Source organism: Emydura macquarii, unplaced genomic scaffold, assembly GCF_026122565.2.
Source record: "Emydura macquarii macquarii isolate MOO-44397 ecotype Brisbane River unplaced genomic scaffold, CSIRO-AGI_Emac_v2 contig_3042, whole genome shotgun sequence".
Taxonomy (NCBI): domain Eukaryota; kingdom Metazoa; phylum Chordata; order Testudines; family Chelidae; genus Emydura; species Emydura macquarii.
In genome coordinates this window covers 599,689-665,391 of record NW_027133179.1, presented here as the reverse complement: position 1 = coordinate 665,391, position 65,703 = coordinate 599,689, and the positions used below count along the sequence as shown (strand labels likewise).

The following is a 65,703-nucleotide window of genomic DNA, read 5'->3' as shown; positions in this document are numbered from 1 at the left end:
TTGTGGGGTTATGTTCGCTCTCATTTTAGCTGTGGTCTCAGTTTGGGCACTTTGGCGTAGCTTCACGGAGGCAGTGGATCCAGTGTGCTGCATATCTCAGTGGATTTGCACAGATCTGGAATGGTTAGGAGGGGGAAGGAGCAATGTTTGTTAAACAAAGCTTTCACCAAATGTTAAACAACTGGAAAGAAGGGGCAGTGCAAAAAGCTGCCCTACATGGCGCTGGGTTTACAGTGGCACCCAGCCCACAGTTGGGAAGGGGCCCATAATCCTTCCCTTTACTTCTGATGACTCTCCCTGGTGTTGGGAGCGCTGGTAGTTCACATGAGATATGTGAAGGGTGAGATAGAATAGTGTGAAGATTCCCTTTTAGTGGAATCGGCAAATGGCTGGTGTTTTGGCCAGCATTGGCTTTTGTTAGCTGTTTTTACCCACTGTGTTTTAGTTTGTATTTTTTTCTTTTATAATTTATTTTATGTGCACTTGTGTGTATTCTTTTTGCCCTAGGGCTACCATTGTTGGTACCCTACTAGCAGCCACCTCCATCTGCAACTTAAACTGGTAAATAAAACCTGTGCCGCTGTGTGCTGGGTCAAAGACAACTTCTGTGTCGATCTCCTGTCTTTTACAATCATTCCCTGTGGGGGCCCACAAAGATATTTGGTGCCAGGCCCACCAAAGGTTAATCCAGCCATGACCCTAGGATAGCATTAGCTGGAGAAAGGGTTAATTCACAACAGCCAGATCCATTCTGAATGCCCCAGAGTACAGGTCCTGGCTCTGGTTTGGGCCCATTGATAATCGTGATTGAAATGCTCAAAAGTCATGAGGCTCAAAAAGACGGGGTCTGATTCTGCTCTTGCTTAGGCTTATGTAACTGAGGAGCAGCTCCGTGCTTTGGAGAAGTAGTACTAGTTTAAATCTGGCTTGAAGTCAGAATCCTTCCCAGGGGTTCCACAAGCTGCTAGAAAGCTGCCGTTTTTGCTCTGCTTTGTGAAGATTAGAGGGATTGTGCTGGTGAGCCATTGCACATGCCTGATTTGTGCACAAAATTTGTTATGAGCTTTCCTGCTCAGTGTTAAGCCCCAGTATGTTCCTTGTGGGTTTCACAGAGAATGTAAGAATGGCCATTCTGGGTCAGACCAATGGTCTAGCTAGCCCAGTATCCTATCTTCTGATAGTGGCCAATGCCAGGTGCTTCAGAGGGAGTGAACAGACCTGGGCAATTAACAATTGACCTATCCCTTGTCATCGAGTCCCAGCTTCTTGCAGTCAGAGGTTTAGGGACACCCATAGCCTGGGGTTGCATCCCTGACCATCTTGGCTAATAGCCATTGCTGGACCTAGCCTCCAGGAACTTATTCTGTTTTGAACCCACAGGTTGACTGTGCATTGTGTGACGAAATATGTCCTTATGTTTGTTTTAAACCTGTTCGCTATTAATTTATTTGGCTGACCCTGGGTTCTTGTGGTACATGAAGGAGTAAATAACACGCCTCTAGTCATATCTCCACACTATTTGTGATTTTATATACCTCTAGCATATCATAGTTGTCTCTTTTCTAAGATGAAAAGTCCCAGTCTTTTTAATTGCTCCTCGTATGGAAGCCCTTATAATTTTTGTTGTCCTTTTCTGTACCTTTTCCAATTCTAATATATCTCTTTGTGAGATGGGGAGACCAGATCTGCATGCAGTATGCAGGGCGTGGGCATACCAGGGAGTTGTATAGTGGCATTATGAGCTCAGAAGAAAGTTGGCTTTGTTAGAACATTTGTTTGTTTTTTCTCCAATCTTTAGTCCTGTATGTCAGCTCCTCTGCCAAGAATCTTCCACCCACCGCTGGGTTTGTTTGGTACGTTTCTGTAGATTTCTGGCATGGGTTTAGCAGTGGGATTAATCCCAACCCACAATGTGCACGGAAAGCTCTAACTGATCCTAGTGACCTTTGGATGAAGTCCAGAAGCTCTCCAATTGCGTCTAGTATATGAACTGCCAACAATACTTGGAGTCAAAAGGAACTGAAAGAGGAACGCCCTAAAAAGTCGTCCTCCATCCCAGCCTATCAACTCCTCTCCCAGCCACCCGCTGCTCGTAGGAGAAAAGTTGAAGAAGCCCTGACAATTGCCTTCTCCACTCCTTGCACATCTGTCCCATTCACATTCACTCTCACAAATCCGGACACTGGTGGCCCAGCTGGGGATGCTCTTTCCAAAGCTGGGGATCGCCCACTGAAGATTTCCTGGCCCCAACCCCAGCCCTTTAAAAAGAGGGGCTCTCCAGCTGCGGTGTCTCTGATGACCACAGCTACAACAGTAGGGCATGTGGAGACATGGGCTTTTCTAGGAGGTGGGACCCAAACCACTTAGGACATCTTGGCAAAGGGTCCCCTGTTCTTTGCAAACAACTCTCCTCAGACCTGACAATCTCACTACACCAAACACATCTTGTCTTATTTCTCCATAAAGGGTGTCATGTAAGCAGTCTACAGCAAGCTCATAACTTGTCAAGATTCATGACCATTGTGAGATGTACTTAGGGATAATATTTCAGGAATAATGTATGTATGTTGAGAGTCTGCGTTGTGGGCTTGGAGTCAGAGTTAGTCATCCTAGGTAATGTGTCTCGGTGGCGGCCCATTCTGGCATGAGGAAGTTGATGTTGTGGACACAGCAGCAAAATGAGGACACATGCATTGAATTAAGCAGCAGGCTGCAACTTGTACTGAGAGAGTTGCATGTCTGTTACGTTTAATGCATGTTGGTTACATTTATGTTGCCTGTCTGTTACATTTAATGCATGTCTCTTACTTTTAATGCATGTCTGTTACGTTTACATTGCATGTCTGTTACGTTTAATGTCATAAGCACTCGCTCATTCATTCTAAAAGAGCCAAAGAAGGCAACAACAAATACCATCTTAAATAAAATGGCCTCCCTCCCATAGGTGGAGACCATAGCAGAGCCTTTGATAAGTCTCTCAGTGTTACGGGTAACCCATCATTCCTCCAGCACCCACCCCGCTGGACCACCCTTCTAAGAGCTTCCGTAATTATGAAATTCCCACATGGGTCTGGGAAACTCTCCAACCTACTCCAGTAGGACAGGCCCACTCAATGGCCAGGGATAGTGGAGGGAGCCAACCTGCCGGTCAAAGACACCACATACAACACCACCTGGTCTGTGGGTATAGACCACCCATGGTGAAGTCCTTCCTATGCCCTAAATCACAAGACCTCTGACAGGCTGGCCTTATAGCCCCTCGGAGTCCTGGGTGCCCCCAAGTCCTTGACTAGTCCTGCAGCTGTCATGAGCCAAGGTGCCAGAGTTGCTGGGGCATCACCCGTGGATCACTGTGGGCAGTGTTCCCAGAATCTGTAGTCCTAAATCAAGAGCACCTGGTAACCTCATTATCCACTCCCCAGACATCCACTGCATGAAAAGGGGTGTTACTCCGCAGGCACTGTAAAACAAAGGTCTCAGCTACCTCTTTACCCGAGCAGCCTTAGAGCCCCCGGGCTGGTTGTCGCACTAGACATGGATTTTTTTTGTCCTGTTGTTTTCTCCCCAAGAGTGACTGCGACCAGTATAGGAAAAAGCTTGAGGAAGGTGATGTGCCCTGTAAAACCCGGAACCATTCAGCTTTCTGGCCAGCTTTGTGTACACCACTCACCTGGAAAGTAAGTCCCAAACCTAGACCTTCTGAGGCGTCGGATTGTACCTGTAGCTCAATCTTGAGAAACTGGTGTGAACGTCATATGGAAGATCCCCACCACGCCCTCTCAAGAATCTTTCCCACCCTTTGAAGCCTCCTTCCATTCCCTGTGTCACGCTGATAAAGTGGGGTGGGGTTCTCGCACTCCAGAGGAGGCAGATGCCAGAGGAGCACAAAAGCCTGACCAGGAGCCACCAGCCGCCATGCAGAGTTTAGATGTCCCATGACCACCTGGAGTTCCTTCAGGTAATTTTCTTTGCCCCTTTGAGAGCCCATCTCAATGCCTTCACAAATTCCAACTCCTCTGAAGGTAACCTAGACACACCCCAAACCACGTCCAGTTCAATGCCAAGGGATGTTAAGCTTTAGGCAGGGCCTTCTGTTTTGTCCATGGCACGTGGGACCCTGAATTGCTTGGCTAGGGTCTGACATGGCTGAAGCATGTATTTGCAGTTACCTATCCCTACTGTTCCTGAACATGAGAAAGCATTGAGATTGTGCGTGAGACAGGCCTGACTGGAGTTCCTGTTGGTGTTCGAAGAGAGCCAAACACGCAGCTGCCAGTACAAAACTCCTGTGGATCTCTGTGATGTCTCCCACCCGGGACAGGCCTTCAGAGTGCCCTAACCCACAACCCCCAGCAAGCTCTGTGCATTCAGTCACCTCCCCATTCCTACCCCTCTTCAAATGTCATGTATCCTGTTCCCCAACAGCCTGTCAGCCATAGTGCTGAGAACGCAGGGATACTGGGCTCTGTAGAGGGGTCAGAGGTCATCGGACGCCAACAAAGGTTCCATTTTGGGGAGAAGTGAAGTTTTGGGCTGGTTCGTAGGGTTTTTTCAGACCGCTGGCTCATCTCTACTCTGGAGTTTGATTGTAGCATCAGCTGGGACTGGGAGCCTGGTTTGTGTCTGACTAAAGCAATAAGAGGAAGGGGATTCATTGCTGGTTATCCTCCTTGTGGAAGCCTGAATCTAGGTCTGGGCCAGCTTTTGGGGGTGGCTCACAACAAGTTTGTGAATGGAGCATGGCAGGTTGGGTTTAAACCAAACCCAGTGGACTCACCTGTATATTTGAGTTCACTGAACTCTAAGGGATGCTTCCTGGGGTGGGAGACCCTGGACTTTGCATTACTTCAGTCACAAGTTCTTGGGCTCAATGTGGGAATCACCACATGAAATTCTACAGCCTGGGTTCTGCAGGAGGTCGGACTAGAGGATCATAATGATCCCTTCTTACCTTACCCTCTGAATCTAGGACTCACGGGGGCATAGCAGGCTGCCACGGGAGGGGAATAGATGGAGTCTGTCTAGAGTTGGCTGGATACAGCCATTTAAACAACCTTAGCCCACATCTACAAATCGTTGACAAACTTGGTCAGAGCTTTAACGTCAAGCCATTGTCTCTTGTTCTGCTTGATTAAAGAGCCCTTTAGGTCTCAGAATTTTTCTTTCCATGAAAGTACTTGTACACCGTAATCAACTTACCCCTTCATCTTTCTGATAAGCTAAAGAGATCCAGCTCCTTAAGTCTCTCACTGTAAGGCATTTTCTCTAACCCTCAATTCATTTTTGCGGCTCTTTTCTGCAACCTCTGTTTATTCAACATCCTTTTAATAGGTGGACACCGGAACTAGATTCCCTAGTCCTGCAGTGTTACCATTGCCATAGAGAGAGGCAAAAATCACCTCCCAAGTCCCATGTTTATACATCCAAGGCTCACTTTATTCCACTGAGGTGCACTGGCTCTGCTCAATGTGCTGCTCCCATTTAAAGCAACTTTTCCATGGAGCTTAATGGGAGTTAGATTCAATCCTTCCAAATAGGCAGCCGTAAATATGCCTCTGTAATGGGACCAGTTAACCCTTTTCTTACACGGCTGTTTTCCTGACTGGAATGGCTCTTTTTTGTTTTCCTCATCTAGCTTTTCTGACATGTGATATGGTGTGGAGCATATTAAACATGCACAGTTATATGTGGGTTGCATTTTATAGACGTCACAGTCAAAGCAAAAGCCCGGTGCCAGTTAGCAAAAGAGAAAATGGAGCTCATGGCTGGGCCATTGCCAAATGGCTCTCTTTCGCTTGTGGAGACCATTAAGGCACAGCATTCAAGCAGTCAAGACTGCAGCAAACAAGTGAAACGACAGGAGCTGCTGAGTGTCTGAATTCTACCATGGATGGCAGGATCCCACTGCCCAGGGAGCCGGGCCATAGCCAGCTTGATATCACTCAGCCCCTGCCTGACTGTGTTGCTGCCTGCCCCAGCAGAGGCCTGGCTACAGACTGTTACTGGTGTTAATCCCCTGTTGATCAGCCGTTAGGTGGAGTGGCCTCCCTTTGACACAGACAGGGAGGAACTACTGCAACCCACTACAATTACCCTTGTATCCATCTCTAGAGAAAGCTTGAACAGAAAATATCCTGACAGGAAAGAGCTGCGAATCTGCAGGTCTCACAGGAGGGCAATTCAGGGGATAGATGAAGCTGGAGAGTGCAGGCCCTCACCTATACACCTGGTTTTGTTGAATGAGCAGTCCCCAAATCCAGAGGGGATGGAGAAGAACCTTTGTTGTCTTACGGCTGACTCTTCCTGTAGGGACATGAAGAAAGCCTGGGCGGGATGGGGGGAGCAGGTGCCAAAAAGTTCTCCTAAAACATCCCTCAACTCACAGGTAGCGCACGCCTGCTTTCCATTGCCACTCATTAGCACTTTGTGCTTTTGACCATTAATAATTGGATTTGGATAATAGGATAATTGGTTTGGATTTAAATGAAACAAGCTCTTAACTAAGAGCTAGAATCAACATGAGGATAAAATGGCTTAGAGCAACTGAAAGCCTGAGAACCTGTGCAATTTTCTACCTGTTTAATTCCCATAAGTACACTGTATCTGTTTAGCTGGACGAGTTTGAATGTGCACCTTCAGTATGGCTTGGGTGTTGAATGATTGTTCATAGTATTTATCTGAATTTGCCCAGGGCAATCCGTTTTCCAGGGAGTGGTCTTATTATGTAAAGGTGAGCAGTCAGGCACTAGTCTTATCAAATACTGAGTTCCATGGGCATGGTTGTTCATATCGAGATGCTGATAGCAGAGCACTTGTATAGTTTCCTCAGATGTTTCCTCAGTATGGCTGTTCTCAGATCTTATTCTCCACACTCTGTTGAAACAGGGGAGATGCCATTCTATCCCTCCTCTCCCACATAATAAACCCAACCCAAAAGGAGCAGCTGTAAGCAAATCAATTACTAAAAACAATATCTCGCTCTCTGGCTCTTTCCCAACATAAACTCTGCTTACTCAGTTGGTTCCTTAATGTCTTTTTAAACCAACTTAAGCCAGGAGAAGAATCTCGGCATTAATCTTCATCTGGGGTAGATGGGCATTGCTTCATTGAAATGAATAGAGAGGTTGTGGAAGCTCCGTCACTGGAGGTTTTTAAGAACAGGTTAGACACGCATCTGTCAGGCATGGTGTAGTTATTATGCAGTCCTGCCTTGAGTGCAAGGGATGGGACTAGATGACCTCTCGAGGTCCCTTCCAGTCCTACACTTCTATGAGTCCATAATAGGGCTATGCTAACTTACACCAACTGAGAAGTTGGCCGTCAGCCTGCACATAAAAACATTGGGGGGTGGAGATGGAGGGAAGGGAGAAAGCGAGAAACTCCTTAACTGAAGAGCTAATGGACCTAAATCTGTGAGCGGTGGAGCCCCTGACTGCTTGTCCCCTTGCTGAATGTGACTCACTGCTTTCCCTAGTTTACTTCTGATTAATTTTTAAAAGAATCCCAAGAGCTGGTGAAGACAGTATATTAATAGCTCATGCCTAGAAGAAAGTAGCTTTTTGTTAGCAACCTCTGATGAAATGTCTGTGAAGCTGTTGCATGGGGCTATTGCAATAACACAGGATTGTTTTGCTGCAGTGCAATTCCCACTGCATAATGGTGCAAAATGACCCAAAAACGTGTAGTAAAACATGAAAGCATAGGTGCTGTCTGTTGAAGGTGAACTTCACCCTAGTCCAGAGGGCCTAATCCAAGGTTTAGGTGGAACAAAGAGCCTGGCAAGAGGCCTTCTGCACTGGAGTCATTTCACGTCTGGAGCAGAGATTCATGGTCCTGCTGTCGGTGTGCGTGCACGTACTGTATGCTGGTTTCATGCAAATCAGCCTCACTTGGTATCTCTAACTGCTACAGCCAATATGAACAAAGCTTTGTATAATACAAAACAATGTAAAGGTAAATTTTATTTTTCTACTGACGCTTCTATTGCCGGTGTTGCTGTTTACCAATAAATGCTTTATTGATCTCTGTGAAGCAGACTTGTGTCCATCCTCTCTGGGGAGGGGTAGAAGGGTATATAATGGTGCTTCACATTCATCTGTTTCATGTTCCTTTTTTGTTTCTTAGTGAGCTGTTACAGCTAGAGAATTAGACTAACTTCCTGGTAAAAGCCCAATTTCTTTATCTAGGGAAATCCACACTAGCTACTTCATACCTGTTATTCAAGTAAGCTCACCTGGATCTTGCAGGATTAATTTGGTGTCTGTAACTACTATTGTACTACTTTGCTTTTAATATTTCTCGCCAGAGGTTCTTCAAATGCTACACAATAGTCAGGCAGCGTTAAGGGAAAACTAAGATTAAGTGATGTGCCCAAGGGCCCACCCGGTCAGTGGCAGAGCTGTCCCCCTCTAACTACTAGGTAATGCTTTCCTTTAAAAGCCGTGTCCTGAATCCATAACCCGAAAGGCTCTATGGCAGGATTGAGGAGAGAGACTCAGTAACAGCTCTAGGTCAGGCAGAGATGTTTATTTGTGAGACACGGACAGGTGCTGGTGTGTCCTGTGTACACTGCTGATGAAATAATTCCTTGTTCCTGTAGGCCAGGCTCTCACCACGGCACAGTCCTTCCTTCCCAATTCACTACGATCCCATGGTGTTTCTCGGACAGGCTGGACAGCACCTTCAGAATCCCCCGCACGCTCTCGTCCACCGTCAGCTCTGCCTGCAGCAGACACCCCAGAGGGGGAAATAAAACTCCACTCGTGTTTGAAGCACCTGGAAGTGGACTCCTGGCCTCTGTGGCAGCTGGCAAACACCTTATGTGCCTGCTGCTTCCTTCCTGGAACTCAGCTAGCAAATCCAGGCTCTTGCGGGGGGGCCAATAGTTGCCTTTTTGGAAGGAAGGGGAAGCACAGATCTTGTGACCCTGGCGGGGGGGGGAGGGGAGGGGCATAGGGCCTGGAGGAGAAGTTGTTGGACCTCTCAAGGTTGGAAACAGATCAAATGCTCATGTCCAGGTAGAGGCACAAATAAGAATAGCAGCTAGGTGGTGCAGGAATATTGGGGAGGGAAAGGGGGAAACGCTAGGACATGGGGACACAGATGAGGCAGGAGTGGGGATGCCAGCTGCAGGTGTGTCATTGTGGTTAGACATACCCAGAAAGACACTGGAAGATGGGGAGAAAAGCAACAGGAGTGGAAGGAAGATTTAACCCCATCCTAACTCCAGAAGACACAAACTAACCAACCAACCACATCCTCAGGCTATGTCTAGACTGATGGCGGCAAACCCACGGCCTTCAGATTGATTTATCTGGATGGATTGAGTGGAAATGGAGACCTGCTCAATCGGCCTGGAAATCGATGCTATTAATCCACCTCCGCCAGCTGGAGTAATGCTGCTTGGATTGGGAGCATATTTCCTGCCGGCGCAGCGAACTGAAGACACCGCGGTAAGTGGGAGTTAGGAAGTCGATGGGAGATACGCAAGCTACTTTATGTAGCTTGCGTATCTCCTGTCAACTGCCGTCGAATTTGGCGGCAAGTGTAGATGTAGGCTCCGTTATCCCTCATCCCTCTGCAGGAGTGTGAGTTGCACCAGAGGCAGACTAGGGGCAGGTCAGAAGAGAGAGGGGGATCACAATGGTCTTGTGCCCTGGTTATCCTGTGGCCTGCCAGTGAAATTGACTATACATGCTGGTTTTACTGGGACACTCCAACTTTCAGAGTTTCCTGCGGCCCTGCGAACTTCTCAGGCCTCCAGAAATGCCCTGGCTTCTCACTTCATTAATCAAAACCTGTTTACTTTACACCGACTAAATGTTTGTTCAAAGGAGGGGAGTTTACTCAGCAGGCGCAAACAGGGCAGCAGGTGCAGGGCGTGTTTGGCGCAGCAGAGAAAAGCCAAATGAGCGGAGATATTATCAGCGCTGTTCCTTTGTTCCCAATGAATGTGGGCAACACTTGGCCAGGGGATTTGATCAGGATATTAAATGTCTGAGCCTGGCCAGCTTTTCCCTCTAGCAAACTTGACACAGAATCAGCAGCAAAGCAATGTGTCACTGGCCCGAGTGAATGGAAATAGATGCAATGAGCGATTTCTCCTACCCCCAAACCCTACCTCACCCTCTCGCTGCTGGGGAATGGTGCTAAGGGCACATCTCTTTGGAAAGCCATTAGCTGCTGTACCTTGGCAGTTCCCAGCTCAGTTTTCACCCAGCCTGGGTGCAGCGCAGTGCACAGGATCCCGTCTTCCTTGTATCCCAGCGACTGGCACCTCGTGAGCATGTTCAGCGCAATCTGGAGGCGAAGCACGTCCGGAGCAGAGGCAGAGCCACGGGAGAAGAGAATTAACATGAATTTACAAATTCCAGATGTGGCACTTCTACGCTCTTTGAACTGCACATCACTGACTTATGCAGCTTCCAGCCCACCCTGGAGAAACCTGTGTAACTTACAGGCTGCACAGCCCAACTAGCTCTGCCTTCAGAAAGCAGGGAAATTAAATGCAAACTAAGGAGAATTAAAGCCCCAGATCAGGCATTGAATAGTGAGGATGGTCCAAAAGCTACAGGTTCCACTGCTACTTTAAATCAGCTGGGTCACCTCTGGGTTATAGTTTCTATCCCTCTCCTCCTTGCTAGCTGTGAACATGTGCAGATTCTCTTTCCTTAGAGGAAGCCACTTGTGTGATGCCTACATTTTGAGGTCAGAGGCCTGAGGTCCCTGAAAGCCACATCCTTCTCCAGGCCCCTTGGGACAACGCTGGGCTTGTCTTCACTGCAGACTTAACTCCTGTGCTGCTGCTAATTGGGGGTCCCATCGTCACACGCCCAGATCCTTCACTCAAGTGTGGGGTGCTGTTAAAGCAAGATGCCTGACGTCTCATGGGACCCAGCCAGCATGACTTGTCAGCTGTTAACGTGACTGCGCTGCAGTGTGGACTGAGGCTAGCACCACTTGAGTGCTAATAGTCCTCCGAGGCCTTCCCACGGTCCCCCCAGCTTGCCCAGCAAAGACAGACCAGATCACCCACAATTCCCTGGGAAACTTCAGAGAGCAGTTAGGCTTCCAGCAGGCAAGGCAGCCTGGGCTTTGCCCCCTCAAAGTCTCAGAGCCCCGCATGAGTGAGGGCAGCACCCCTGTGGACACAGCAGCTTGCGTGTCACTGCTGTTTTGCAGTTCTCACGATAACTGGGCCGTGCGGACAGACCCTCTCTGGTGCAGATCTGCTCAGTCTCAAAGTTTGTAATGGGCTGAGGGTAATGACCCCTGATATGTCATCAAGGGAAGAGAGGGGGAGTTTAATAGCAACCCAGTCTTTTAAATCTCCTGCCAGAGAGACAGAGAAACACCTGCCCTTGTAGGGCTCCTTTCTGTCCCCTGCTCTTGTCTGCTGCTCCCAGTGAAGATAAAGAGAGTCCCCTGTCAGAGTGGCTGCCAATTGGACTCAAATCTCTTTATTGGGGGAGGGTGGAAATGGAAATTAGGGTATTTGGGGGCAAAATGGGCCACTATATTTCAGAATGATCCTTCTCTTTCATTGTACTGATGGCGTTAATCTGCACAGGACACTTCTTCGTGGCGTATTTTTGTTGTGGGGTAACGGAAGACTTGACAGATATTCCCCCACCCCCGCCCCGTGTCCCATGACAGGTTAGCAGAGGAGCCAGACCTTGCTGCAGCGGTAGGAAATCACTTGGAAGGTGGACATGCTGGGGGCGTTCCCGATGGAGCCACCTATAGTGGACATGTTGATAATGGCTGCCTTGCCACAGCTCAGCCCTGTCTGGCTGCTTCCCTGGGCAGCCTTCTTCAGCAAGGGCAGGAATGCCTGGAGGGAGACAGATTGTGTCTGTTTGTCCTGGCTGATAAACCTGTAACAACTGGGCCTGATCCCCCACCCGTGCCTGCTCGTCCCGCCTGGAGCCCAGCGTAGTTGCTATGCGTAGCTGGGCTACCTCTGCAGGGTGCTGGACCACAAATCTGCATATCTGGTCTCTCCTCATCCCGTGTCACCTGGGGGTATACCCAGAGACCCCCTCCATGGCATGTGCTGTCTTGGGGCCCCCATGGCAGTTCTGTGGGTGCAAGCATCAGAATCTCTTCTTCCTCACCCAGTCCTAGCTTCTCTTCCTCACCGAAGTGCCCCCCTGGCTCCACCCCTGCTGCCAGCTCAGCCCTAACATTGCTGCAACCCAGTCCCACTTCCTGCGTGCTCTCCCTGCTCTCCCCTTTGTTTCCTCCACCCACTCCCCATTTCTGACCTGCCTTCACTGCACTCCATCTGCTAGGAGCAGCTTCCCAGTGACCTGTTCCCCTCCTCCGTCAATCCACTCCTCAACCACCATCTGCTCCGCTCCATCAACCAGCGCTAATGTCCCAGTGACACCTGCCACGCTCTGCCTCGACCTGTTTGTGCCTTCAGACTACAGTGCCGAGATCCACAAAGGTACTTACGTATCCAAGTCCAGTCTTAGCTCCATGGCTATCCACCAAACTCCCGCTGAACTCTGCAGGCACCCCAGGTTCTGCCTCTGGGTATGTGCACGACTGCCATACTCTAGGTGTCTGGATACCTATCGCCACCTAAGCCCTAGAGCACTTCACCGACTGGGGGAAGAGAAGTGTTCATCTGCCTCGATCATAGGCTGGGCCCAGTCTGGTAGTTATGTTCAGAGGCCGCTGATCAGATTGGGTCCTATTCATAGAGGTTAGAGCACACAGCTAGGCAATCCCCCTTCTGCTAGAGAGCGAGAAAGGCTTTAAGCAGGATCTAACCCCTGAGCTATGGAAATATTCTGATGAGAGACTCTTTCCTGTTGAAGCTGTTCCACAGCAAAGAATCTCTCATCAGAATACTCCCATAGCTCAGTGGTTAGAGCAGGCTCCTGGGAGATGAGAGATAATAAAAGAGTGATTTGAGCAGGAGGACTGGACCCTGGGGCTCCCAGATGGGTGCCCTAACCACTAGACAACACAGTCATTTTCTCTCTGGCCCAAAGACTATTCCACTGGGGAAAAATACTTAAATAGTCATTGGGCCATACAGGGAGTGGACTTTTTTCTTTGTATGTTCCCACCTGTAAAAGTGGTGGGTCCATCTCTAATACTGTATAAGCAACAATAAACGCTAACAAACATCTGCATGAGGTGTATAGTATCCAGACAGCCAATGTCATAAAAAAGTCTTGGGCTAAAGTCTCTTCTCCGCTACACAAGTGTTACTCCATTAAAGTCACTGGTTCGGCACAGGTGTAACTAAGGCAAGATTGGGTCCCTTTGACTTAGAACTGAGGTGAGTGAAATTCTAGATCTCTTCACTTCATTTTCTTCCCTGCAAACCAAAGTAGAAGCTACAAATTCTCAGCTGAAGCGCTGTGTCAGGTGGACTCTTACCTGGGTTATCAACATTGGTCCAACCAGGTTGATTTTATACACATCTAACATATCTGCAGGCGTTGCTGACTCAAGGGTGCTCTCTGGCATAACGCCGGCATTATTTATCAGCAAATTTAGGCCAGATCCTCCCAGATGGGCCTCAACTTTCTTTGCAGCAGTCTGGATGCTCCCTGGATCTGTAGCTTCTAAAAAAAGTAATCATGGCATTTATTATGAGCATGGTTTGGTTTCATTCCTGAAACTGTTTGAAATAAATATGGCTAAGGTAATGGAGGTTTTGTTTTGAAGACAGAGGCACGTCAGCCAAGCTCATATATTGAGCTGTGTTTGGTTCCTTTAAGCTATTGATATATTACATAAAGGAAAGTTATTTAGGTTGCAAAGTCAAGCACTCAAAAGTAAGCTTTGCAGATTTACAACTGCATGCACAACTTTAATTCTGTGCCTTTGCACAGCCATCTATGTGCTGAAGGAGGCATGCAGTCTGCGGGAAAGCCAGTGTGTGATCATGTAATTAAAGACTGCACCAGAAGGCGTAACCACCAGGGGGCCAAATGGAGGTTGCACAGGCATTCTGGCATCTCCTAATTTTTCACGACCTGATTTTGCAACCGAATGAACATTCTTTTAATGAAGTTTTTTAGCTAATTTCCTAAGAAGCGGGGTTTTGTTTTTTGTTTTTTTTTGGGGGGGGGGGGTTAAAGAAAAAAGCTAAAACCAAATTCTGTTAATTGCACTTGTAACCACCCCCACTTCATGCATCACAGGCAGGCTTTGAATTCTGAGCATTCAGCGCAAACTTCTACCGCTTGGGCTACAAGATGAACTATGTTTGCTGGCAGTGGGAGTAGGTTGTTCACTGGGAGGGGATGGGCTGGTGGGGCCCAAGGGTGACCAAGGGAAGCCTGGCTTGCTATCACTCCCCCAATTTACCCCCTGAAATGTCAGGGGCTGTTGCCACATGTGGCATCCCCAGAGAGTGAGATGTGCTGGTGCTATGTATCATATCAGAGGGATGGTCAGACGGGCAGCCCAGCTGGCTCTCTCCTAGCTCCTCCCCAGCTCGCAGTGCTACAGCTGCTCAGACATCCCCTGGACATTTGGCTGTGAACCCTGGGGGAGGCAGGTGGGGGGAAGACCAGCAGCTGGCTCGGAGAAGTGAGTCCCACTCCCATTGTCCAGGCCGATAGCCACAAGGCATGAGTGGAAGCTTTGATTCAAGGGAAAGATTCAAGGAGTCAGACTGGGGCTGGGACCTGCTGCTAATGGGCAGGTTCTTTGGAGACTCCAGGAGTTGTAGACAGCTGTGTCCCCTTGATCAGCACAGGGGGATGCAGGGAACGTGCCCTGGACTGGTTCTAAGGGGAGGGGTGCAACAGGCTGGTCTTTGCCCCCAATGCCCCATTCTTTCAGCAGGTGGCACTTTTCTGCTGGCAAAGGGCAACATGGGAGTTGCTGACTCATGGTGCAACTGGCGGTTTGCCCTGCCCATTGCCCACAGCCCGGCTTAGACATGCTACAAAGGCACCTTTCAGTGATAACAGACAAACCAGGACCTGCCAACATCTCTGGGCTACTCAACTGTGGGATTCAGTACAATCAGGAGGAGCTTATCTTTGATGCCTACATGGAAAGTCAGATTCAGGTGGGATCACTTAACCTGAAAGTCTTGTATTCACTGCTGCAGAAATCAGAGGTGCTGACAGCAGGGATCAGCACTGGGTGGGTGTAGCTGAACTGGGGTGAGATGTGAGTCAGCTGTGAGCGTAGGAAAGAAAAACTGTTCTGTTCCAGGTCAGATATTTTTGTAGGGTGGAGGAGAGGTAACAGTGCAGGTTTGGATGCAAGATAAAAAAGGATCCTCTGGGAAGAGAACAGAAGAGGGAAGGATTGGAGCAAATACGTGCAGTGGACACACAGAAGAGTTACAGCACAGCACTTGGATGTGATCTGTTATGCACAGCTCTGTAGTCTGAATTGCTGGGCTATGTAGACACAGATTCACAAAGGGCCAAATTCCCTGCTGGTGGAAATTGGTTGGTGTAAAAGCTCAACAAAGCTGAGTCAATTTACACCAGCAGAACATTTGGCAAGACGACTCTAAAGGCAAGCTAGAATGTAGGGCATTTCCAGGGTGTTTGGAGCGGGAGATGTCGAGAGAACATACCTAGCTGCAGTATCACAATGTTTGGATGCTTGGAAGCCAAATTCTTTAATTCCTAGAAGCAAAAAGATATTGCATCATGGAACCAAAATGAAAGCAAGGTCAATACTTAGAAGAAAACATTTACAAAAAATTAGTTCTTTCCCCCCATTTTACAGGTTTTGAAATGAAGTCATTTTAAATTGTTTTTAAATTTAATTTTCATTTCCCCCTTGTCACAGAATCCAATAAAATGAGTAACATCCGGGGGGTTAGTTGGTTTGTTTTGTCCCACTCTGTAACTTTTCAAAACTTCTCTAACTTTGGAAAAGTTTGCAGCGCAGCAAAAGGAAAAAGCTCACTGTGGGATGCTGGAACTTTTCACAACTAACCTCAACTTTGAAAAAATTCCAGAGTGATAAAGTGACAGAGTTTCCTTTTCCCACTCTGTAACTCGTCCAAAGTTGAAAAAGTTTTAAAAATTTTCAGAGTGGAAAAGGGAAAAAAGACAAAGAGCAAAACATTGGAAACCTCTCACCATCCCCCAGCTATTCATACAAAGCAGGATTAAAAAGTGGAGAAACAGTGAAAAACAAAAATATGAAATTTCCAACTTTTTTTTTTTTTTTTAAACAAAGGACATTTTTCATTTTGTTTCAAAATTTTCTGTCAAAAAATGACATTTGTACACACACACACACACACACAAAAAGAGATTCATTTCCTATGAAAATGCCCCTTTTTTTGTTGGGAAGATATTTTGCCTGAAAAATTTTGTCCAGATCTAATGGTGAGAAATTCTAATGTCTCAGCAAGGATAAAACCCCACTGCTCTATGATGCTGATTCTGCTGTTACGCACACGAGTCTCTTAATTTGAATGGGGGTCACATGAAGATGAGTGAGACCCCATATTGACCCTGAATCTGGAAGTTAGTGATGTCTGCGATCGCCAACCTAAACATCACCCCAAATTTGCACAGGCTCCTTTGAGCATCTCCCTGTGCGTTTGTGTAGCAGTTGGTATCTGATCCTATTGATCTGCTGCTCACAAACAGGGAAGATTTGGTAGGGGAAGTAGAAGTGGGTGGCAACCTAGGCAGCAGTGACCATGAGATGGTCGAGTTCAGGATCCTGATGAAAGGAAGAAAGGGGAACAGCAGGATACGGACCATGGACTTCAGAAAAGCGGACTTTGATTCCCTCAGGGAACTGATGGGCAGGATTCCCTGGGAGGCTAATATGAGGGGGAAAGGAACCCAAGAGAGCTGGCTGTATTTTAAGGAGACCTTATTGAGGGCACAAGAGCAAACCATCCCGATGTGCAGAAAGAATAGCAAATATGGTAGGCGTCCAGCTTGGCTTAACAAAGAAGTCTTTGGCGAACTTAAACGCAAAAAAGAAGCTTACAAGAAGTGGAAGCTTGGTCAGATGACTAGGGAGGATTATATAAACACTGCTCGAACGTGCAGGAATGAAATGAGGAAGGCCAAAGCACAATTGGAGTTGCAGCTAGCAAGGGACGTGAAGGGGAACAAAAAGGGTTTCTACAGGCATGTTGCCAACAAGAGGAAGATTCGGGAAAGTGTAGGCCCCTTAAAGAAAGAGGGAGGCGACCTAGTGACGGAGGATGTGGAGAAAGCTGAGGTACTCAATGCCTTTTTTGCCTCTGTCTTCACAGACAAGATCAGCTCCCAGACTGCTGTACTGGGTGGCACAGAATGGGAAGGAGGCGAACATCCCGCAGTGCTGAAGGAACAGGTTCAAGACTATTTAGAAGGATTGGACATTCACAAGTCCATGGGGCCGGATGCAATGCACCCGAGGGTGCTGAGGGAGTTGGCTGAGGTGATTTCAGAGCCATTGGCTATTATCTTTGAAAGCTCATGGCAACAGGGGGAGGTCCCTGAGGACTGGAAAAAAGCAAATATAGTGCCCATCTTCAAAAAAGGGAGGAAAGAGGATCCGGGGAACTACAGACCGGTCAGCCTCACCTCAATCCCTGGAAAGATCATGGAGCAGGTCCTTAAGGAATCCATTTTAAGGCACTTGGAAGAGAGGAAGGTGATCAGGAACAGTCAACATGGATTCACCAAGGGAAAGTCATGCCTGACCAACCTGATTGCTTTCTATGATGAGGTGACTGGCTCTGTGGATGTAGGGAAGGCGGTGGATGTGATATACCTTGACTTTAGCAAAGCTTTTGATACGGTTTCTCACAGTATTCTTATCAGCAAGTTAAAGAAGTATGGGTTGGATGAAAGGACTATAAAATGGATAGTGAACTGGCTAGAGCATAGGGCTCAACGAGTAGTGATCAATGGCTCCATGTCTAGCTGGCAACCGGTCACAAGCGGAGTTCCCCAGGGGTCGGTCCTGGGGCCGGTTTTGTTCAACATCTTTATTAATGATCTGGAGGATGGGGTAGATTGCACCCTCAGCAAGTTTGCGGACGACACTAAGCTGGGGGGAGTGGTAGATACCCTGCAAGGTAGGGATAGGATACAGAGTGACCTAAACAAACTGGAGGATTGGGCCAAAAGAAATCTAATGAGGTTCAACAAAGAAAAGTGCAGAGTCCTCCACTTAGGAAGAAAGAATCCCATGCACAGCTATAGACTGGGGACCGACGAGCTGGGCAGCAGCTCTGCAGAAAAGGACCTGGGGGTAACGGTGGATAAAAAGCTGGATATGAGTCAGCAGTGTGCCCTGGTTGGCAAGAAGGCCAATGGCATATTGGGCTGCATTAGGAGGGGCATTGCTAGCAGGTCACGGGAAGTGATTATTCCCCTCTATTCGGCATTGGTGAGGCCGCATTTAGAATATTGTGTCCAGTTTTGGGCCCCCCAATACAAAAAGGATGTGGACAAGTTGGAGAGAGTCCAGCGGAGGGCAACAAAAATGATTAGGGGGCTGGAGCACAGGACTTATGAGGAGAGGCTGAGGGAACTGGGCTTGTTTAGTCTGCAAAAGAGAAGAGTGAGGGGGGATTTGATAGCGGCCTTTAACTACCTGAAAGGGGGTTCTAGGGAGGATGGGGCTAGGCTGTTCTCGGTGGTGGCAGATGACAGAACAAGGAGCAACGGTCTCAAGTTGCAGGGAGGGAGGTCTAGGTTGGACATTAGGAAAAAGTTTTTTACTAGGAGGGTGGTGAAGCACTGGAATGGGTTACCTAGGGAGGTGGTGGAATCTCCATCCTTAGAGGTTTTTAAGCTGCGGCTTGACAAAGCCCTGGTTGGGATGATATAGCAGAGGTTAGTCCTGCTTTGAGCAGGGGGTTGGACTAGATGACCTCCTGAGGTCCCTTCCAACTCTAATATTCTATGATTCTATGATTCTATGATTCTATTTTGTCAGACTGCTGCAGTATATGGCAACAAGCAGACACATCTTTGTGGACTGATGTGGAATGAGTCAGTATTTTAGACTTTAATGGGGGTGAGTTAATAAAGCAACATGGGTTAAGGCTACTTAAATGAAATTTTATCAGGAGGAGCCAGAGTTACATAAGAGCAGGGGGTGAGGGAGCAGCATCCCAGCAGCTGTGTCTCGGGTTGCAGAGGGAAGGCAGAGGACAGAATGTCTCTGGGGTGTGGGGATCTATCAGATCAGGATGGCAGCGCCTTGCACACCCTCTGCACAAGGCGCAGGGCAGTGATCAGATAGTACCAGTGCGATCAGGCCATAGTCAGAGTTGGGCAAAACTGGGGTCAGTGCAGACCTGACCTCCTGTTGCAACTGGCGGGGTTCCCTGATTTAACAGGGCAGGGGTTTCTGGGGTGGAGGGGAACATGCAATCCTGGTAAACTCTGTTACAGACAAGCTCAGTTCTCATGAGATCCTGGTTTTCTACCATTGATTCTTTCAGAACGTTTTCTAAAAACAAAGTGCAGCTAAGCAAACAAAGGCTACTTCTCACCTGTGCTCGTGCTCCCTCTGGGTCCCGGCAGGCAGCAAAGAGCCATTCCGGTGGGTTTGGTCTCTCCACAAGCTGCTTCACCAGCTCCAGGCCAATTCCACGATTGCCTCCGGTCACTAGAATGCTCTGGATATTCCCCCCAGCTGCCATGTTCTCTTGGGCACGCTGTGTCTCCCAGACCGAGTTCAAGTTACTGGGGCTGTGTCCTTGTGCTTGAGCCGTCCCATCTCCCCGCCTACTTCTGTGCTAGGCATATGGGAGGCTGACAGCTTTGTGGTCCTTGTTGCAAAGGTTCACACTCATACAACGTCTGAGGCAGCCCGAGCACATCAGCTTGAAATACACAAGTGAGTGTGAGAGTGAAACCCGAATCCACAGTCTGAGCAGCCCCTGAGATAAAATGTGGCCCAAAGAGCCTGTTCTTCTTCGAGTGATTGCTCATGTCCATTCCACTATAGGTGCACGGTTCCTGGAACTTTTTTCCCCTTAGCAGATCCCGTAGGGCTGGCCCCGGCACCCCCTGGAGCTCCGCGCACATGCTGCAGTATATGAGGCGCTGCCAGCCCTACACCCCCTCAGTCCCTTCTCTCCACCCATGACGGTTGCTGGAACTAGCTTTGCTCTCAGCAAGTACTATCCCCCTTGTTTGAACTGTTGTTATTCGAAGTAGTTTTGTTAGTTTTAAGTAGTTAAGTGCTGTTAAGTGTAGTTAGATAAGCAAGTCCCTGTGGGGGCTTAGAGCGGCTGGGCCATGCCCCGGTCGCCGGGATTTAAGCCGTGTGCCTCCTGCAGGAAGGCTTTCCCGCTCAGTCACCCCCACGACCGCTGTCTTAAATGCCTGAGGGAGGAGCACAGAAAGACAAGTGTAAGATCTGCAGGGCTTTTAAACCGCGGACTTAGAAGGACCGAGAGATCTGGTTAAAGGCCCTGCTCATGGAGGCAGCGCTCTGCCCAGCATCCGAGCCATCCCATTCTGCCTTAGCACTGAGCATAACCTCGGTGCAGAGCGCACCGCCGGCACCGGGATCAACTTGGCACCGAGCAGCAGCCCCAGTGCCGAAGAGGAAGAAATAGCACGTGGAGTGCAGACGCTCCCCTGTGCCATCGGTACAGGCAGGGTTGAGTGTGGAGATGCACCGGCCACGGCCCATCGAGTTTTCTCCAGTGCCTGCATCTCCAAGCAGGGAGCCTCCCCTGACTCCTGGGAGTGGGAAAGTGCCGCTGCCGACGCCGTCGACACCAGAGGCTTTTCAGGCAGCAAGAACCTTGTTGGCCTTGTCCATGCTACCTCTGCCCCACCCCCCGCCAAGGGAGAAGGGGCCGGTGTCCCAGGGCAAACCCGCGTTGAGTCCCCCCAAAGGGCAGTGGAGATCCCTGGTATGGGGAGGAAGATCTCCCACCGGGGGTAGAGCGAGGACGTCGCTCCAGGTCCATGTTGTTGAGCCAGCCTGCTTTGACTCAGGACAAGGAGGCCCCCTTGTGGCGCCGACATCGGTCCATGGCACCAGAGGCAGCGCAGGCCAAGAGGCAGCACCAGTCGAGGTCTGCCAGGCGGCACTCGGACAGCTCCTGTTCCAGATCCCCGGCACCGAGGAGTTCGCCTGCACCGAAGTGGTACAGAACCCGGTTGCCATCAGAGGACCTGGCACTGCACAGTCCACAACGTGGAACCTGGTCACCGGAGTCCAGCTTGGCACCACAGAGTTCGGAGCGGCACTGGTCTTGGTCACTGTAGGGAAAGCGGTGCCGCAAATCATCGGTACCGAGATGGCACTCCGGTACGGACAGCTCTTCAGAGCACGCCTGCATCCGTAAGCACTGCTTGTGGCGACGGAGGCGGTCCTCGTCGTCCTCCATATCGGAAGCGTCGAGAGGACAGTCCCCAGCACAGAAGGGCGCCTGGGACTGAGGATGTGCACAGCACCGCCGGTCCAGTAGCTTGGGGTCCCACAGAGGGAACAGTCGTTGGGACAGCTGACGCCCCCACAAGGCATCACAGCAGGTGGCGCAGTTGGCCCACTGGACAATGGCTGCAACAATGGCCTTACTGGGCCCCCTGGGACATCCAGATGGGTCTGGGGCCCCAATCCATCCTGTCATTGGGGGTTCAGTCCATGTCCCCGGCACAGGAGAAGGCCCATAGATACCATTCCTCGGACGAGAAGTCGGACCCCATGGAGGGAGCCTCTATGGGTGCAAGTCAGGTGGGAGAGCACCCACAGGACGCGCCTCGGCAGTCCTCTTCCTCCTCACCAGATGAGGCAGTCTCCTGGGACTGTATGACGCCACTGGAGGATTTCAGGGTGCACCAGAAGCTGCTCAAGAGGGTGGCCTTTAACCTGGGGCTGGAGGTGAAGGAGTTAGAGGAGGCCGATGATACCCTCTTCAATGTGCTGGCGGCGGCTGCCCCAGCAAGAGTGGCCTTACCAGTCCACGATAGGGTCCTCAAAATTGTAAAGGCCCTGTGGCAAACCCCTTCCTCGGTCACCCCTACATCAAGGGTGGCCAAGAAAAAGTATTATGTCCCGGCCGAAAGGTTCGAGTATTTGTTCACTCACCCGGCCCCAGGAACCCTGGTGGTAGACACGGCCAACCAGCGGGACAGGCAAGGTCAACCAGGTTCCATGCCGAAGAACAAAGACAACAAAAAACTGGATTTGTTTGGGAGAAAAATGTATTCAATGGCAGCTCTTCAGTTCAGGATTATCAACCATCAGGCCCTCCTGAGTAGATATAATTTTAACTTGTGGGACTCCCTCAGGCAGTTTGCTGAGGCCCTGCCCCAGGACCAGGCCACAGACTTGACCACCATCCTGGACGAAGGAATCATGGTGGCTAGGGCAGCGCTCCAGACGTCCAGTGACGCTGCTGACTCAGCGGGTAGGAACATAGCCTCCGCCATTTCCATGAGAAGGTGCTTGTGGCTGGAATCCTCAGGCCTGTCCCAGGAGGTGCAGCAATCAGTCCAGGACCTCCCCTTCGATGGGTCGACCCTGTTCTCCGATCAGACTGATGCGAAGCTGCACAGTCTGAAGGACTCCGGGGCCATGCTTCACTCCCTGGGCCTGTACACGTCCCAGGCTTCCAGGTGGCAGTCACGGCTCCAGGCACAGCAGCAACCAAGGCCTCCGCCTAGGCCCTTTCAACCCTACAGAAATAGGGACAGAAATAGGGGGTTTAGAAGATGAAATCATCCCCCAGCTCATCCTCAGCCCCCCAGCAGGGGCTCCCCAAGGGGTCAGGCAATCAGAGGAGGCAGTTTTGATGATGTGCCTGAGGGTGGTGGCCTGACTGCTCTCCTGGATCTGCCCTGCCCCTTCCTAAGCAGGTTAAGGCCCTTCCATCCCGAATGGGCAAAGATCATGTCAGACAGTTGGGTCCTCGGGATAGTCTCAGAGGGCTATGCCCTACAGTTTACTTCTATCTCACCAACAACTTCCCCTCTGTCCCTCTTCAGGGACCCCTCTCAGGAGCAACTCCTCTTGCAGGAGGGGAACACCCTCCTCAACATAGGAGTGGTGGTTATGGTTCCTCAAGGCAGAAGGGGGAAGGGTTCTATTTGAGGTAATTCCTCGTCCCCAAGGCAAAGGGAGGTCTGAGACCCATATTAGACCTGTGTCATCTAAACAAATATGGCAAATGACTCAGGTTCTGCACGGTTTCCCTAGCCTCCATAATCCCCTCCCTGGATCCAGGAGACTGGTATGCCGCCCTCGACCTCAAGGATACATACTTTCATGTGTCCAACCTCCCCAGCCACAGGCGCGTCCTCTGCTTCATGGTGGCTGGCTCCCACTACCAATTTGCAGCCCTACCCTTTGGCCTATTTTTGGCTCCAAGGGTGTTCACCAAATGCGTGGCGGCCCACCTGAGACCAAAGGGTGTGCAAATCTTCCGTTAGCTGGACGATTGGCTGATCAGGGGCATCAGACCACTTCAGGCATGGTTGGCCTCGGTATACGTGCCGAGCAGACACCCACTGGATCAGGTGGTCACAGTTCCCCTGCCCGTCCTAGCCTCCCTAGACTGGTGGAGGTCTCCCAGGGCAGTGTTGAAGGGCGTTCCATTCAGGGAACTGGTCCCGTTGGTCACCCTAATCTCCAACACCTCGGATGTGGGATGGGGAGCCCACATTAGCACCAGCCTAAGCACTCAGGGGCTCTTGTTGGGGGAGGAGAGGCACCTGCACATCAACGTGAAGGAGCTGAGGGCTATTCGCCTAGCGCGCAGGGTGGTCCTCCAATTCCTGACAGGCAGAGTGGTGCAGGGACTGACGGACAACACCACAGCCATATTTTACATAAACAGGCAGGGGGGAGCAAGCTCCTCGGCTCTCTGTGAGGAAGCTACTCATCTGTGGGACTTTGCTGTGAGGCATGATTTCCACTTGACTGCCTCTCACCTCTTGGGAGTGAGGAATGATGAAGCGGATCACCTCAGCAGGTCGTTTCTACCCTGCCATGACTGGTCATTGCACCCGGCAGTCGTGACTACGATCTTCCAGAAGTGGGGTGTTCCCCAACTGGACCCATTCGCGTCGGCCTGGAACACCAAGTGTCTGAGGTTCTGCTCGCTCCGGGGTCACGAGACTGGATCAATTTCTGACGTGTTCCTCATGGACTGGATGGGGGCACTCACGTACACATTCCCACTCATTCCGCTTCTGCCCAAGGTCCCGCTGAAAATAAAGAGGAACAGGGCGGATGTTGTACTCGTCTCTCCAGCCTGGCTGAGACAGCATTGGTTCAGTATGCTGCTGGACCTTTCGATCGCCCTGCCCCTGGAGCTCCCAAGATGGCACGACCTTCTCTCCCAGGACCATGGTCGCCTGTTGCACCTGGACCTGGACTTCTTGCACCTCATGGCCTGGAGGCTCTGTGGCTGACAGAGGGAGAGAGAGCCTGCTTGGCCCAGGTCCAACAAGTCCTGCTTGGCGGCAGGAAACCTACACAGGTCATGTATTGGGCTAAGTGGAGGCAGTATATCTGTTGGGCGGATTCCCGGGGTATTCCGCACAGTCTCTTGCCTGTGCCGGTGATCCTGGAGTACCTGCTCCAGCTAAAGCTCCAGGGTCTGGCCCTGGCCTCATTGAGGGTTCACCTGGCGGCCATTTCGGCCTTCCATCAGTCGCTAGAGGGGAGATCCCTGTTCTCCCATCCCATGTTGGTCAGGTTCCTCAAGGGGATGGAGAGGCTTTATCCGTAGGTCTGTGACCCGGTGCCTCCCTGGGATCTCAACCTGGTCTTCTCAAGACTCTCAAGCCTCCCCTTTGAACCCATGGCTTCATGCCCCCTGCTCATATGTTCATGGAAGGTAGCCTTCCTGGTGGCCATTACCTCAGCTAGGAGGAGCTCCAAAATTAAGGCCTTGATCTCGGAGCCCCCTTATATGGTATTTTATAAGGATAAGATGCAGTTAAGGCCACATCCAGCCTTCCTGCCCAAGGTGGTTTCCCAATTCTATCTTTGAGTGATTGCTCATATGCATTCCAATATAGGTGTGTGCGTGCCCCGTGCACAGATTCCCGGAACTTTTTTCCTTAGCAAGCCCCACAGGGCCAGCTCAGGCGCCCCCTGGAGTGCCACGCTCATATCGCGGTATAAAGGGCGCTGCTGACCCCGCGGGCCCCCAGTTCCTTCTTTCCGCCTGTGACGGTTGCTGGAACTACTGCCTCTTGCTGTCTGCAAGTAGCATTCGTACCCTAGCTTGTTGTTCGACTCTTCTTTGAAGTTCTAGTGTTAAGTAGTTGTTAATAGTTAGTTAAGTAGATTAGAGTAAGTACCCTTAGGGGTTCCTGCTGAGCCATGCCTGGCTCTACGGGCTTTAAAAGCTGTGACCTCTGTGCTAAAGCCTTTCCCATGAGTGATCCTCATGACCGCTGCCTCCGATGTCTCGGAGAGCAGCACAGAAGAGACAAGTGCCGGATCTGTAAGGCCTTCAAGCCCTGGATGCAAAAAGAGAGGGACGCCAGGCTGAAGGCCATCTTGATGGAGTCCACGCTCCGGCCAGTGTCTGAACCATCGCGGTCCCCGACGGCACTGAGCGTGTCGTCGATGCGGAGCACTCCTCCGGCACCGGCATTGAAGCTGAAGGTGCCTAAGAAGAAAACGCGGCCCGAGGCCGAACCTATGGACTCCTCCCTGTGACCGGGACAGCAGGGAGAGATCAAGGAGACGCCCCAGCCACGTGCCGTGGAGATTACTCCGGCACCGGCATCTCCACACAGGGAGCCTCCTGGGGGTGGGGGAGCGCCCCTGCAAGGGCCATCGACGCTGGAGGCGTTCACTGCAGCACGCGCCCTCATGGCCATGCCCACGCCTCCGTCCCCCCCTCAGCCAAGGGCTCAGGGACCTGCATCTTGGGGCAAACCCATGCTGGGTGGCCCCAGTGGGTGGAGACGTCCGCAATCTAAGTCTCCTCCCAGACGGTCACGGAGGGTGGAGAACATCGGCTCCCCTCCGAGCTCCAACTCTAGGTCATTGAGTGCCTCGGAACTGCGGCACCGTGGGCGGTCACGAGGCTGGCACCGGGGTTGTCAGAGATCCAGCTCCGACCCAGGCATGGACCACAGTTCGGGCTCACAAACTCCAGTGCGGAGCCCGCCACGGCACCGTTACAGATCCCTGTCCTGCAGCCGCAGCCGATCCAGGGACAGCAGCCTACTCTCGCCGGTCCAGGCATCACCACCGGCACCGACGGCACCGAGGGTCCAGGTACCGGCCTCCGCACCAGTCCCAGACTTTACGTCACCGCCGTCCTTCGTGGTCCCGCCACCCGTGCCGGCACCGACAGCCCCGGCACCGGCAGCCCCGGCACCGACAGCTGTGTGGTCCAGATCTGCTCCACGCAGCCATCATTGACGCCGGTCCCGCTCTCGAGGGGGCAAGCAGCGTCACAAGACATTTCAGCGCAGGGGCAGGTCCTCGACCTCTTCTTCGGCTTCATTCTCCCACCGGCACCGAAGGCGTTGGCGCCGGTCGACATCCTCGTCGCGGAGCCGATCTCCGTACTGGGGTGGAAAGCGACGCTCTGGTGGCTCAGGTGGCCAGCATGCTACAGCGCACCAGCCACAACCCATACCGGTACCGGGATGGGGCCAAGGGCCATGGCAATGGCCTTATTGGGGCCCATGGAGTGCACAAGTGGCCTAGGGCACCGCGTCGCTCCATTCCTCGGCGGCCCCACCAGCACCCCTGTTAGTTAAGCCAACCCCGGGGCATGATATGGAGGGAGACTCAGACCCTGAGGAGGGCCCCTCTACAGGGCCCCTTCCTCAATCCTCCTCCTCGTCTCCGGACGATGTAGTGGCCAGGGATCACAGGGCTCCCCTGTTTGACTTCCGGGCCCATCAGGACCTTCTAAAAAGGGCCGCTGAGAACTTGGGCATGGAGTTTAAAATCCTGTCCGAGGAAGAGGACCCCCTCTTTGGGCCATCAGGGTCGGTGGGCCCTTCAAGAGCGGCCCTCCCTGTACACGACAGGGTTATGAAAATTGCCAAAAACCTCTGGCAAACCCCATCCTCTGTACCTCCTACATCCAAGGGGGTAGAAAGGAAATACTATGTCCCTAAGGAGCCCTTTGAGTTCCTCTACAATCACCTGATGCCCGGGACTCTAGTGGTTGATGCAGCCAATCAGAGAGACCGCCAGGGGAACCAAGGGAATACTCCCAAAGATAAGGATGGGAGGAAACTAGACCTCTTTGGGAGAAAGATCTACTCTACTACAGCCTTGCAGTTCAGAGTAGCAAATCACCAGGCTCTGTTGGGGAAATACAATCTCAACCTCTGGTCATCGCTACAGAGATTTGCATCGGAGTTACCACCTGACCAAGCGGCGGATTTTGCCACGGTGACCCAAGAGGGAGAAGCTGTGGCAAATGCGGCCCTGCAGGCCACCAGTGATGTGGCAGACACAGCTAGCATGCGTCGGCTGTCGTCATGCGTCGTTGCTCCTGGCTCCAAGCGTCAGGCCTGTCACAAGCGTCAGGCCTGTCACAAGAGGTCCAGCAGAAGTACAGTCAGGCCAGGGAGGGGCTGTGGGAAAGGGCCTGAAAGAAGGCCAAGGTAGGAAGGAGTCCTGGGAAGCAGCGAGGAGCCTGAAGGAGCAGAACATAGCTGTTGGCCACAGGGTCCCTGACCTGGAATCCAGAGGAGACGGGGTCCTGGGCTTCCCTAGCAGACATGGGAAAGGTGGGGCAGAAACATCCTGACACACGGGGAAAAGGGCTATAGCATTTGGGGCTGGGCCTCTAAGGATCAAGTCCTGGGAAGTGTCGTGCCACACAAAAATGGGAGACGGTCCCTGCAGAACCTGGGAAGGTGGGGGAAGAGTCTGCAGCGGAGCATGCCCAGGCAAGGCAAAGAGTGATGTGCATCTGAGGTTAGTTCATTGGATTCTCTATTACCCAGGGAGGTAATTATTATCTGGCCGGAGACTGAGTCACCAGGACAGGCGACCACTGTGGGGCTGGAGCAGCTGTCAGTGTTCTCCCTCAGCACGAGCCAGGCACTGGTGCTGTCCCACTGGGATAAGAGGCAGCCCTTGCCCATGCTGAGTTAGTGGGTCCATGTTGCAGCTGCAGAGAGAGGTCTGGAGGGCGCTGCCCCAGGGCTTAATTTGTAATGAAAGAGGTGCTGGGGCTCAAGCAATTTTTTTACTTTCATAACTGACACAGGTGTCAGGGCTATGAACTGCCAAGCCTAGAGGTGCCGCAGCTCAGTGCTGGCAAGGCCTGGCACAAATGAAGCACTGAATTGTCCAGGAGCCCCCTGGAGAGCTTAGGGTGAGGAGTGGTGGGACGTGACACCATTTCCAGCAGAGCGGGGCAAACAGCTAGGTTTGCCGCTTCCTCCTCTTGTCAGTAATGTGTCAGCCCAGCAGCTCCCTCCTTACCCGCTCCCCCAGGCTCCCCAAAATCTGCATGCTCCTGAGCAGCTCCCTCCAGTCCCCTCCCTGCTCCTTGGAAGGGGGAAGGAGAGTGGCAGGAGAGTCCCTGGGGACCTCGCTAGTCACAAATTTTCCTGTTAAAAGACAGATGCAATAGCTGTGGGACATGCATCAGCACTTGGCACTCAGGCACAAAGGCTGGGCTGATTCTCCTCTCGTGTATGCTGGTGTAAAACAAGAGTAACCCCACTGGCTTCAGGAAAGGCAGAGCCATATTGTGGTGTCAGTTACACTGGAGAAATTTTGGAGTAACTCTATAGATCTCAGTAGAGTCACTCCAGACTGACATTGGTGGGACAGAAGCAGAAATTGGCCTGCTTTCTTGGAACAAGTCAGACTTTGAAAAAAATTGCGCTTGATAGGGTTTCCAGCCCCTTTTGGCTGAAATTTACCCCTACGAGCCAGCATGCCTATGACCGGGGAAACTCCTCTGTGTTTCTTTTGGGGAGAAAGTAAATCTGGAGATTTGCAGTCATCCATTGAAACAAATGGGATTAAAGATGAAGAGGAAAGAAGCCTGAACAGGATGCTGAACTATGGCCATCGCCCCAGGCTTTATCTGGATATGATTGTTGGGATTAGGCAGGTGCAGAACAGGCAGATCTGCTCACACAGGATGACTCAGCACATAGCTGATCTATAAAGAGTGCTAGCAAGTGGGTGGAGGTGGCAGCAGCTAAGTGAAGATGGCAGGGCTGAACGCTCACAGCGTGCTGGTGACTGGGTCCAATCGGGGAATCGGCCTGGGATTGGTTAAACATTTCCTGGGGAAGCCAGACCCACCGGAATGGATCTTTGGGGCCTGCCGGGATCCAGAGGGAACACGAGCACAGGTGAGAAACTCTGAATGAGGCCTTGTTTGTACTGTTCCTGCCCCCTGCGTAGTTGCTCTGGTGTAAACCCCTAATATAGACAGGCAAAGCTGCAATTTGCACCAGTGCACTATACCCTGGTTTCCAGCTGTACTGCGGCACATCATGGCTTTACCTGTCTACACTAGGGATTTGTACCAGTGCAGGACACCAGCCCCTGATGCAGACAGGACCTTACCTACCCCAAGTGTCCCCTACAAACCCAAAGGCTCTCTGCCAGTTTCTTCACTAAGAATTGAGACTTGCTCTCCTTATCCTTGTGAGTCATCCCATTGATATCAGTGAAACTACTCACCTGAGTAAGGGGTGCTGGACGTGGCCCTGAATGCTCAGTTGAAGAATCCTTGTTCATCCTGGGATACAAGGGATGTGAACTAGTGTGAGAGCATATTTCTGAGGACCTTACTCCAGACGAGGGCAGATCAAAAATGTTGTCACATAACTGATTTTTGACAGAAAATTGGTGTTTCAACAAGATGAATTTTTTTTGCAAAACATGTCTGCTAACTGCATAACATTTTGACTTACTGTCAACAAAAATTGTCCCGAAACTGATAAGTTGTTGGGTTTTGATCCAAGGTCAAACTATTTCAGCTGAAACCCAAAATATTTCAACTGCTGCAGTCCCTCATCAGAGCTGTAGTACGGTCTACTCGTCCCTATTCTCCTCTATAGGCTGGTTCTCCAGCTAGACTCTACCTCCCGTGATACACAACGGTCAGGGACTCCCATGATGCACCACAGTCTCTGTTCTCGGGAGGGGAGCTGTATTGGTGCACTTAGTGGCTTTATCTGTCTTGGTGAGGGTGCACCAGGCAGTCTGACCAAGGACCCTCATCCATGGAGGAGTAAGAAATGAGGAGAAATGGGAGTAAGAAACACTCAAACAACAACTCCCCTGAAGCAGCACAGCGCCTTTTCTGAACTGAACTATTTCCACTTTCAATTTTTTGGCAACAAGTCAACATTTCTCATGGGGGGGGGAGCCCATTATCTAAGCATCTCTCCTTCAGACTAATTGCCCATTGATCGCAATGGCAGCTTTGCAAGAATAAAGGCTGCAAGATTAGGCCCTAAAAGTTAATGCAAGTAACAGAAACGTTCTTGTTCTGCACGTGTCCTCACACATAGCTGCTGGGGGGCTGATAATGGCGATGGACCTGCTCAGAGGGGAGAATCGAACGCTGTTGGCCCACTCAAATCAAGGGAAAGACTCCACATCACGCGCTGCATCCTTGACCATCTGCTGCCAATAATGGCCCTGATCCCCAGTCAATCTGCCATGGGAAAGCATGGAGGGCCAGACTGTGGCCAGCCCCTACTCCCTCTTCCCCCAGCTCATGCTTCTGGCATAGGGGCTGGATTCATTTGCACTCCTCGCACTTCTGTGTGGGGCTTGTGGTGCAGGGTGAGGGAGGGGGCAGGACTATGGGCCTAAATCCTTTCCCTGATCAGCTAGCAGAGGTGGTCAGCTGCAGAGGGCAGTTCACCCTGTGTGAGGCAAAATATTTCCCAGAGCTTCCAGGAGGGAAATGTGGCTCCAACCTATCCTCAATGCAGGCATGTGCCTTAAAGGCAGAGCTGGGCCCTGAGCAAGGACAGCAGTGGTTTAGCTCAGTGTCACTCGAGATATGTCACATTAGCCTTATCAGACTCACTGCAAGCAAGCTGCGTGGAGGGGAAGCATGGGGCAGCGGTTAGGGTGCAAGCCTGGGGTTCCTGGAAGTTCCTGTTCTGCCAAAGACTTCCTTTGTGACCTCAAGTCAGGCACTCAGGCTATGTCTACGCAGGAGCTGCTGGTGTAATTTCCAGTGTGGGTAGAAGCAGAAGTGTAGTCACCCTGGAGCCAGCAGTGGGCTAGGCTAGCTGAGCCAAGTACCTGCCTTGGATTTCGGACAGGACTGTATAGGAGTGCAGCTAGCCTGTCCCGTGGTTACACTTCTACTTCTCGTGTACTAGCTCAGTCAGCACTAGCGTGGGGTTGTCTACTCAAGCTGCAAACTATACCTCCAGCTCCTGTGTAGACAACACCCTGAGTCTCTCTGTGCCTCAGTTCCCCCTCCATGTAATGGAGGTGATAGCACCTCCCTACTGCACAGGTTACTTCCACAAATAGCTCAGTTGCCCCCACAAAATCAGGTTGTTTTATATCCTGAGAAACCAGAAGGTGGCAAATTTCTGATCTCATTTATATCACTTTGAGCAGTATAGCTGCAAATGAAGCGTGAGCTCTTCAATAACCCAGCCTTTCGACTTATATGTCTAACAAATTTTAAAAAATCTTTCTATTTCCAGGAAATTAAGAATCTTGCTGCAAAACATCCAAACCTTGTGCTGGTGCCGCTGGGTATGTCATTTTTGCATAATCTCCCACTATGAACAATCTTCCAGACATCTGATGTTTTCCACTTCTGGTTCCTATCATTTGTATTGAAATTTCTGGTCCCTCTGCAGTTTCTATGCTCCTCTCCTCATCTGGAAATAATGTGCAACACTTATTCCAGCCAAATGACTAGGAAGCTTATTTATCCCTTGCAAGTCACCATGGAGACCGGCCCATCAGAAATGGCGCCGATCCCAAATTCCTTTTTAAAACAACTGTTATCTGCACATTTTTATACTGAGAAGAAGTTTGGGCTTTTGGGTTGTCTCAGGCCAAGAGCGAAACTTTGGGGCTGTGTTCAGGGTAAATTCCTAATAGAGTTTTGTTTATTTGGCTTATCCATTTGCCTGGGTGCCTCGTAGCTGCAGGTTCACTTGCCCATAAGGTCACAATGACCATTAGTGACCATTTCCCCACTTCAGCAAGGCTTTCATGAATCCAGTAAAGCTTGTAAAGCCCCCAGATTACAGGCTTCAACACAGCATCTGTGTCACAGATCCGGCTGAGCTCTCCTCACACAGACTTTGCACAGGGTTCTATCATGCAGTTGTTCTTTACTTAATCACGTGAGAAATACACAGAGCCATACACAAATAATTAACCCCACATGCATTACCCCTCACTCTAGCACACCTTTCCCTGGGGAGTCCTTGGGCGACCATCTGTGTTCAGGTGGACAGGGTCCCAAGCACTTCCCACCTCACATATCTCCTGCAGCAGCTTCCATTATCTTAAACTGATGAAAAATGGTCAAGGAGAAAGAGCAAATATAGCAGCTTCTACCTTGTTATATCCTTCCAGTCTCCTCTGTCAGGTGATCACAGAGTCCTACTAGGTGCCTTCATTGCAATGGGACCTCTCCTTGCTCAATCAATTCCCCAGTCTTTCGTGTACAGCAACTACATTTCAGTGGTCGGGCACTTTATGTGTACAACCCTCTTTTGTTGTGCCTTTGCCCCCAGCTTTTGGAATTTCAGTCCAACAGGGCAGTAACCGGACAACAAAGAAGGTAAAGAACCCCACATCTAAAATGGAGTCTGCAGTCTGTTAAAGATAGATACAGAGACTTCATAATTATACACAGAATTCATACATTGGACAGACATTCCTAAATCCAGAAGTGCCAACCTCAGGGGATCAAGAGTCATGAGTTAAATCTCCCCAAACTTATGAGCTTGGCCCCAAAAAAATCATGAGATTTTCTTTTTAAAAAATAAAAATATGACATGGTGGGGGTTTTGCTCTGTCTTTGCACTTCACTTGCCCCTGAAAGTCTGTGTGCACACATGGGTGTGCGTGTGCATGTGAAAATTAGTCTCGCCTATTCTTCCAAATTTGTTGGGATTTTGGCCCATGGTCCCACCCCTCACATCTCCCAGTCTCCTGCCACCCCAGTCTACCACCAGTTCAATCCCCCAGCCTTCTGGGGTTCTTTACCCCCCTTCCAGGCCAAGAGGCTACAGCAGGGTCCCTCCACCCCCTTTCCAGGCTGGAGGCTAGTTCCAAGGGCCCTTCACCCCCCACTATCCCTTCTCAAGAGGCTGCTATGGGGGCAGGGAGAGGAGCTGATGCATCGCCCTGACCCCGTTGCTCACAAGAGGGGATGGAGGAGGGATGGAGGCTCCACCCTGACCCCATTGCTCACAGGAGTGGGGGGAGGGAGGAGCAAAGTTGCACTGAGCTGCTGGGCTCTCTTCTCTGTCCTGCTCCCTTCCCTCCTGGGAGAATGGCGAGCAGAGGGGAGAGACTCTGCCAGCTTCAGCAGGGCTGAGCTTCGTGGCAGGGATGGAGCTTCTCACATCGTCGCCAGACGATCTCCAGCACTCTCCAAAATCCCTCACCTGTGAACAAATTGCACTAGTTGGCAGTACTGCAAATTGTGACAACCTGACACCCTCCATTCATCTAGACCCAGCCGACACAGGGGTGCCATAGACATGCAAGGACAGTCGCTGTGCACCCGTCCTCCCCCGCTAGACCCAGCGCAAAATATTGATTCTGTGCCATGGAGTGTCTATTACAAGTGGAGTTCAAACACCAGTCACTACACCCTGAGGGCACCTTTAAGGGTGAAAGATCTATGTTTAGAATTAACTCCTTCACTTCGTAGATGGGAACTGAGAGGCCCATGGAGGTTAAGTGACTTACATAAGGCTACACAAGTTGTGGCAGAGTCAAGAAGAGAACCCAGCTCTCCTGAGGCCCAGGTGACCACAGGACCATTCTGTCTCTCTAAAGCACCATGTTATCTTGTTTTTAGAAGTTACTGATGCAGCAAGCATCAAGGCAGCTGCAAAAAAAGTTGGGGAGCATCTGAAAGGATCTGGATTGAATCTGTTAATCAATAATGCAGGCATAGGCAGCCACACTACGTTGGACTCTGCAAATCCCGAAGACATGCTAACTGTGTATAACACAAACCTGATTGGGCCCATGTTAGTGACGCAGGTAAGAATTCACCTACCACTGGGCGCTAAGGTCCTGGAGTTACACAGACATAAAACTGGAGTGAATCACACCAAAATATTGTTTTTTATTTCAGTTTTTATGGGATTTTCTTTACACCAGAAAACTAGCTGAAACACCTCTAGGCTTTTCCCATTCTATGGTACTCATCTGGCCCCCCATCACTATAGTATCAGAGCACCTCACTCTAATAGATTCATCCTCATGCCCTCCTCTGAGGCAAGGAAGCATTAGTGGGAGAGGCAATTCTTCCTAGTGGCTAGCGCAGTGGACTGGGTCTTGGAAGTCTGGGTTCTGTTCCTGGCTGTGCCACTAGCCTGCTGGGTGACCTTGCACAAGTCATATCAAAGCTCAGTGCCTCAGTTTCCCAATGCTGATAATGATGATGACCTTCTCTGTAAAGGGCTTTAAGAGCTAGTGCTAGATAAGAGCTGGTTACTGCTAATAAAAGAAGTTCCAGGTGTTTCCAAATAAGCTTTCACAGTTACCATAGGAATTAAGTTTAGGAAACTACAGTCCAGTGATTAATATCACATACTGGGAGCCAAGAGATCTGGCTCCTATTCATGAATGTGCTATCAACTCATGCTGAGACCCTTGGCAAAGCCCCTCCCTTCTCTTTGCCCCAGCTTTCTCATCTATAAAATGGGGACAATAGTTAGGGTGACCATACGTCCTGTTTTGGCCAGGTCAGTCCCTTTTTTAAGCCCTGTCTCGGCTATCCCCACTTTTTTTGGCAAAACTGGGCATTTGTCCCATTTCCTCTTGCCAATTGATCATCATTTGTCAAAAGCAAACCAGACAAATGCCCAGTTTTGCCAAAAAAGTGGATGTGACCCCCAATGGGACACAGAGGAATGTGCAGGGGGATGAGCTGCGATGGCTCAGGGCCAGGTGGCCTGAGGCCCCAAGAGGGTGGGCGGCAGAGGTGGCTTGGGCTGGCTTGGCCTTGCAGGGGTGGCATCTTTGACGTAACTTGTATTACATTGAACTCTGGTTTTCCTCCCCTATAAAATGCTCACTAGAGATTACTATCCTCAGCATGGTTCTTTCCCCTAATGTGACACTGTTTGCCTCTCCCCAGGCGTTCCTGCCCTTGCTGAAGAAAGCTGCCCAGGCAAGCAAGCAGAAAGGGATGAGCTGCAGCAAGGCGGCTGTCATTAACATTTCCAGTACATTAGGGTCAATTCAGAAAGTGCCTGAAATGTTCTTTCTACAAATGATTGCCTACCGCTGCAGTAAGGTATGGGCCATTGTGGACTACACCTTGGAGATACTGAATGAAATCCTAGTGGGCCAGATTTCCTCCTGGATCCCTCTTGTGCTGCATTGGTGGGGCAAAGGGGCCAGAAAGCAGAGAGATCTTTGCCAGTGGGAATCCCCTGCTAATGGAGAACTGGCATAGCCTGCTCCTATCTGCCTTCATGATAGGGATCATGGCCAGAGACAACTGCACTCTGGGTATTCTCAGCTGTCAAGGTCGCCCTTAGGGGCCAGAGCTAGTCAGTGTACTCTGTACCTTTAATCTTTTAAATCAGTGGCTTCTCAGCTTTTTTGGACTGCCCCGCTCCCCTTACCAGGTCCATGCCCCCAGGGGCCGAAGCTGCAGCTGGGGCCAGGAGCGTGGCCATGGCTGGGGGCCAGGTCCAGGAGTGTGGCTGGAGCCCGGGGCCAGAAGCATGCCAGGGGCTGGTTGGGGGCCACAGCTGGGGCTGTGGCCACGGCCAGGAGTGGGCCCACAGCCAGGGTAAGGAGTGCGGCTGGGATTGGGACCACAGCCAGGAGCCCAGAGCACAGCTGGGAAAGGGAGTGGGGCTGGGATCTGGAGGCCAAGGCTGGGACAGAGCAGTGCTCTTTCCCTGACCCACATAGAGTCTAGCCCAGGCTCTGCCATGCTCCCCTGAACATTCTTCTGCACCCCCATAGAGGGGCATGCCCCACAGTTTGGGGACCACTTTTCTCATCTGATACTGCTGTTTGGACATCCCCCACTACTATGTCATCAACTTGGCTGGAGAGAGGCCTCCATCAATCCCCATTGCCATGCTGCTCTATGACTCCCCCAGCAGGAGACTTTGGGGTATCATCTTGCACCCATACCTTACCCGCATACTCTGTCTGGACAACAAAAGCCCCCAAACTGCCTGCAAACTGCTCCCCGCCCGGCAAGTCATGCCCTGTCATGCCTTATCTGATACCCACAGGCCAGTTACATTGCGAATTCTTCTTCAAGGAATGTCCCTGTGGGTGCTGCAGTTCAGGTGATTGTACGTCCTGCATCTTTGACTGGAGAATTTCAGCAGCAGTGCCTGTGTGGGCTGTATCTGCACTGTCCCCTTCGCACGCCGCCCTCTGCGCCGCATCCAGCACGTGTGACCCAACTCCCCTCGGTTCCTTCTCAACCATTCTCAGCCTGAGACAGAGCTGCCAGCAGTGTGGAAACCATTCACCTTTTTAGTGTACAAAATACTTGCTTAGAGTAGTTGTAGTATAATAGCTAGATTTATTTATCTTTTTCTTAAACGCTCATGCCAGGAAGGACAGAGACTGCCTCTCAAACTTCTCCTTATGGAGAAGTCTCTGCGAGTGGTAACCAATCTCATCCAGCAGACCCCCTTTGGACAATGATCTCCAGAGACTTCACCCTCTTCACAGAGGAAAGCTCATTCCTCCAAAAAGACAACAAGGAAAAGAGCAACAAATTCTCCTCCTAAAAAGCCACCAAAATCATAGAATCATAGAATCATAGAATATTAGAGTTGGAAGGGACCTCAGGAGGTCATCTAGTCCAACCCCCTGCTCAAAGCAGGACTAACCTCAGCTATATCATCCCAACCAGGGCTTTGTCAAGCCTCAGCTTAAAAACCTGTAAGGATGGAGATTCCACCACCTCCCTAGGTAACCCATTCCAATGCTTCACCACCCTCCTAGTAAAAAACTTTTTCCTAATGTCCAACCTAGACCTCCCCCTGCAACTTGAGACCGTTGCTCAAGTTGCAGGGGGGGAGGTCTAGGTTGGACATTAGAAAGGGTCTCCGGCCTGTTCTCTATCCTTGGGACTGATCGCACCGCGGTTGAGTACGTACAAGGCACTGAGACCCTCCGGCACCTCCTGCACCATGGCATCTGCCCACCCCAAACAAGCAGGCTCAGAGTTGAAAGGCAAACAAAAACCTATTTCCCCCATCATGGTACTGATGAACTGCCTAAAGATGCAGCACCGAGACCCTCGCCACAGGCTATGGCATCACCACCTGCTCCATGCTATACGTCAACATGTTCTAATAGCATATTCAACATTTCATAACTTCACATACAATCCGACAAGATATTAATGTTCAGCAGGTCAAAACAAGGCATACCTTATACAGAACATAACATAATTACATAACATTAGTGAATATGGGGTGTTGTTCTCAAACAGTGTGTCGGACTCTCTTATACACTCTCCTCTCGATCCCTATGTTATCGAAGATGATACACAAAATACATACCAACAAGGCCACGGTCCTATTGATAATCCCTGTATGGCCCAGACCCATTTGGCACTCTTACCTATTGGGGATGGCAATATGTGCACCATGCAATTTCTCACTTCTGCCAGACCTTCTATCACAGGACGCTGGACAGGTCTCTCCAGGTTTGGGTGGTGAACTTCACCTGAAAGCATGGCTCCTACATGGTTCCACCATGGCAAACTAGCCAGTTCGAAGAGGTTAAGGATATATTACTAAGCAGTAGAAGATCAACCATGCGCAATACTTACCTTCAGAAATGGAAGAATTCCACATTTGGCGACAGAACAAACAAATTAGTGCCTTTTCCACACCCTACCTTTGGTATTGATCTATATCTCGGGACTAAAGACATCTGGACTCGCCATTAGTTTGATCAAAATACATCTTGCAGCTATTACTGCCTTTCATTACAAGATTAAAGGGACATCGATATTTGCCCATCTGATCACCAAATGTTTCCTTACGGGCATCCAGAATGTTTACCCCGAAGTATGTGTACTTACTCTGCCTTGGGATTTGAACTTAGTGCCATGCTGCCTCTCTGGACCCCCATTTGAACCCTTAGCAACATGTTCTCTGACACACCTACTGAAGACAGCAGTATTTTTGTGACTATAGAATCAGCCCGTTGAATGAGCGAGTGAGGGGCCCTCATGGCACTCCAACTTACACCATCTTTTTTAAGGACAAGGTCACTCTAAGACCTCATCCAAAATGTATACCTAATGTATCTTCCTCCTTACACATAAATCAACCAATCCATCTTCCCTCATTCCTCCCCAAACCACACAGGACTCAGTATTACATACTCTAGATGTCAGGCACACACTAGTGTTCTATCTTGGTAGAACTGAACCTTTTGGAAAATCTCTGAGACTATTCATTTCCAATATGGAACATTCTAAAGCTTTCCACCATCTCTGCACAAAGATTATCCAAATGGATCTCTGGATGCATCCACCTCTGCTGTCAACAAAAGAACCTCTAATCCCCCATCAAGGATCAGAACTCACTCTACCAGATCCTTTTCAACTTCAGTAGCCTTTCTAAACAACAACCCGATCACAGACATATGTAAGGACGCCACCCGGGCTTCTGCACATACATTTACAAAACACTATGCAATTGAGCGGAGCTCAAGATTGGACATATTCCTAGGTCTAACAGTGCTACCCTCTCTTATGCAGGCAACTCCAAAGCCTCTGCCATCCAATGTGGAGCAATGCACTACAGTTACTGAAGCAGATAACCAACAGGGACTGTCCTCAAAGAAGAAAAATGTACTCACCCTGTGCAGTAACTGACCTTCTTTGAGATGGGCGTCCCTGTGGGTGCTCCACTACTCGCCCTCCTCCCCTCTGTTTCAGAGTTCAGTTTTTGGACTCTATGTAGAGAAAGAACTTGGGAGGCTGGGGAAGGGGCAGGTCATGCACGCTGGATGAAGTGCTGACGGCAGTGCGTGTATGTGTGACCCGAATGGGAACTGCTGCTGAAATTCTCTGATCAAAGGAGCAGGGACGAACCATCACCTGAAGCTGAGCAGCCACAGGGACACCCATCTTGAAGAACCTCAGTTACTGCACAGGGTGAGTAATCTTCTCTTTCTGACCACGAGTGCTCACCACCCATGGTAATGTGAACAGAAAGGAGCCTGGTTTCAGCTGTGAATCCAGTGCTTTATAGGAGTCCACAGATGCTGGGCACAGCCTAAGCCAAACTGTGTTTCCCCTCCTACCACTCCCATCTGTCAGTGCCTTGGGATCTGGGTTTTATTTCCACTAGGGGAGATCCCCTTTCCCCATGCGCTGCTGTCTCTGCTGATGGTGTCTCGCTTGCAGGCTGCTCTGAACATGCTCACCAAGTGCCAGTCCTTGGGTTACAAAGAAGATGGGATTCTGTGTGCTGCCCTCTGTCCTGGCTGGGTGAAAACAGACGCAACTGGTGACGAGGTAAATGGACTGGGTCCTGTTAGATTGAGGGTTTGGGAAGGGAGCCCTACTGGCTGCCCTGAGCACTGAAGTTCTATCTATAGAAAGGCAGAGCATTGGCAGCAGCCACGAAGCATGGCTGTACTGACCCTACTTCTGTTCTCATGTCCCAGCATGGCAAACATGCTCCACCCTGCAGCTGCTGGGGCCATCTCTAGAGAGCTCCCAACCCCATACTGGTTAGGACAGTGGGCTTTGGGGATGTGAACATCTGCAGCCAGATCCTCAGCTAGTGTAAACTGATGTAGCTTCATTGAAGTCAGCAGAGGTACCGTGATTTGCATCAGCTGAGCATTTAGCCCCTTGTCTACTAGGAACTAGCCTGAAGCCACAAACCTGTTTCACATAGATCATGAGTAGTCTAGACTAACAAGGCTATGTTTGACCTTTTAAGGATTCTCATTATAGGCCATACAGAAATCCAACTAGAAACGCTCTCATCTTAAGTATAAAACCAGTGCAGTCACAGGAAACACAAGTCTGCTTCCAGCATGTGTAGACATACTCACATTAACTTTAATCTAGCTAGCATGGGGTAGAATTGTAGTGAAGACACTACAACACTAACATCTTCACTGTTATTGTTACAGATGCTGGCAAGATTAAAACTAGAACAGGTCTGCCCACCTGCACTAATTACACCTTCATTTGCAGTGTACACATACCCTCGCTTTAGAGACAGAACTGTGCAGAAGAGCAGTGTGAGAGCTCGTAGGCCAGAGACTGCTGGTTTTACAGATGGTGAGATGAGAATGGCTGCTTTGCTCACTACATTCTTTAGGATCTTCTTTCCTTTCCTAAAGAGAAGCTCAACATTTTGCTAGGGAAACCCCCGTGAGTGCTTCCTGATTCTTCACCACACAGAGAAGCAATTTTTATTTATTTGTTAAGTTAAATTTCTCTCTGAAACATTTCCCCTGCCTTGAGCCTTCCTCTTTGTTTTTCATACTGTAAGACTCAAGTTGTTAGAAAGTTATTACTGAGGGGCAGCGTGGGAGGAAACTAGATATTTTGCCCTAACATTTTGAGTAAACAGCTCATGGTTGGGTGGTAGGGTCATGCCAGCAAAGGTAGAATTTAGCCAATCAGCAACACATTGGTTTTCTTGTTTAGTGCTGTCTTGAGAGCTCCCTGGGTCATTAATGTTGATTTTCAATAAGCCTTGGAACACCAGGAGACTGGAAGAAAGCTAATGTTGTGACAGTAATTGAAAAGGTAAATGGGATAGGCCTGTCAGTCTGATATTGATCCAGGTTAAGATAATGAACTGCCTGATACAGGACTCCGTTAATAAAGAATTAAAGGAGGATAATAAAATTAATGCCAAGTAACATGTTTTTATGGAAAATAGATCCCAACTAATTTGATATTTTTTATGAGATTACAAGAAAGATGGATAAAGGTAATAGTGTTGATATCATATATTTAGACTTCTGTAGGACATTTGACTTGGTAGTGCACAAGATTTTAATTACAAAACTGGAATGATATACAATTAACATGGCACACATTACATGAATTAAAATCTGGCTAATTGATAGGTCTCAAAATCTAATAGTAAATGGGGAGACCTTATCAAATGGGTGTGTTTCTAGTGAGATCCCACGGGTATCTGTTCTTAGCCCTACACTATTTAACATTTTTATTAGTGACCTAGAGGAAAACATAAAATCATAAGTGATAAATTTTGCAGAAAACCACTGAAGCTAAGGGAGTGGAAAATAACAAAGAGGACAGGTCGCTGATATGGAGCGATCTGCATCACTTGGTAAACTGGGTGCAAGCAAACAATATGCCTTTTAATAGGGCTAATGTAAATGTATACATCTAGGAACAAAGAATGTAGGCCATACTTTCAGGATGGAGGACTCTAACCTGGGAAACAGTTACTCTAAAAACAATTTGGGAGTCATGGTGGATAGTCAGCTGAACAGAAGTTCCTAGTATTACTCTGTGGCCAAAAGAACTAATGTGATTTTGGGATGCATAAACAGGGGAACCTCAGGTAGGAGTAGAGAGGTTATTTTAGCTCTGTATTTGGCAATCGTGTGACCACTGCTAGAATACAGTGTCCAGTTCTGGAGTTCACAATTCAGGAAAGATGTTGATAAATGGGAGAGGGGTCAGAGAAGAGCCACGAGATTGATTAAAGGATTAGAAAACCTGCCTTATAGCGATAGACTCAAGGAGCTCCATCTATTTAGTTTAACAAAGAGAAGGTTAAAGGGTGACTTGATCACAGTCTTTAAGTACCTACATGGGATGTAACGGGGTTCTCTCACCACAGGGTCTGGGGATCAGCTCTCATTCAGTCTAGCGTCCATCGCTCACTGGCCCTACGGCCCCTTTTGTTCTGTTCTCCCTTTGTGAGCTCTCAGCCCCCCAGCCAGGTGACTATAGCTTTCCCCTTCTGGTGTAAAGATGTCTTGCCAGACCAACTGATCAAATGCTGCCTTGACCAGTCCTATACCACTTCCCAATGACTGGGAGGAGAACCAGGGCCCACTTACTACTCCAGGCTCCAGCTCAGAAACCCTACAATCAGCAGTCAATGTCTGCTCCATCTCCTCCCTTGTTGCCATTTCCCTGGGCCTCTCCCTACTCTGCCCTCTGCAGGCTTTTTTCTCCACTAGGGTCAGGATTCCAGGGCTTCTGCCCCCACACTAAGTTTCCTCCTTCTCACCTCACTAGCCCCAGAGAGGGATTGCAGCCCCTTCTGCTCTCACTGCCTTGATTTATACAAGCACCCTGCCTACTCCAGGGCCCAAGCATAATTTGTTCAGGCTCAGTACAAACTTGTAACACGGGCCCCCTCCCACACACATACCACAATCCCTCATCCCATACATACAATCTCATGAGCCATGAAAAAGGTTTGAATTCTGAAATTACTGTTACATATTCTATATTTCTGAAAAATGCCCCCCCTTCGCTATTTTTATTTAACATAACACCCAGCCTGAGACTCCAACAAGTTTGCTAACTATTTTGTAACCTTTTGGTCATTATAAAGATATATCCTGTCAATGTCTTGATTTTTTTTATTCTAATGGACCAATGTGACTGCAAACATTTTATAATTAGGCCAATTCATTTTAAAGCTTTATTTTTCTGGCCTTTTTCATTGCAAAATAACGAATTAGCCCCTCAAAGTCCAGTTCTCTTGCACGTTCACACTCAATAGACAAGATGGCTAGGTGGCTTAACCATTCTTGCTCCATTGTAGAACACCTGCAGTTTTGGATGAGTGCTAGCTTGCTGAAACATCTTTCAGCTTCTGCCACAGTCACTGGCAGTGTGAAAAAAATCCGAAGGGCTCTGCACACTTCACTTTGAGCAGCAATAGGCACTTCATTGAAAATTAGCTGTTTTTTGTAAATCTCATTTAATAAGATAAGCCTGGATCTTTGAAAAGACAAGAATCAGGTAGTATAGCACTACTCTCTCCTGCTTCTTGTAAACCTTCTGAATGGTGCTAATGGTGATACTACCTGACTATCTTCAAACATTAGATTGGAGTTACCTGATGCATGTTCTGGCAGCTTTTCTTTGTCATCAATTGCCAGTGCCACAGACACAGTCTCTATATTGAAATCACTTGCATCTTGATGTTGTTCATCTGCTTCCCTAGTTAGTATATTGCCTGACTGCAGAAAGGCCGTGTCTGATTTGAAAAACTGGAGGATAGCCTGGTGTCCTTTAGCTTCTTTTAGTTCCCTTTCTTTTACCTCCTTATGTTTCTGGCTGCCTGATTTGTATTTATAGCCACCGCCAGACATAGCAGTATGGAGGGTGTGTGACTGTGAGTGAATTAGACACTTACTCATATATAGTTTGGGCCTGCAAATCCCACCAGAAGAAGCAACAGCACTGGCTCCCACCCTCTTATGGTGCTTTGCTTTGCCCCTCCCACCAGCTGTCCCCTCCCTCCTGCCTATGCACAAGGAACTCTGCAACTGGTAGTTCTTGATCTTGATGTGATAGACCATGTCACAGAGAGGAGCACAAATCTCTCTGTCTCTCAGTCTCAAACTACAAGTCCTAGTTTAACTGCATAAGCACACACTCTTTATTCTAGGGACGGGCCTGGGCTGGGCCAGCATGTCCAGCAACTCCCTGTTCAGAATATTGCTTGAGACTGCTCTAACACTGCTTCTGATTGGTGCTAGCAAAACTCACAAGATCTGGATGATACATAGAGACAGCGAAATAAGTTTCTATAAATATCCTCAGGCAGTGAGAGTGATTAACCATTGGAACAATGTACCAAGTGTTGCGGTGGATTCTCCATCACTGACAATTTTTAACTCAAGATTAGCTGGTTTTTAAAAAAAAAAAAAAAAAAAAAAAAAAAAAAAAAAAAAAAAAAAAAAAAAAGATTTGCTCGAGGATTGTTTTGAGGAAGTTCTCTGGCCTGTGCTACACAGGAGGTCAGGTGAGAGGATCACAGTCATCCCTTCTGGCCTGGGCATCTCTCAGTCTATGAATGCGCTGACTTTCCTGTCTCCACACTCCACAAGGAAATCCAGATGAGGAAAAACAAAGAGCAGTTCATTCATGAAAACAGCTTTAGCCAGTGAAATGATCACGTTACAGAGAGTGCATTTAACTCAGTGGCCAGACTGCTTTAAATGGGAGTTGGACTGGCTTGTGCTCAGCTCATTCTGCAGAGCCAAGGCACTGCACGGGGGATTTTAGTCCCTTCTGCTGCAGCAAAGGGCATCAGAGCAAGTGACTTCAGCAGCCTGAATGGAAACATGACTCCCCCGTCTCCTAAGCCCACATGTAAGAGCTGGGTAGGGGATAAAGCATGGCCCTGTGTGGACAGCAGCAGCACTGTCTTTCTAACTTGGCTTGGGCAGCTGCCGTCCCATGACTATTCTTCACTTTAGAGACAAGTGGTTTTATCTTGTCCTTTAATTTTGCAGGCGCCGCTGACTGTGGATCAGAGCGTCAGAGGGATATTGCAGATGCTGACCACGCTCTCGGAGACACACACTGGGACCCTTGTAAACTGGGAAGGAAACACTGTTCCTTGGTGAGGGAGGCAGCGGCACACAACGCCTGGTAGGAGCATTTCACCGAGTCATCAGCATGGGTGGAGCATCCCTTGTGTGCATCATTAATAAAGTTGAATTTGAACCATATCTCAGTGCTTCTCTGCAAAGAAACAACCATTAGAGCCTGTGTCAAAATGGAATTAAATGATCCTTGGATGTATAAATGGGGAAATAGGGAGGTGATTTTACTTCTTTATACGACATTTGTGAGACCGACACTGGAATTCTGCATCCAGTTCTGATGTTCACAAAGGTTGTTGAATAAATGGAAGGTACAGAAAAGGGGCACAAAAATGATTTGATGGCTTGAGAAAATGCCTTACAGTGAGCGACTTAAGGAGCTCTATCTCTTTAGCTTATCAGAAAGATCAAGAGGTGATTTGATTATGGTGTATAAATACCTAGATGGGGAGAAAAAATACTGGGGAATAAAGAGTTCTTTAATCTAGTGGAAAAAGGAGAACAAGAACAAAGACTTGAAATTAAAGCCAGACAATTTCAAACGGTAAATAAGGGACTATATTTTAACAGTCAAGATGATTAAACAATGGAAAAACTACCAAGAGAAGTGGTCCTGACTGCCCTTGTATTGTATACTTTAGCCAAAAACAAATTACTGCTCAATACAGTAATAACTGGATGAAATTCTCTGGCCTATGTTATGCAGGAGTTCAGATGAGATCGTCTGAAGGTCCCAGCTGGCCTGAATATCTGTGAATCCATGAATATACAACTACTGTCATGTCACCTAAAAAGCACAGATTTCAAGCTGAGCTGGGCAAGATATCTGCTTTGAACCTGACACCCTCTCAGGCTTCACTTTGGGATTGAAGTGTCGGCTCTGATTAAGTTCTTCAACAGCTTGTAGATGTGGGCTAAGATTATTTAAATGGCTGCATCCTGCCAACACTGGACAGACTCCATCCATCCTCCTCCCATGACTGCCTCCTGCAGCCCCATGAATCCTAGATTCAGAGAGTAAGGTCAGAAGGGATTATTATGATCCTCTAGTCCGACCTCCTGCAGAACCCAGGCTGTAGAATTTCATCTGGTAATTTGAACATTGAATCCGACAACTTGTAGTTGAACAAGTGCAAAGTCCAGGGTCTCCCACCCAAAAAAGCAAATCAGGATCCCAACAAAGGCAGTCAGGACCAACGGTCAGAGCAGGGACAAACCTGAGGCTGGGAGTGGTGGAGGAGTTCATAGTCAGGTTTCAGGCCAAGGTTGGTACCAAAAGTCAGAGTCTGAGTTAGGTTTCAGGGTCCAGGTCAGGAGATAAAGTTTAAGGCAAGCCAAGGTCAAAGCCAGGAGTTCAGAAGCAAGTAGCAGAAATGGTCATGGTAGCTACAGAAGATCTACAGTGTTGCCTGGACACTTCCTGGAGCACCTCTTGGGTCTATGTAGGGTGAAGAGCGAATCAGGAACCATGAGGCTGCTGCCTGTCAGACCCCTTGAGGTGGGACTTCCTATGGTCTGTGTCCACAGCAGGCAGTGGGCCATGGAGCACAAGCAGGGAGATGCTGGTTGCCTGGCAGCTCTGCAAGCCTGTGGGCTAGCCCCCTGGGGTCTTATAGGGCTTCCCTTGGAGATCAGTGAACTCAAACTTCCTGCTGAATCCACAGGGTTTGCTTCAAACTCAACCTGCCATGCTCCATTCACAAACTCACCATGAGCCACCCCGGGAAAGGCTGACCCAGCACTAGATTAAGCCTTCCACAAGAAGAGTAACCAGCAATGAATCCCCTTCCTCTTGTTGTAGTCAGACACAAACCAGTCTCCCAGTCTCAGCTGATGTTACAGACTCGTCCAATCAAACCCCAGAGATGACCCACTTGTCTAAAAAACCCTACGAACCAGCCCAAAACTTCTCTCACCCCAAACTGGAATCTTCGGCAGATTCAGATGAGCCCTCCCACCCTGTTTCCAGAGCCTGGTATCCCTGCATTCTTAGCACTACGGCTGACAGTGTGTAGGGGAGCAAGGTACGAGTTGTTTGAAGAGGGGTAGGAATGGGGAGGTGACTGGATGCGGAGAGCTTGCTGGGGGTTGTGGGTTAGGGCACTCTGAAGGCCTGTCCCGGGTGGGACGGTTAGGGAGGGGAGACGGCAGAGAGGTCACAGGAGCTTTTTATTGGCAGCTGAAGTGTTTGGTACGTCTTGAAAGCCAACAGGAACTGCAAACCTTTGGTGTTTGTATTTGGGTACCACAAAGCTACTGCCTGCAGGTGCTTAGAGCATCTCACTGGGAGTCAGGACTTCTGGGTTCTTCCACAGACTTTCTTTGGGAGTTGGGGCAATGTCTCTCGTTCTCTCTCTGCCTTAGTTTGCCCTCTACAAAATGAAGATAACATTTAAGGCTTGTCTATGTAGGAGAGTGATACCAGAATAAGCTGAGTTTAAACCAATAGAGTTATAGTTAAAGTGTGGACACTCTAATTCTGATATGGCTTTTTCTGTTTAACTGATGTTGCTTGAGAAGGGGTTTGGGCTAAGCCAGAAAAAGCCATGCCTATACCAGAATAAGTATAGCCACGTGGGGCGTATAGTGCTATAACAATACCAGTAAAACTAGGAGCACTTTCCCATGTAGAGTTGACTTTCGATACCTCCAAAGGGAATTCTGAGGATTAATTACCTATCACTTCTAAAGCACTTTGCACACGTTAGCTATGCAAATGTCTTATATGCCTTATGCTGATGAGCTATTTTCTCCTTCAGCTGAAAACTCAGTCACCAGCATACAGTGATGTTTAAAGTGATTTATTTATTGATTGATCTAATTGGTTTGGGACCTGCCTACTGGAGAGGCCCCTCTCTCCTCATGCCCTACTGCTACAGCTGTGGTCATCAGAGACACCGGAGCTGGAGAGCCCTTCTTTTAAAAAGGATCACGCTGGGCTCAGGGAATCTTCAACGGCAGAGCCCTAGCTTTGAAAATAGCTTCTCCAGCTGGTCCCCCAGCATCCTGGTCTCTGAGGGTGAATATGAATGGGATGGATGTGCAGGGAATTTAGAAGGAAGCTTTCTCTCCTCCAAGGGACAGGGGCAGCTGGGAGAGGAGTAATTGGCTTGGGAAATGAGGAGGCCTTTTTAGGGCATTCCCATTTCAGCTCTTTCTGACAGGCTGTCACACCAAGTACCGTTGGCAGTTCATAGGCTAGACTCTAGACACAACTGCAGAGCTCTTGGGCTTCACCCAAAGGTCACTAGCATCAGTGAGAGCTTTCCCATGCACTTTGTGGGTTGGGATTGCTCCAGTGAAAGACACATTCTAGAAATCTATAGAAATGTACCGAGCAAACCCAGCAGTGGGCAAGGATTCTGGGCAGAGGATCTGACATGCAGGACTGTGGATTGGAGAGAAAATAAACAAATGTTCCAGTGATCCCAACTTTTCTTCTATGCTCACTGTTCAACCTATTAAAGCCCTCTATCACAGGGAACACACTGATCAGGCAAGGCCACAACACATATTGTGCACAAATGAGGCCTATGCAATGGCTCACCTGCATGGTCCCTTTAACTGTCACGAAACGGAGCCAAGAGGGCAGCTTTCTACCTGCTGTGGAACCCCTGAGATGGATTCTGCTTTCATGCCAAATTCGAGCAGCTGCCACTTCTCTAAAGCTAATGCAGTTGCTCCTAATTTACACCAACCCACGTAAGAGCAGAATCAGCTCCCACCTCTCTGAGCTTCCTGACGTCTGCACATTTCAATCACAATGATAGATGGACCCAAGCCAAAGCCAGGACCTGTACTCTGGGGCATCCAGAATGGGTCTAGCCCCTTCTCCAGCTAACACTACCCTAGGGCACTTTGTTTGTACTGGCTCTCTTTTCCAGTTCTCTGATCACTGTTTTGTTTAACTAACTTTGAACCTGTTCCTCTCCTACCTCCAGATATGTGCAAATTTGCTGAGATATGCAGCACATGGGATCTGCAGCTTCAGTGAGGCTACACCAATATACCCAAACTGAGAGCACAGCTAAAACTAGAGAGAATGTAACCCCACAAAGAAGTTAGTGATGAAAGAAAAGGCTTCAGGGTATCTTAAGACCTTGTGATAAGCAAAGTATCAGGAGTTCTCTGTCACAGTGAGTTGCAGGAGTTGTTCAGATAGTGGATTTGTGTTTCACTCTCATGGCTGCCAACTTAGCTCCTGTTTATTCCAGATATTCTGGAACTAAGCCATTTTCTCAAACATGGCACAAGCTTTTGTAACAAACAAAAGCCTCCATTGAAACTAATAAAAAATGTGGGCGGGGACTCATCTCAGATAAATCAGTTCAGAGGAAATGAAACAGCAGATGTTCAACTGAACTTACAGAGACAGGGAGTGACTAGAGGCAGCTGCAAAGAGAACATGGCAGGGTGTCATATCCGCAGCGTCCTGGTGACTGGCTCCAATCGGGGAATTGGCCTGGAGCTGATCAAGCATTTTATTGGGAAACCGAACCCACCAGAAGTCATCTTTGCCACCTGCCGGGACCCAGAGGGAGCGCGAGCGCAGGTGAGATGCAGCCCTTTTGCTTAGCTGACCTTTGTTTTAGAAAATGTTCCCCAAAAATGCATGGAAGAAAAGCAGGTTTGGATGGCAGATCCCATGAGAACCGATGAGTCTGTAACAGTTTCCCAGCTGTATGTTCCCCTCCACCCCAGAAACCTCCTGCCCTGTTAAAACAGGAACTGCGCAAGTTGCAATAGGAGGTCTGATTTGGACTGAGCCCAATGTTACCCAACCCTGGGCGCTGCCAGGCCCAATTCTCCACTGCCATGCGCCCACTGCAGAATGGGTGTGACTCTGAGGTGCTGCCATTCTGGGAGCTCCCTCCACAACCAGAGACATTCAGCCCGTCTCTGCCCTCCCTCTGCACCCAGAAGGCCCCCAGTCACTGCTGCTCAGATGCTGCTCCTCCAGCCACTTCTGCAACTCTCTTGCCACACGTTGCCTCTACGCGGCTCTAGAGCACGCTGTATCACTCACTTGTCCCTGTTATCATCTCAGGTACAGGCCCCTCACAGAGCAGCAGCTAGAACGGCACAGACATGGTAGCCGGGAACTGTGGCAAGGAGCCTGGCAAACTGCCCAGTCAGAGCCCCAATTTGTTACAAATCCATAGACGTGGGTGCAGGGGGTCCTAGGCAGACCTGGCTGATAGTCAAGAAGTACTCAGACATCTCAATCCAAAAAGTACGTGATTTCTGCCCAACCACCTGGTGACTTCATCTGGAATAGTGTGTGCTGTTCTGGTCCTCCATATTTAAGAAAGATGAATTCAAACTGGAACAGGTGCAAAGAAGGGCTACTAGGATGATCCACGGAATGGAAAACCTGCCTTATGAGAGGAGACTCAAAGAGCTTGGCTTGTTTAGCCTAACCAAAAGAAGGTTGATAAATACCAGGGAGGGAGAGGAATTATTTAAGTTCAGCACCAATGTGGACACCAGAACTAATGGATATAAACTGGCCATCAGGAAGTTTAGACTTGAAATTAGATGCAGGTTTCTAACCATCAGAGGAGTGAAGTTCTGGAATAGCCTTCCAAGTGGAGCAGTGGGGTCAAAAAACCTAGCTGGCTTCAAAACTGAGCTTGATAAATGTATGGAGGGGATGGTATGATGAGACAGCCTAGTTTGGCAATTGACTGATCTTTGACTGGTGATAGATATGCCAATGGCTGGTGAAGGGATGTTAGATGGAGTAGGTTCTGAGTTATTACAGAGAATTCTTTCTTGAGTGTCTGGCTGGTGAGTCTTGCCCATGTGCTCAGGGTTTAGCTGATTGCCATATTTGGGGTTGCGAAGGAATTTTCCCCCAGGGCAGATTGGCAAAGGCTCTGAGGTTTTTCACCTTCCTCTGTAGCATGGGACACGGCTCACTTGCTGGTGGATTCTTTGTACCTTAAAGTTTTTCAATCATGATTTGAGGACTTTAATAACTCAGTCATAGGTCAGGGGGTCTGTTACAGGTGTGGGTGGGTGAGGTTCTGTGGCCTGCATTGTGCAAGAGGTCAGACTAGATGATCAGTTTCCGCTCTCAGTTAAGCTCACACACCCCCATTGAAATGAACGGGATTGCATGTGTGCGATAGAAGCGTCTGTGCTATAGGGTTGTGGGATATTCTCATTGTCAGGGCTGTGTCTGATGGGGCGATGCAGCATTTGTTCTTTTCACTTGGGTGCCATAATGCAATATTTTTCCTTCCAGGAATTAAAGAATTTGGCTTCCAAGCATCCAAATGTTGTGATTCTGCAGCTAGGTACGTTCTTGCCTCATCTCCCCTTCCAGCCAGTACTCTTTTGCCTCTCGGTGGTTCTTGGCTTATGCTCTATGTCTTCTATGACCTTTTTCACGTTCATTCTTTTTCAGTTTCTCAGCACCTGACTTGCCCATAATCACAAATGCAATGCTTGTTAACACCCGGACAGTGCCAGAGGACTGTGGCTCCTCATCGCAAGGCAAGGCAGAAAGGGCAGTCATAGAGGCTGCCTGCCTCATCTGGTAAACTGTGCCCAGCTTTGCACCTGGTTCCGTTCCCTTTAAGTCAAAGGCGAGTTCTGCTGCTAATTCCAGATAGAGCAAGACTGGGTTATGCTCAGCTTTGTGAGAACAGATGACAAAGTAAATCTCAGACAAGCCTAGCGTCTGCATGAACAGTCCAACTGACAGTAATAGAGTAGACTATGCCTGAACGTTCCTTATACAACATGCCCTAAGGTGCGGTGAGGCTGGCATAGCAACCGAATTTATCTGCTCATATATGCCCACACAATATATCAAGGTGATGACTGACATTACTTATTATGTAATCACTCAATAGCTATTAGGTGATTTACGTTTGCCAGACCCACTCTGCTTAGGTCAGTTGGTCCCCTTCCCTTCTAACCGTCTCAAAAATACATCTCCTTTGGCCGGAAAATTCTCAAAATTAGTCTCCACACAGAAGTGATTTCATTTATTTTATTTTTTTTGGTCTGTTGTTCCCCTTCACGCACATGCAGATTCGTCGTTAGATTGTGGCCCAAGTTTTAATGAATGCAGTTGAAAAAACGTCTTTGGCTAACATTGTTCTGAATTTCAAAGAGGCCATTTGGAATCAATGAGAGCCTGATTATGAGAGGAGCTGATCACAAACATCTGTCAATTACTTCAGCTGGATGTCTCAGCGCCTCTGAAAAACAGGCCCCGTGGCATCTCAAGACAGACACCCACAATGAGTGGGTACTTTTGGCCATGCTCACACAGGACGCCTATGGCGGAATCAGGATCCTGATCACCTGGTTTCTAACCCAGTGTTTTAACCACAGGCCATCAATTCTAAAAGAATCCAGCAGCTACAGGCTGACTTTTTCAAAGCCTCACATTTGGCTCCTAAATTCATATTTAGGCACCTGAAAAGACGTGATCTGACTTTCAGTGGTCGATCAGGCTACTAATATTCCGGTGCTAAAAATATATGGCTGTAGGAGCCTAACTTTAGGAACTTGAGTTTGAAAATTTGGAGCACAAAACTGAAACATGAAAACACTCGGAATTTATCAGCTAAGGCTGTACATCATTAACTTTCATGAACTTCGAGTTAATCAGTAGCTTACATCCAAACCTGCACTGCTAGGTGTAAGGGGCATTATCTGACTCTACAGTTCAGTAAGCTAGAGATGTTGCCAGGAAGGCCCAGATCTGGACTTGTTCTCATTTAAAAGTGCCTTAGCATTACAAAGATGTTCAGCATTTTTATCTTCCTGGGAAGATTTTATGAACTTTTCTCCTGCAACAGGAAATCCCAGACTGGATTTGTGGTCCCTGCCCTGACCCCAGGAATGGGACAAACATTCTAACAGTGATGTGGCTAAAACTGGGCTGCAGGTTCTGGGTGATCCATCAGACTTAGGAGTGAGCTAGGCCTCTGCTCAATGCACTAACTGAATCCTCCATCAGCTGTCTCCAGAGATCTGCTTTTGACCAGGCTCACAGATGTGAACCCCTGTTAGGAGAAAGACCAGGTGGAAGCTCCCTAAACTATTAGAGATGCAAAAATGCAGGATGTTCATGAGAGCTCACCCATTGTCCCTGGTCTCTCCTATTGTCTGGTTTGGATCAGGGTGATCTTGTCTCACAAGCCTCGCATAGCTCCATGGTCCCAAATCGGCATGCTCAGATTCCCAGCCATCTCCATCACGTGGTTCTGTGTCATTGTTTTCATTAACGTGCCAGGGATACTCACCCTCTCCATGGCATGCCTGATCGGATACATGCCTGTGTTAGGGAAATCAGGGCTGGGCTAGAGGATTCATTATAGATGATACCATGCAACCTTGCTCAATCTTTTCCTGTTCTAGCAGAATTCAAAGGTGAGGTACACGGGCAAGTCTCCCGCAAAGGAATGGCCAGCTGAGCAGAATCCTTTTGGTGACTGTGCTGCTAAGCCCCGCTGTGGACTTTGGTATATTTTCCTTTTGCCATTACTCCAGCAGAAAAGCCCTGAACTTGCTGCCATTGAAGTCAAAGGCAAAAAACACTCCTTGGCTTTAATGGGAGGAGGAGCAGATTCCAAATCAGTGACACCTGCCTATGCACATTTACTCTGAACGCCTGTGTAACAGAGGCCCCGCAGCACTGTGCTTACTGTGTCTCATCAATTCCAGATCAGATGTGCTCAGGATTTTATTTTCTAACTGCCAGGCTCACCAATTCACCCTGGGGTCTGAGAGCCAAGCAGCAGCACTGTAGGTTGATGGGGTAGCACAGGCAGGAGGAAGGAGAAGATTTAGCCAGTGGAAATGTACACACACAGCAATGATGAAGCGTGAGAAGGAAGGAGCCCAGCCTGACGCTCAGGTCCTAGGCTAGCAGCTAGAATAAATGGATTTGATTCTCACTGACACCAAGGCCCCTTTCCAGCGCTGGCAGCGTCCCAGGCACTAGGGTAAAACAAGACTCAAGTCCTGCATCATTTTTAATGACATGTAAACAGAACACATTTGCTCTGAAGTCAGAAAGCAACAAACAAGGAGCTGCATCGAGCCACTACACCAGAGGCAGTGTTCAGAGCAGAGCAGCGTGTTAGCATCAGTTACAGCTGGCAGTGCATGGAAACGCAAGTAATGCTGCTGTGACTTTGTCTCTGTCCATGTCATCCTTGGCCCTTTACCGCGTTCCCATCCCTGGTCCCAGTTCCAGTGATAAAACTGTGGGCTGTTTAGATCTTGCACGGTAGAAAGGCCGTGGAGATTTTCCTGCCCTTCTGTTTTCTTTGCATCTTTCCTAGCTACTGCGATCGAATTTGTAGGCTTTGTTATCTCAAGTAATGTTAAGGGGCCAACCCAGCTCCCACTGAAGTCAATGAGAATTGGAGCCAGCCTGAATGCATAATATGAAACATTTACAGAACCAGGCTGGGAAGGGGTCGAGTGTCTCTAGCCATAACCCAGAACTACCAAAGTCTTGGCTGTATTTATTTCACATAGTATCAGGAATGGAAGCAAACCATGCTCATAACCAGGCCTGTGTTCTCTCTCCAGAAGCTACAGACCCAGGGAGCATCAAGGCTGCTGCAAAGAAAGCTGAGGCCCGTCTGGGAGGATCTGGCCTAAATTTGCTGATAAATAATGCTGGAGTTACGTCACCAAGTACGCTTGAGTCAGCGACTCCTGAAGATATGTTAAGCGTCTATAACATCAATGTTGTTGGGCCGCTGTTAGTGACCCAGGTAAGAGCCCACCTGACAGAGAGCTTTCGCTGACAATTCTTATGTTGGATTTTTTGTTTCAAAGCAAAAAAATGAGCTGAAGAGAGCTAGAATTTCACCCCTCCCTGCTTTAAAGGGAAGTGGCCCATTTATTATTATTAGAAGAGACTCCTTCGTATCCTGGTAAAGCACACAGATCTCGGTCAGGCTCTAACTCGTGCTAGGTGCTGTACAAACACAGAGGTGGGGGGGCAGTTGTCAGGGAGCTGGTCAGAGGAACAGACAGACACAGACCCTCCAGGAGGGTCTGAAGCAGTTGGGCCTTCCCAAGGCTTCCCCCAAATGCTTAGGTAATACAGATCCACGCATAGACCTTCTATTGTGTTAAACACCTTCTCTGCCATGCTGTGCTGTGGTCCTGCTGCTAAAATTAAACACTCCTTCCTTTTAGGAAGGCTGTTTGGGTCACTGTATTCACCTCTGCTCACAGCGCCTGAAGGGAAGATTTGCAGATACAGCTGGGTGAAAGACGGATTTTTTGAAAAGTCAAAAATTATTCCAGCTCAGACCAAAAATGGTAATTTTTGGCAAATCAAAGAGTAAAAAAAATAATAATAATAATTTCTGGTTGAATAAAGCATTACGAATTTGAGTACTTTAAAATATTTCTTAATTTTTTAAACGTAAAATGAAAGGAAATTTTCAACCAAAGTTATCTTGAAATGAAAAATCAAAGTGTTTAATTTTTTATTCAGAATATTTTAGGGATTTTGTCCAACGAGAACAATTCTGTGAAATCAAGATGAATTCGTGAATCATTTCATTGCCACCAAATCTGCATTTTTCACTGAAAACCAGTTTTGGTCGTAAAATTTTGCTGAGCTCTGCGTGCAGGTGCTGAGTTGAAAGGTCACAGCAGGTGCACAGGGAGTTGTAGCCTGAGACCCGATCTGAGAGCTGGGGAATCTCAGGACTCCCACCTCGGGAGATAAAGGCAGGAGGCCTAACACCTGATGGGGTGCGCTCAGAGACCAGAGAAGGGGGCAAAGGTGCAGCTGGCCTGGTAACACTGACACGTTCCATTCACTTTAATGGGGTGACACAGGCCTAGCAGAGAAGAGAATTTAATTCACCCACTTTTTATGCCATGGGTGGACCAGACATTGCAGGTCTCATCTAGATGTTTATTATTATTTATCAGTTAGTATTATCGCTTATACAGCATTGTAGATGGACCTGGCATTTTATAGCTGATAACTTACAAGGCAGAATAAAATGTAGTTCTTGCCTTAGACAGTTTATAGTCTGACGGCACAACCAGGTTCAGGAGAGCCCGCGTCAGGTGTCACTGGGATGTTCTAGGTGGCAGAAGGAGTGGAGCAGGTGGTGGTTGAGGAGTGGGTTGAAGGAGTTGCTCAGGGATAACTAATTGGGAAGCTGTTTCTAGCAAAAGGAGTGCAGTGAAGGGAGGGGGGAAATGGGGAGTGGGAGGAGGAAGCGAAGGGGAGAGCAGGTTGGGGGGAACACAGCAAGTGGGACTGAGGTACGAGCAAATTTAAGTCTGAGAAGCAGGCAAGTGTGTTATCAAGGACAAAGTGATGCAGCATCTCCCCAGGTGTTCCTGCCCTTGCTGAAGAAGGCTGCCCAGGGAAGCAACCAGAAAGGCATGAGCTGCAGCAAGGCGGCCATTGTCAACATCTCCTCTGTTCTGGGATCCATCGAGAAAACGCCTGAAACCTTCTTCTTCGTACCAGTCGTCTCCTACCGCTGCAGCAAGGTACGGCTCCCGCGGGCTAAGCAGTCGTGGGAGAGTCATTGCATCCACTAGTTCTCAGTCTGCAGGTAATGAATGAAGGTAATGACCATGCCACAACAGTCACCTCCATGATGACCCCAAACGGAATATGTTTAACCCCCACCGGGCGAGTCCATCTCACTGACTGGGAGTGCACGGTTATCCATTTCACTCTGGGGTGGGATGTAAAATATTGCTACAGTCACCCCTTTTCCTTGGTGGCCTAACAGGGAATGTCCTCAGCCACTTATAATCCACCACATTGGCCAGACTCCTTCAGGAACCAAACAGATGTGAAGCTACAAAGCGGTTGAAAGCTTCCTACTCCTTCTCTAGGAAGTTTCTGCCCTCAAGTTCCACCACACATTGCTCCGATGTTGCTAAGTCCCTTGATCTCACAATCTCCTTCTGCTTCCGCACTAGAGCTGGTGAATTCCTGTCACCACAGAGCTGTGCGTTTAGCTCCCTACAGGCACAGTCCCACCACAAGCCCAGCAGCCAGACTGGGGGAATTTCCTCCCGCACGTGCACACGGCTGCTCCCTCCAACCCGCCGAGCTTGGTTTTAAGAGCAACATTTTTCAATTAGGCAGCGTCCTGCTCTCCTGAAGGGTCCCAAGGTGCTGAGCAAACACTGCAAATAAGGAGCATCATGTGTGGGTGCATAAAAAGCACAGGTGCCCGCCTTAGGCACAGGTACCCCAACGCAGGGGCCAGCAGATGACTGGCATGTAAAGCATTTGGGGATCCTTCAAGGATCATCTTAACTGAGAAGGCAGCTCTTTATTTACACTTCTCTGCTAACACAGGGAGGATTCCAGACACCTCCACACGCTGCGCTCCCATGGGAACGCCCCTCTTACCGCTGTGGCCTCTCTCTCCCTGCTCTTACCCACTTCCCATGGAAGGCTCCTGCCTCTCCTCTCCCCTCTGCCGCCTTTCCTTGCCCCAGGATCTTCTTCCCCTGCCACTGCAGCACTTGGGCCCTGCCCCCGCCTTGGCTGAATCCCTCAGTTCCTGGCTATTCGGGTGGTGTGTTTTCATCATTCCCAGCTGCAGCGCCACACACTGGAGAACGAGCAGGGTTGGGGTGTTGTGCACGGGTGCTGCTGTGGTTCTGCCTCTGCTCACAACATGCTTCCCCTCCAGGCTGCGCTGAACATGCTCACGAAGTGCCAGTCACTGGGGTACAAGGATGCCGGGATCCTGTGCACGGCCCTGCACCCGGGTTGGGTGAAAACTGAGCTGGGAAGTGCCGAGGTAGGTGGGCTAATGACCTTCCAGATCAGCGTGCAGGTAGCGATGGCTCCCAGCAGAGACTGTCTGGGGAAAGATGGGGATTCTCCCGCACTTCCTTTTACTCAGACTAGCAAAACCTTTAGGGAATAGACCAGTGTTTCTTAACCTGGGGTTTTAGAGGGGTCGCAAGTGCAGAGCTGGTATTGGGGGTGTCAAGAAAGGCAATTGCCTGGAGCCACAGGGGCGCCATGAAACTAAGTTACATGCCTCAGCCCCGTGGGGGTGGGACTCAGGCTTCAGGGGTACAGTAGTTTGGAAAGGTTAAGAACCACTGGAATAGACAGACCCCACAAACGACCCCAAGCTAGGGGAAAGGGACACTTGATGTGTTGCATTAGTTTTATGTGGCATAAAAGGGCCTAATTGCAGACTTTGGGCATGGGGTCAGGCCTTCCTGGGCAGTCGGCTACACAAGGAGATTAGAGACGAAAAAAGAGTTTCTTAGGCCAGGAGTTCTCAGCCCCCTTCAGGGGAGGGTGCTCCAAACAGGTTTCAGGTGGTCACAAACACCCTTACTTTCTAGATGGCTATATGGGAAAGGACCCAGAAATGTTATTTGTTGGAACATGGAGTCACTGTACGGAAGAGGTTGCGAACCCCCATCTACGCCGTGCGCTCAATGCCTTGAGAGGAAAGTGCACTTGTATTCTGTCTCACACTCTGGCTTGAACGTTGCAGGCAGACCTGACGGTGGAGGAAAGCGTGAGCGGGATCATGAAGGTGCTTTGCAACCTCTCTGAGAAACACCATGGGGTCCTCGTGAGCTGGGAAGGAAACACCCTGCCCTGGTGAGCGCCTGACATGCAGGAGGAAGGAAGCAGTATCTGCAGAGCACTTTGGCACCTGTCTGCGTGTGCATCATGAATATGGCCGAATAAAAATCTCTACCGGAACTGGAACCAGTGCTGAGACTCTCTCTTCAAGGGTGGGTGGCAGGATAAAGCAATGAGACACAAATCAAGTGTAATCCCCCTTTTGGCGCTAGTTTAGTACCTGTGTGATGTGAGACCAGGAGCGGGCACCTCACAGATTCCAAGGTTTCTGCCTGGGCTCGTTTCACGCTGCTGCTGGTAGATGCCTGACTCCTCCTCCTGCTGTGCTAAAGATTGAAGCTACTTGGCAGTGCCTGCAGGGAGACAAGGGCTTAAACACCCTGCGGTCGTGGCTACCACACTTGAGCTCATAAACAATTCAAATGCAGGCAAGCAGCCACGTTAAAAACCAATAACTAGAAGAGTTTGATCAAAGAGAAATAGACACTCAATAAGAACATTCAACGATTAGAGACATTGATGATATTTTTGGTTACAAACGGTTCTGCTGGTAAGCATGCTAGGCCATGTGCCTTACACTCTCCCGTATTCCTAACCAGAAAGCATATCTACTCCCCTACCCCCGTTCTGTCCATCCCCCATGTCTCGGGCACCCAGGGGATGCACATGGAGACGTGTTGCAGGCCAGGAAGGAGATACCGTTAGAAACACGTTTTATTACGCTGGGAATGGGCAGTGCAGATCTTGCCGATCCAGGTAGAAGTCCCATCACAGAGGCAATGTGCCTTAATGATGAACGATTAAACCCGGTCTAGCTGTCACACAGGGGACTCACTCAGGGTCCTCTCCTGGCAGTGGCGTTGGCCAGCAGCTCCTCCCTGGGGATCGCCAGAGAGGGACTAACCGTGCGTCCGGTCTGGAATGGTGCTGGCAGCTTTTAGAGATTGGAACCCGCGGGTGCTGATGCCAGCGGGTCGGGTCTCTGGACCCAAAGGCCGGGATCTGAAGAGGGCTGCTGCAGGGGCGAGCAGGCTGCAGGAGAGACGGGCTGTCCCGTCACTGGCAGGCTGGGGACAGTAGGAACGGACCATCGCCTCCCAAGGCTTTCCTGCAGGCTGGGGTTACAGACAGGCCAGTTGCTGGGCCTGGATGTGCCGCAGAGGCAGGTTGTTTGGAGACCTCTCTCCCCTCCACTCCCCGGCTGGTCTCTGCCATGTGGAGAAAGCAGGGATAACCATAGCCTCCCTCCAGCTTCCCTGGGCACCTGGGCTCTGCCCAGGGTTGGAGACTGCTTGCCGTGCTGCCTGGATGTCTTCTGTCCTCAACTAGCTGATGTTGTCCCTCTCCTCCCATTGGCTGAGGGAGGAGGGATACCAGGGTGATGGGGGGAGGGGGGGCACATCTCCGCTTCCCTTCAGCTGCCTGCAGGAAGTCTCCAGTGCAGGGCTCTGTGGCTGACCCTTCTCTTGGGACACAACCCCTGGCTAAGGGCTGGCAGGTGGCACAAGGAACCCAGCTTCTTTCAACGGGCAAATCCTTCATGCTGTGCCAGGGGTGTAGAATCCATCCCCCCTTCCCCCACCATAGCACAACTGCTGCAGTTCCCTTGCCTGGGGGTGGGTGCCTGGCCCCCAGCTGCCCTCCCCACCGCCCACACGATGCCGGCTTTCTCACCTCACCTAACGTTCAGAACCAAGGACAATCTGGGGCCCTGTGAAAGGCAGCAAGAGTCGATGTCAGCAGCACAGCGTTCACACTGACACTGCATCGACCTGACTACGTCGACCCAGGCGCTGCACCCCGTGCGGAGGTGGCATTATTAAGACAGCGCCGTTTACAGCGGTGGGAGCGCCCTTTTAGTGGAGACACTTGCAGAGCTGGGTCTGCATGAGCTGACTTGTGTCGACCTAGCTTTGTAGCGTGGAGCTATGCAGCCCAGCAGTTAGGACTACAGGGCTGTGCATAGCACAACACATCCAGGCGCTGTGTTGTAACCCCGCCATGAGGCCACTGCATGCATTTGCTCCAATCTTTCCCTCTTCTGTTCTCATCTCAAAGGATCCTTTCTTATCTTGCACCCAAACCTGCACTGTTACCTCTCCTCCACCCTACAAAAATATCTGACCTGGAACAGAACAGTTTTTCTTTCCTACGCTCGCAGCTGAGTCACATCTCACCCCAGTTCAGCTGCACCCACCCAGTGCTGATCCCTGCTGTCAGCACCTCTGTGGGGTTCACAGACAAATGTCCAGGGCTCCCTGTGGATGCAGGGACCTGAACAAACTCCATCCCCTGAAGTTGCTCAGCTCAGACCAGTTCTCTGCACCAACGTCCCGTAAACTCCCTGAGTCCTAGTGGACAATGGCTCTTTCCTTGTCTGCCCCCATGGGCCTAGTGCAGTGGCTGTAGTACCCTTGAATCTACAAAATATCCCCCACAGTAACAGCCCAGGCAAGGGCAGAACTTTGTCATGTGCCACTTTTATCCCTTTTCCATGTGGTTCTTGCTCACGGTCCTTCGGTGTTTCCGGTGTGTCCATGTGTCAAACCACAGTAATGCCACCAGCCCACTCAGTGGGGGAAAGAGGCAAAGGTCTAGGATTCCTGCCCCTGGGCTCCGGTCAGAGCCAGACTCAGAACCAGAGGCACCCAGCCTAGGATGCTGATCTGTGCCCAGCACTGCGCCTGATTCTGCTCCCATTAAGTCAAAGGGGAGTTCTGCCACCGAGTCCAATGGGAGAGGTTTATGCTCTGTTTTGTGAGAACTGCTGTGAGAAGAGAAGCTAAATCTCACACAAGCCTGCGTCTGCATGATCAGTCTGATTGATGATAACAGAGCAGGATCGTTTGCCTGACATTTTCCCAGACAGCACCTGCGAGGGTGGGGTGTGGATGACACAGCCGCAGAACAGATCTGTTCATACCCAGCACCTGATTCCTTTGCATATGGGGGGTGAGAACCTCAGCTGGTATAAATCTCACTGCTCCTCTGGCTCCTACAGTTAAGCCATTTTACACCAACAGATGATGTGAAGGTGGGTCACCATTTCTGCCTATGGAAAGAGATGCTAAAGCCCTGCCTAGTGAGACTTTGCCTGGCTGGAGCATTCGACACCCGCTTCGGACAGGTGTAAATGATGAGAGAGGAAGCAGAGCAGAGGAATCAGGGCCCCAACGTGCTGAGTTAGGTTGGGTGTTATAGGGTGATTGTAGATATCCCAGAGGGGTAGCCGTGTTAGTCTGTATACAGCAAAAACAACGAGAGTCCTGTAGCATTTTAAAAACTAACACATTTAATTTCTGCAGGCATAAGCTTTCGTGTGCTGCAACCCACTTCATCAGATGCAAGAAATAGAAATCAGATAGGGGGTGTATATATAGACATCCAAGGGTAAGGAACAACAATGGGGAAGCTAGGTGTTAGCAAAGTCCATTCAGTTAGAGTAGATGAGGCCTATTCACAACCATTGATTAAAAGGTGAGAATGTAAGAACAGTGACAATTACTTCTTGTAATGAGATAACCATTCCAAGTCCCTATTCAGACCCAGTTTGATTGTGTCAAGTTTGCATATGAGTTCCAGCTCTGCAGTTTCTCGCTGAAGTCTGTTTTTGAAGATTTTTTGTTGAAGTATGGCAACTTTCAAGTCAGCTACAGAGTGTCCTAGGAGATTGAAGTGTTCTCCGACTGGTTTATGGATGTTACCATTTTTTATGTCTGATTCGTGTCCATTTATTCTTTTGCATCGTGACAGTCCGGTTTGGCCAATGTACATGGCAGAGGGGCATTGCTGGCACATGATGGCATATATTACATTAGTAGATGTGCAGGTGAATGAGCTCCTGATGGTGTGCCTGATGTGGTTAGGACCTGTTATGGTGTCACTAGAGTCAATGTGCGGGCAGAGCTGGCAACGGGGTTTGTTGCAGGGGTAGGTTCCTGGGTTAGTATTCTTGTTGTATGGTGTACAGTTGCTGGTGAGTATTTGCTTCAGGTTGGGGGGCTGTCTGCAAGCAAGGATAGGCCTGCCTCCCACAGCTTGAGCAAGTGAGGGGTCATCTGCTAGGATAGGTTGTAGATCCTTAATTATGTGTTGGAGAGATTTTAGTTGGGGGCTGTAGGTGATGGCCAGTGGTGTTCTGTTGTTTTCTTTGTTGGGTCTGTCCTGTAGCAGGTGACTTCTGGGTACCCGTCTGGCTCTGTCAATTTGTTTCTTCACCTCTCCAGGTGGGTATTGTAGTTTTAAGAATGTTTTATGAAGATCCTGTAGGTGTTTGTCTCTGTCTGAGAGATCGGAGCAAATCCAGTTGTATCTTAGGGCTTGGCTGTAGACAATGGATTGTGTAATGTGTCCAGGGTGGAAGCTGGAGGCATGAAGGTATGTATTGCAGTCAGTTGGCTTTTGGTATAGGGTGGTATTAATGTGATCATCCTTTATTTGTATTGTAGTTTCCAGGAAGTGGATTTCTTGTGTGGGCTGGTCCAGGCTGAGGTTAATGGTGGGATGGAAATTATTGAAATCCCAGTGGAATTCTTCGAGGGACTTTTTCCCGTGGGTCCATATGATGAAAATGTCATCAATGTGGCGTAGGTAAAGGAGAGGTGCTTGGGGATGAGTTTGAGGAAGCGGAGTTCTAGGTCAGCCATAAATATGTTAGCATACTGTGGGGCCATGCAGGTGCCCATAGCTATGCCACTGACTTGAAGGTATAGATTGCCTCCAAATCTGAAGTAGTTGTGGGTCAGGACAAAGTCACAAAGTTCAGCTACCAGGTGATCCATATCATCAGGGAAAATGTTCCTGATGGTGTGTAGTCCATCTTTGTGTGGAAAGTTGGTGTAGAGAGCTTCTACATCCATAGTGGCTAGGATGGTGTTTTCTGGGAGATCACCGATGGACTGTAGTTTTCTCAGAAAGTCAGTGGTATCACGAAGATAGCTAGGAGTGCTGGTGGCATAGGGCCTGAGGAGAGAGTCCATATAGCCTAACAGTACTGCTGTGAGAGCGCTAATGCCTGAGATGATAGGGTGTCCAGGATTCCCAGGTTTGTGGATCTTGGGTAGCAGATAGAATAACCCTGGTTGGGGCTCAAGGGGTGAGTCTGTATCGATTTGTTCCTGTGTTTCTCTAGGGAGTTTCTTAAGTAGATGTTGTAGTTTCTTTTGGTATTCCTCGGTGGGATCGGACAGTAGTGGCTTGTAGAATGTGGTGTTGGAGAGTTGTCTGGCAGCCTCCTGTTTGTAATCCGATCTATTCATGATGACAATGGCACCTCCTTTGTCTGCCTCTTTGATTATAATGTCAGAGTTGTTATTGAGGCTGTGGATGGCGTTGCGTTCTGCATGGCTGAGGTTATTGGGCAAGCGATGTTGCTTGCCTACAATCTTGGCTTGTGCTCGTCAGTGGAAACACTCTATGTAAAAGTCTCGTCTGTTGTTTCGACCGTCAGGAGAAGTCCATGCAGAATTCTTCTTCTTGTAGAGTTGATAGGAAGGTATCTGTGGGTTAGTGTGTTGTTCAGTGGTGTGGTGGAAATATTCCTTGAGTCGGAGACGGCGAAAGTAGGATTCCAGGTCACTGCAGAGTAGATATCCCATAGCTAAAGCTGCCAGACCCATTCTACTTTTCACCCAGATTTTTCCCCATTCCTCTCTGACTTTCTGCTGGCCTGAAATTTCTGACTTTGTCTCCAGCAGGAAGAACAACAGATTTGCTCCAATTCTTTCCTTTTCTGTTCTCTCTCCAGAGGATCCTTTCTTATCTTGCACCGTCACCCCACCTCTCACCTACAAAACATCTGACCTGACCTGGAGAGATTTCCTTTTCTGCACTTTCTACTAAATCAGCTACCCAGTGCGGATCCCTGCTGTCAGCAAGTGATTTCTGCCGCAGTGAACACAAGCCCTTCAGGTTAAGTGATCCCACCTGAATTTGGCTTTGCACACAGGCTCTGAATATAAACTCCCCCTGATTGTATGGAAGCCCAGAGATAAGTAGCCCAGAGATGTTGCCAAGAAGACCCAGGTCCAGGCTTGTCTATCATCATTGCGCAGTGTACTGGGGTCAGACAGCTGCTTTCTCTTGGCGTGCCTTGTGGGGCAGATCCCTAGCTGCTGCAAACTGCCAGAGCCACAGAGACTTCCATGGAGCTGTGACACTTCATGTTAGCTGAGGATCTGCCCTCTGCTAATGTTTCTCCTGTGCAAGTAATAGGAAAATCCCAAACCAGATTTGTGGTCCCCACCCCGCTCTCAGAAACAGACTCCTGCGGCACACCTGCCAGCGATTACATGCAAGGCTGCTTCTTTTTAACAGTGCCTTTGTAGCGTGTCTAAGCTGAACTGTGGGCAATGGGCAGGGCAAACCGCCAGCTGCACTATGAGTCAGCAACTCCCACCTTGCCCTTTGCCAGCACAAAAGTGCCACCTGCTGAAAGAAGAGAGCATGTGGGGCAAAGACCAGCCTGTTGCACCCCTCCCCTTAGAATCAGCCCAGGGCACATTCCCTGCATCCCGATGTGCTGATCAAGGGGACACAGCTGTCTACAACTCCTGGAGTCACTAAAGAACCTGCCCATTAGCAGCAGGTCCCAGCCCCAGTTGACTCCTTGAATCTGTCCCTTGAATCAAAGCTTCCACTCATGCTTTGTGGCTATCGGCCTGGACAATGGGAATGGGACTCACTCCTCTGAGCCAGGTCCCCCTATCTCCCCCCTGTGGGGTTCACAGACAAATGTCCAGGGCTCCCTGTGGATGCAGGGACCTGAGTGAGAAGGAGTGCATTTTATTCTTGGTATGGTCCCACCTGTAAAGCGCTGGGGCCATCTCTAATGCTGTATAAACTGCCATAAATGCTAACAAACATCTGCATGAGGGGTGTAATGCCTGGACAGCCAATGTCAGCAAAGAATCTTAGACTAAATTCTCTTCTCTGCTGCACAAGAGCCACTCAAAGTCACTGGGGTGGCACAGGTGTAACTAAGGCAAGATTGGGTCCCTGGGACTTAGAACAGAGGCGAGTGAAATTCTAGATCTCTTCACTTCATTTTCTTCCCTGCAAACCAAAGTAGAAGCTACAAATTTTCAGCTGAAGCACTACATCTGGTGGACTCTAATCTGGATCACTGACTTTGGTCCAACCAAGTTGATTCTATACACATCTAATGTATATGCAGGAGTCGCTGACTCAAGGATGCTCTCTCTTGTATAATGCCAAGATTGCTTATTAGCTTCTCAGATGGGCCTCAGCTTTCTTTGCAACAGCCTGGCTGCTCCCTGGTTCTGTCACTTCTAGAGAGAGTGATCATGGGATTTATTATGAGCACAGTTTGGTTCCATTTTTGATGCTGTTTGAAATAAATGTGTCTGAGGTTACCGTGGTTTGTGTCAAAGATAGAAACATGTCAGATGCCTTGCCAGCCTCACTCACAGGAGATACTTGTAGAGCTG

At 49.3% G+C, this 65,703-nt stretch overlaps 3 protein-coding genes across 3 annotated transcripts; 2 read left to right on the top strand and 1 right to left on the bottom strand.

Annotated features, from left to right (window-relative positions):
* Positions 1-8,522: 8,522 nt before the first annotated feature.
* LOC137141306 (C-signal-like) lies at positions 8,523-19,612 on the bottom strand. The gene is made up of 6 exons (XM_067530144.1): positions 19,463-19,612; positions 15,569-15,620; positions 13,399-13,586; positions 11,675-11,833; positions 10,189-10,299; positions 8,523-8,722 (listed from the first exon to the last, which is right to left on the bottom strand). The coding sequence occupies exons 1-6, from the start codon at positions 19,610-19,612 to the stop codon at positions 8,609-8,611; spliced, it is 774 nt and encodes a 257-aa protein (XP_067386245.1). The 3' UTR covers positions 8,523-8,608.
* Positions 19,613-29,030: 9,418 nt separating this feature from the next.
* On the top strand, positions 29,031-44,778 carry LOC137141305 (C-signal-like). Its single transcript, XM_067530143.1, has 6 exons — positions 29,031-29,243; positions 31,578-31,629; positions 33,926-34,113; positions 35,216-35,374; positions 39,488-39,598; positions 44,566-44,778. Exons 1-6 carry the CDS (start codon positions 29,097-29,099, stop codon positions 44,677-44,679), a joined length of 771 nt encoding a protein of 256 aa, XP_067386244.1. The 5' UTR covers positions 29,031-29,096; the 3' UTR covers positions 44,680-44,778.
* A 4,219-nt stretch (positions 44,779-48,997) lies between these two features.
* LOC137141321 (C-signal-like) lies at positions 48,998-58,381 on the top strand. Its single transcript, XM_067530167.1, has 6 exons — positions 48,998-49,210; positions 50,909-50,960; positions 54,223-54,410; positions 56,005-56,166; positions 57,333-57,443; positions 58,161-58,381. Exons 1-6 carry the CDS (start codon positions 49,064-49,066, stop codon positions 58,272-58,274), a joined length of 774 nt encoding a protein of 257 aa, XP_067386268.1. The 5' UTR covers positions 48,998-49,063; the 3' UTR covers positions 58,275-58,381.
* Positions 58,382-65,703: the final 7,322 nt, after the last annotated feature.

Excerpts from the sequence above, each read along its gene's own strand:
- LOC137141306 (XM_067530144.1), bottom strand. The coding sequence starts at position 19,612 with ATGGCAGCTGGGGGGAATATCCAGAGCATTCTAGTGACCGGAGGCAAT. Across the intron at positions 11,834-13,398 it reads GACCAATGTTGATAACCCAG|GCATTCCTGCCCTTGCTGAA; the intron begins GTAAGAGTCCAC and ends GTCTCCCTCCAG. Across the intron at positions 10,300-11,674 it reads TTTCCTACCGCTGCAGCAAG|ATTGCGCTGAACATGCTCAC; the intron begins GTCTGGCTCCTC and ends CTTCGCCTCCAG.
- LOC137141305 (XM_067530143.1), top strand. The coding sequence starts at position 29,097 with ATGGCAGGGCTGAACGCTCACAGCGTGCTGGTGACTGGGTCCAATCGG. Across the intron at positions 31,630-33,925 it reads CCTTGTGCTGGTGCCGCTGG|AAGTTACTGATGCAGCAAGC; the intron begins GTATGTCATTTT and ends TCTTGTTTTTAG. Across the intron at positions 39,599-44,565 it reads CAGACGCAACTGGTGACGAG|GCGCCGCTGACTGTGGATCA; the intron begins GTAAATGGACTG and ends TTAATTTTGCAG.
- LOC137141321 (XM_067530167.1), top strand. The coding sequence starts at position 49,064 with ATGGCAGGGTGTCATATCCGCAGCGTCCTGGTGACTGGCTCCAATCGG. Across the intron at positions 49,211-50,908 it reads CAGAGGGAGCGCGAGCGCAG|GAATTAAAGAATTTGGCTTC; the intron begins GTGAGATGCAGC and ends TTTTCCTTCCAG. Across the intron at positions 57,444-58,160 it reads CTGAGCTGGGAAGTGCCGAG|GCAGACCTGACGGTGGAGGA; the intron begins GTAGGTGGGCTA and ends TGAACGTTGCAG.